At 35.8% G+C, this 64,754-nt stretch overlaps 9 protein-coding genes, 2 long non-coding RNA genes and 2 other non-coding genes across 17 annotated transcripts in view; 8 read left to right on the forward strand and 5 right to left on the reverse strand.

Moving 5' to 3' along the window:
• Nucleotides 1–4,218, reverse strand: part of LOC100181519 (DNA ligase 1-like) — a 12,385-nt gene extending 8,167 nt beyond the window's left edge. Inside the window, exons 1-8 of the mRNA XM_009859714.3 lie at nucleotides 4,001–4,218; nucleotides 3,540–3,936; nucleotides 3,018–3,093; nucleotides 2,530–2,651; nucleotides 1,707–2,050; nucleotides 1,237–1,368; nucleotides 949–1,005; nucleotides 633–766 (exon numbers count right to left, since the gene is read on the reverse strand). Of these exons, the coding sequence (XP_009858016.1) occupies nucleotides 633–766; nucleotides 949–1,005; nucleotides 1,237–1,368; nucleotides 1,707–2,050; nucleotides 2,530–2,651; nucleotides 3,018–3,093; nucleotides 3,540–3,936; nucleotides 4,001–4,212 (1,474 nt within the window). The 5' untranslated portion in view covers nucleotides 4,213–4,218. The remainder of the gene's footprint in view (nucleotides 1–632; nucleotides 767–948; nucleotides 1,006–1,236; nucleotides 1,369–1,706; nucleotides 2,051–2,529; nucleotides 2,652–3,017; nucleotides 3,094–3,539; nucleotides 3,937–4,000) is intronic.
• A 2,064-nt stretch (nucleotides 4,219–6,282) lies between these two features.
• LOC100183889 (ubiquitin-conjugating enzyme E2Q-like protein CG4502) lies at nucleotides 6,283–9,179 on the reverse strand. The gene is made up of 3 exons (XM_002123748.3): nucleotides 8,789–9,179; nucleotides 8,473–8,711; nucleotides 6,283–7,506 (listed from the first exon to the last, which is right to left on the reverse strand). The coding sequence occupies exons 1-3, from the start codon at nucleotides 8,958–8,960 to the stop codon at nucleotides 6,979–6,981; spliced, it is 939 nt and encodes a 312-aa protein (XP_002123784.1). The 5' UTR covers nucleotides 8,961–9,179; the 3' UTR covers nucleotides 6,283–6,978.
• Nucleotides 9,180–14,758: 5,579 nt separating this feature from the next.
• On the reverse strand, nucleotides 14,759–20,854 carry LOC100186261 (selenocysteine-specific elongation factor). The gene is made up of 10 exons (XM_002124031.4): nucleotides 20,661–20,854; nucleotides 20,281–20,426; nucleotides 19,565–19,719; nucleotides 18,887–19,039; nucleotides 17,542–17,706; nucleotides 16,866–17,263; nucleotides 16,671–16,787; nucleotides 15,936–16,050; nucleotides 15,718–15,874; nucleotides 14,759–15,393 (listed from the first exon to the last, which is right to left on the reverse strand). The coding sequence occupies exons 1-10, from the start codon at nucleotides 20,849–20,851 to the stop codon at nucleotides 15,221–15,223; spliced, it is 1,770 nt and encodes a 589-aa protein (XP_002124067.2). The 5' UTR covers nucleotides 20,852–20,854; the 3' UTR covers nucleotides 14,759–15,220.
• Nucleotides 20,855–21,294: 440 nt separating this feature from the next.
• tektinA1 (tektin A1) lies at nucleotides 21,295–26,140 on the forward strand. The gene is given in 9 exon segments (NM_001032472.1): nucleotides 21,295–21,343; nucleotides 21,960–22,249; nucleotides 22,751–22,874; nucleotides 23,264–23,392; nucleotides 23,450–23,520; nucleotides 23,966–24,109; nucleotides 24,739–24,961; nucleotides 25,332–25,486; nucleotides 25,834–26,140. Coding segments are annotated over 8 exon segments (1,344 nt in total). The 5' UTR covers nucleotides 21,295–21,343; nucleotides 21,960–21,968; the 3' UTR covers nucleotides 26,051–26,140.
• Nucleotides 26,141–26,643: 503 nt separating this feature from the next.
• Nucleotides 26,644–36,034, reverse strand: LOC100176909 (ubiquitin carboxyl-terminal hydrolase 10-like). The gene is made up of 14 exons (XM_002120822.5): nucleotides 35,897–36,034; nucleotides 35,303–35,359; nucleotides 35,219–35,243; nucleotides 34,034–34,885; nucleotides 33,134–33,225; nucleotides 32,741–32,853; nucleotides 31,975–32,113; nucleotides 31,546–31,683; nucleotides 30,958–31,070; nucleotides 30,147–30,339; nucleotides 29,563–29,707; nucleotides 29,216–29,278; nucleotides 28,607–28,728; nucleotides 26,644–27,813 (listed from the first exon to the last, which is right to left on the reverse strand). Exons 1-14 carry the CDS (start codon nucleotides 35,921–35,923, stop codon nucleotides 27,748–27,750), a joined length of 2,145 nt encoding a protein of 714 aa, XP_002120858.1. The 5' UTR covers nucleotides 35,924–36,034; the 3' UTR covers nucleotides 26,644–27,747.
• A 3,246-nt stretch (nucleotides 36,035–39,280) lies between these two features.
• Nucleotides 39,281–45,566, forward strand: LOC100178464 (baculoviral IAP repeat-containing protein 7). 2 transcript variants are annotated; one of them, XM_002122712.4, is made up of 9 exons: nucleotides 39,281–39,321; nucleotides 39,508–39,639; nucleotides 41,390–41,519; nucleotides 41,949–42,058; nucleotides 42,240–42,566; nucleotides 42,968–43,067; nucleotides 43,540–43,662; nucleotides 44,098–44,274; nucleotides 44,747–45,566. In XM_002122712.4, the coding sequence occupies exons 2-9, from the start codon at nucleotides 39,582–39,584 to the stop codon at nucleotides 45,078–45,080; spliced, it is 1,359 nt and encodes a 452-aa protein (XP_002122748.1). In that variant the 5' UTR covers nucleotides 39,281–39,321; nucleotides 39,508–39,581; the 3' UTR covers nucleotides 45,081–45,566. The 2 variants fall into 2 exon arrangements, with proteins under 2 accessions (XP_002122748.1, XP_026689708.1); XM_026833907.1 differs by lacking the exon at nucleotides 39,281–39,321 and having other exon boundaries at nucleotides 39,365–39,524; nucleotides 39,582–39,639.
• A 2,443-nt stretch (nucleotides 45,567–48,009) lies between these two features.
• mir4005c (microRNA 4005c) lies at nucleotides 48,010–48,064 on the forward strand. Its single transcript, NR_034582.1, has one exon. It is a non-coding gene; the product is annotated as a microRNA 4005c (primary transcript).
• A 736-nt stretch (nucleotides 48,065–48,800) lies between these two features.
• trnas-aga lies at nucleotides 48,801–48,882 on the forward strand. Its single transcript has one exon. It is a non-coding gene; the product is annotated as a tRNA-Ser (tRNA).
• A 1,384-nt stretch (nucleotides 48,883–50,266) lies between these two features.
• On the reverse strand, nucleotides 50,267–51,163 carry LOC108949308. Its single transcript, XR_001974657.2, has 3 exons — nucleotides 51,010–51,163; nucleotides 50,892–50,948; nucleotides 50,267–50,646 (listed from the first exon to the last, which is right to left on the reverse strand). It is a non-coding gene; the product is annotated as an uncharacterized LOC108949308 (long non-coding RNA).
• Nucleotides 51,164–53,647: 2,484 nt separating this feature from the next.
• LOC104265520 lies at nucleotides 53,648–54,482 on the forward strand. Its single transcript, XR_717181.2, has 3 exons — nucleotides 53,648–53,755; nucleotides 53,810–53,939; nucleotides 54,347–54,482. It is a non-coding gene; the product is annotated as an uncharacterized LOC104265520 (long non-coding RNA).
• Nucleotides 54,483–55,563: 1,081 nt separating this feature from the next.
• Nucleotides 55,564–57,781, forward strand: LOC100180832 (tryptophan--tRNA ligase, cytoplasmic). Its single transcript, XM_002122365.4, has one exon. The coding sequence runs from the start codon at nucleotides 55,617–55,619 to the stop codon at nucleotides 56,958–56,960; it is 1,344 nt and encodes a 447-aa protein (XP_002122401.1). The 5' UTR covers nucleotides 55,564–55,616; the 3' UTR covers nucleotides 56,961–57,781.
• An 8-nt stretch (nucleotides 57,782–57,789) lies between these two features.
• Nucleotides 57,790–58,626, forward strand: LOC100179239 (thioredoxin-like protein 4A). Its single transcript, XM_018811219.1, has one exon. The coding sequence runs from the start codon at nucleotides 57,880–57,882 to the stop codon at nucleotides 58,306–58,308; it is 429 nt and encodes a 142-aa protein (XP_018666764.1). The 5' UTR covers nucleotides 57,790–57,879; the 3' UTR covers nucleotides 58,309–58,626.
• Nucleotides 58,623–64,754, forward strand: part of LOC101243326 ((E3-independent) E2 ubiquitin-conjugating enzyme UBE2O-like) — a 12,929-nt gene continuing 6,797 nt past the window's right edge. The window contains exons 1-10 of one of the 4 annotated variants that reach the window (XM_018811216.2): nucleotides 58,623–58,784; nucleotides 59,366–59,490; nucleotides 59,720–59,782; nucleotides 60,258–60,359; nucleotides 60,771–60,868; nucleotides 61,789–61,858; nucleotides 62,331–62,471; nucleotides 62,760–62,992; nucleotides 63,576–63,737; nucleotides 64,312–64,444. In XM_018811216.2, the coding sequence (XP_018666761.1) occupies nucleotides 58,694–58,784; nucleotides 59,366–59,490; nucleotides 59,720–59,782; nucleotides 60,258–60,359; nucleotides 60,771–60,868; nucleotides 61,789–61,858; nucleotides 62,331–62,471; nucleotides 62,760–62,992; nucleotides 63,576–63,737; nucleotides 64,312–64,444 (1,218 nt within the window). In that variant the 5' untranslated portion in view covers nucleotides 58,623–58,693. The remainder of the gene's footprint in view (nucleotides 58,785–59,365; nucleotides 59,491–59,719; nucleotides 59,783–60,257; nucleotides 60,360–60,770; nucleotides 60,869–61,788; nucleotides 61,859–62,330; nucleotides 62,472–62,759; nucleotides 62,993–63,575; nucleotides 63,738–64,311; nucleotides 64,445–64,754) is intronic. The other 3 variants (XM_018811217.2, XM_026833901.1, XM_026833900.1) reach the window with 3 other exon arrangements.

The raw sequence follows: 64,754 nt of genomic DNA on the forward strand, positions 1-64,754 counted from the left end.
AATACCAGCTCATTCAACAAATAAAAGCAAAGAAAATGCAAGCCTATATGTCCCAGTGTCCATTTGAGCTACTTTGTACAAAAATTCTGTTCTAGTACCCCTACAATGAGTTTTCAAAGCTAAAAATGCTTTGCGAAGCCTAAACAACGCTTGAATACAAGGGGAATCCCCTACTGCAACTCCGAATTGGCGCAAACAGGAGATTTCAGCAAAATTGGGGACATAACTAAAGGAAAATGGCTAAATTTGGCTAAAAATCTTCAAAAACTTTGACAAAACAATACTCAAAATGTTTAAATACGTTGATATATTTTTTATTGCTGAAATCAAAAGGAAATTGCTTCCTCTTTCAAATGAAACCAAATTTGGGATCGATAATGGAGAAATGACCACAAAATCGCCGTTTAAGTGACGTGTGGTCCCAGAGCGACTTTAGTCGCCATGGGCAGTTAAAGAGTTAAGGGGTATTTTTGCTCCCAAATAACAGCAGCACAGACCAAAAAAGCGAATAACAACTACTACCAATTAAATTAAATTCATAAAAACTATACATTGTGACGTGTTTTGTTGCATTTCTGCCTTTTTGGCAAATATATTCCCAAAACTTAAAATGTAGCAAATTTGGTGCAAACCTATGCCAAGCTCAATTCCTTCATAAGCTGGTGCAAGTTTATTGAGACTGAGGTATATACAAGTTATCAGCTCATTGGGAGACAGAGCGATCACACTTCGAAGAAAGTTGCTTAGAATTTCAATCGTCCTTAATCTGTTGGAAATATTGTAATAAATTGTTTAAAACTATTTAGGACCCAAAAGAATATAATTAAATAAGTTTGAACAGTTATCTGGTTAACGGAAAAAATAGTAAGTTTTTTATAAAGTAATTTAATAAGCTTTTTAAAAACCAATCTACATTACTTGTGAATATGTGATGTAAACAACATTTACCTTCCAGAGGTTTCTTCAATGAGACTAAAAGTTCTTGCGAGAGCCAAATATGGTACTCTGTAAAAAAGGGTGTTTATTAAAGCCTAATAAACTATAATATAATTTGATGTAAAAGTTATGTCATTTTACAGAAAATGACTTGCATATAGTGTCAAAATTGTTATAAAATAGGTTCATCTTTTAATATTTCTGTAAAATTTTACTTTTTTTATTAACTTGATTGCACTAAAAAATTTCCAAAATTTAGTAGCCAAAACTTATTTTATAAAAAGTTAAGTAAAAATTTACTTTTTTCCATTTTCCCAACAAGCATGATCCACTGGATGATAATTCTTCCTTCCAGGATTATATGCATCTGGTTTGATCTTCTTCTCATCATTATCTTCAGGAGCAACATCTTTGGACTGGAAGAAGCTGGAACTGTGTGACCCATGAAAAAAAATAATAAAAAAAAAACTATGTAAACTCTTCACACATAGAGATATTTAATTAGTAATTAGTAAATATTCTCTTGGTTTGAAATACAATAGCCTGTATTAGGGTAGGGGAAGATGGGACGCCTATTTATTCTCGTGAAAAAACAAAAACATTCAAATAATTATAAACTCGTATCCTCACGACTCGCATAGACTGTTGTTAATTGTTTAAAACTAGATCAGGATATTGGAATATAATGTGCTAAGGGTGTCCCATCTTGCCCACAGGTCTCTATATGTTTACAGATTTAGAATATTCAACATTATTAAAATTGAACCTACAATTTCTTGGGTGGTTTTGCGGCTGGTGTTGAGTCTTGTTTTTCTTTTTTCGGCGATGTTTTTGTCGATTTTTTTGACTTGGAATTTGTGTTGGGTGACTTCTTTACTGCTGTCTTCTTTTGGGATGCAGGACTTTTAGTTTTATTTGGAGATACTTCAGTTTTAGCCTCTTTATCAGATGAGCTCTCATGTTTTGGAGATTTCGGTTTAGTCTTCTTTGAAGAAGTGTCAGGTGTAACTTTGTGATCCGAGTCAGAGTTTGATCCTTCATTTATCGACTCAGTGACATTATTTTCCTCTCTTTCACCACTTTCTTGTACATCAGATGCTTCTACTTCCATGCTCTTAGTTTAAAACATTTTTTTTTCATTAAATGCAATAAGTATACAAAAAAGAAATAAAATAAACAATTTAAAAAAAGTTTTATAACTTTATAAATGAATTCAATTTCTTACTAAGCAACTATTATACTCATTTCTACAACAAAGGTGGTGGCGAACATTCATGCGACAAGCAATTTCAGTACTTTTTTAAAAACCAACAATTTTATAATAATAACACAGTAGTAGTAGTAGTGATGTAAATTAGATTTACCCTTCCATTTATTTTGAATTTTTCCCATCATCTTTTTTGATATTAGATACAATAAACCTGTGGGCCTTCCTTAACTATTCCCCAGTAAAGAACATTTTAAGTCATAACTCATTGGACAATTTGTTTAAGAACTTGCTTGAAGAGTTTGTTATACCACAACTATTCAACTAGAACTTTAATTTTAATACAAAAAAAAATACAAAAAAATATAAATAAAAGCTTCACAAACCTCATCTTCCACCTCTTTATCTTTACCCGGCTCCTCTTTCACTTCATCTTTCATCTCGTTTTCCTCCGGACTTGAATTCCCGTTCATCTTCAAACGTTTTGAAGCTTGGAAACTTTTACGAGCTGTTTACAACAAATAATCATAATAATAATTAATAACTTTATTTGTCTCTTCGATTACGATAGCGAAGATTTAAAAATATATTTTAAACAAAAAGAAAAGATTTAGTGACAAAATAAGTTGGTAAAACACGCTTACGGTTGAAAACATATTTACATTTAATTGGGAGAAAATAAGCGTGGTCGCTACACCTAGCTTTTACTTTAACAATTTCGGAAAAATACTTTTAATAATTTAAAATATTTACATATATATATATATTAAACCATTATGATGACTCCAACGTTACACAATTTTATTGCCTTTAAAATTTGTTAATTATATTTTACATACACAAATACCATCAAGAGTCAAGGCATCTAACTAACCAGTTTTTCTTTTCACCGTTCCATTAGGAGTAACTTTAACATCACGTGGTGGATTCGGAACTCCATCAGAATCGCTCTAAATAAATAAGCAATTATTAATTTCAATTTTCCTTTGCTATGTTTTTTATTTGAGCAGTGGTGCTTACAGGGCATAGGTAGCAAGGTAGGGATGCACATTACAGAATAATTAGCCGTTCTAAGATATTCATAGGGTTATTTATCTCAAAAATCAAAATTGTTAAAAACAAAATGAAACACCTAGCAAAAATGTTTCCTGTTCAGCAAAAGTATTTGTCTCCAGACTTACTAAAAGTAGGGTGGGGTAAAATGAGACAAGTTTGCTCCCCATTTGGTGGTAAACAAAGCATTTTTACAGAATTATATATCTTAGCCCTACAACTCTCAAACAGCCTTGTTAATTGTTTAAAGTTGCTGGAAAATGTAGGTTTAGGTGCTAACCGTATCCCATCTTACCCCACAGTATAATAACTGTTCAGAATTTCACACAGTGTATCAACCTACCCCAGATTCTTTTGCCTTAAACTGGTTAAGATTAACTTTCCTTGTTGAGGAAGGTGACTTCCTGGGAGGAGGAGTTTTTGATCTTTCGACGGCATCCATTTCTTCTTCAGATGAATCCGAGATCAAAGCTTGTGCTTTCCTCTTTTTTATCTTCACAGGTGACTCTATGTTTTTTATCTTTTTCGGATTCGGAACTGACTTTTTCGGTGAACTAACAGGAGAATTTTCTGAGGGAAGAAGTTTTACAGGAGAACTTTCCGAAGCAGATTTTTTTGAAGGTGACTTTTTCGAAGGCGAATTTTTTAAAGGAGACTTCACATTTTCCTGCTTGGTGGAACTTTTGTTTTGTAAAGTTGCAGGTGGAGATTTTTTCGACGGTTTGCTGCCGAAAAATGACCTGTGGAAAATTAAAAGTATGTGAAAAAAGTGGGATCACTTTTGCTACTCTACTTTATACTTACGCAATGGATTTTTGAGGCATTGTAGCGCTTGGTATTCTTAGTATCTCTCTTAACCTATCCGTCCCAAACTGTTTCAAACAAAAAAGATTCCTGTTCTGTAATCTTTTAGAATGTTGCCACAAACTTGTGGCTTGAAAAGGTGAGATTACACAACAGTTGTAAGTCTTTACATGCCACGTCAGTAACAACTTTATTGATCTACCAATTAACATACGAGTGACGCTGAGTTTGTTAAAAGTTCACAAATTATAAGTGGTTTCGATATTTTTCACGCAGCGCAAGCTACAAACAGATCAAAAAAATAACAAAGAGTTGTTGGTGCTTTAGTGAAGAGTCTTCCCCCACCTTATTTTCTAACCCCTATAACCACTAACTACTAACCCCTATAACCAATAAGCCCCTAACTATCAACAACACCTAACCTCCTAACCTAGGGGTTAGGGGTTAGTGGTTGGCAAATAAGGTGGGGGGAAGACTCTTCACTAGCACTGAGTTGTCTAATAGAGCTCTTAATTCTACAGAATATTTATCACACGTTGGACTGATTTTATCCAATATTCAATTGCTAATTATAAGAAGCATCTTGAGTAAATCAATGTAATATTACATTATAGCAAATCCCAAAATAAATGCAAATGTTTCCCGCGAAAACCACAGCCATAAATATCCCATCTTGGTTGCTTTATGAAGAGAGCAATGAATTAGGTTGATATTGCTTATGTGTGATTCGAGTTGCACATATACTTTAATTTTGTTTAGGCCTCGAAATGCATTGGTTGGGTATTATTAAAAAGCTTGTTTTTATACTCTCTTTTGGGGGGCTTCTGTACGAGATTTAATTATTATTTAAAAGTTGATATAGTAAGGTGGGAGAATATGGGACACCTTTCTATATTATTTTTTGTCCCATTTGGTAGTAAACAAAAAGCATTTAAAGATTACAAAACCATATCTTTACGACATCCATAGACCGTTGTTAATTGTTTAAAACACGATCAAGATATTTCGACAGTATGTGCTTAAGGTGTCCCATCTTCCCCACCCTGCTATATAGTCTAAAAATACGTGCGAGTTAAATTGTCACGACATTGTATAACTGTGTGTAATAACTTATGTAAGAACGTTTACGATTTAATATCGACGTGTTGCAGGCTCTACCTTACTGGTCTGCAGCTCTGCAGGAGTTTGGTATTTGTACCAGCACTTAATTGGTATGCTCGTAAACTCTATTCGTACCTCAGTATCATGGCACTGTTCCATTCGTAGCAGTTAATACAATACCCAAAACAAGCATACCAGAGTCTGCATATACTGTAAAGTGGGGTAAAATGGGAGATGATTTCATTCAATTTCCTCGTCTCATTTGGTATTAAACAAAGAATATAGGCAGAATTATATATTTTGTGGCTCCACGAATCTAAAAGCCCGTTGTAGTTCGTAACACGTTTAAAAAATATCCGATTTAGGTGCAAACGGTAACCCATATTACCCCACGGTGCTAAAATATAGTAGAATGGAGAAAGATGGGACACCTTTTTATTCTATTTTCTCGTCCCATTTGGTAGTAAACAAAGAACATTCAAGTAATTACAAAACCCATTCCTTACGCCCCCCCCCCATTACCGTTGTTAATTGTTTGAAACACCTTCAGCATACTTAAATATTATGTGCTAAAGGTGTCCCGTCTTCTCCCTACTATAATGTTTTTGTACAGACTATGGTGCATTCAATACATCTAAGTTACAGCACCCAAAGCCTACCAGAGATGTATCTCCATATAGTTGTATATATATATATATATATATATCTATATGTGTATCTAGTATCGGCCGTGCAGCACCTAACATTTAATCGATTTCTTGTATATGTTATTGTTGCCGCCTAAAACCACGGCATATGGTTGTATGCCTATGATACAGATACACTATTATTCTATCGAGTTCAATCTACGTTACTTCATTTCTCCGGGGACTTGCCGTAATCACACTTTTAATGAATAAAAAGCTCCCTTCTACCACTAATCGATCGCTGAGGGTGATCTCATTAACTGAGGCACCTCTCTTCCCACGCCCAGCACGATCGCCACCCGTAACAATACGAAGAAACTTACTTTTTCAGCACTAAGTCTATTTTCCTACAGAAAATTCTCCCACTGGTTCACAACTCAAACCGAACGCCGCCTGGAAACGGAATACAAATCGAATCTTGGCTGGCGGCGATAAAAAATTAAAAGGTTTATCGACCGAAGGAAAGTTCGAACTATTTTTAACAAATGCGAGCAGTTTGGGGGTGGGCAGGAAAAGCCGCCAACGTTTATTGAAAAAAGGAACGGCGGTGAAATAAATACACAGAAATAGTCCCAAGGGGGCTACGCACAGCTAGAAGCGTGAAAGAAGACAACGATAAGTGAAATAAGAGCCAAACCTGCAGCAATCTACGTTATATTGATCATTTCCCATAATAGATATAAGCTCATTTTCGTCCTCGCATTGCGAAAAAACTTAAAGTGTTGGAACTCACCAACGACTATATATGGACACAACGTTTAAGAAGCATGTTATAAGCAATGCAATTCACAGCAAAGTATTGGAAACGGTGTACGTTTATTTGATTCGAGGGAATGGCCGAAGTTGGTTCCACAGTGAAATGGCGAGAAAATTAACTTCTTTGTTGTTGTGGAATGCAGCTACTGACCATATATTACTTTTGTGCCGAGCAGCAACAAACCGTGGCTTTGCAGTTTCCAGTGTTTCAAAAGTAGCACCTCTACATAGATAAAAAAAACTTCCTTTTCTGATTGCAGCAAAGTGAGACGAAGTTCGCTGCAAATACGTCACCACTGCGGATAAATACTATGTGTAGAACAAGTTATAAGACAAAGAATGGAATCAAACGGATACTGGTTACCCGCAACGTTCCTTTGGGGTAGTAGCGACGGGACAATGTGAAAAATAAACAAGAGTTTAGGTTATATGCGCTTAACCTTCTTCTTTATCGAGTTTGACCCATCCATATTTGCTATGTATCTTTACAATACGCTGGAACTCGGCCTCGGCTCGTTTTTTCGTTAGTTTGTGCTGTTTTCGTTTCTGGTGCTTGCTCACGACAGCTCCCCCGTGAGCTAAAGCGGCTGCGACTTGAACAAGCAGCGCCTCGACTGTGTAGGCGCTAGACCAGCCCTGTGCAGTCAGCACTTCCAAGCAAATGGCGCCGCCGTTCATCACGAACCCGTTCTCAATGTATGGACTGACCAGCCGTACAAAGGGTGGGGAGAATGGAAAATCCGCGGGAAACGAAATACGGAAGCGGACACAGTCGATTCCATGGTCTTGCATGGAGCGCCAGAGATGCGAGGACTCGTCAAACTTGTAGTACCTGATGTCCCATTCGCTCAAGTCGTTGCCTTCTCCGTCTTCAGAATAAGGAAACACTTCAAATGCGCCTTCGCTATCTTCGCTCGCCTTCCTCAAAAAGCGAAATTCCTTCATTAGGCGACGACCGTTGACCTAAAGAACAAAACCATGTCTTAATAATTTATTAAGTTATTACGTCCGCGTTTAAGAGGGTGGGTAAAATTAATTTTGGCGCCTAATTATACGCTCGTGGCCGAGCATAAATTACGAAACTCCAAGTTCGAATTAAAAACAACAATCCGCAGAGAGAGAGCAATAAAGAAGTCGTTCGGTCATAATGAGTCATGTTTGAAAGGGCCTTGTTAAAGTTAATTGACTGTCCCGAGCTACAGCGTCATTAGCAAGTGCATGTGACGAGACTTTGAGTGGCCCACACATCAGACTGGCGACAAGCCATGCTTAGCAATTGCCTGTTGTATATCATTGGCGGCATAGCTCGAATTTGCTTGCGCTACAGCAACAAGAAACAATGCTGACGAGTGCTGAGTCGACAGCCACCAATTCAAAATTCCTGTATGAGCTTATTAGATATAAATGAGGGCACATAAATATTGTACCTTCAGCGTTAACCCTCATTCATTATTAACAAACGTCGGTTTGGACACCACGGGAACTAATGAGCACCTTACAGTCATCACAATGGGAACGCCTTATATTACTAATGCGGAAATAGGAATCGATTGAACTACGTCAGTCACGTTGAATTGGCGACATAGACGCTAACTAGATCACGGACAGCAGTCTCCTGTTCCAAGTAAACGCACAAGGCTATATACTTACATTCATTCACAAACAAACCGAAAACTGGAAATGTATTAATAGTGAGGGTGGGGTAGGGTGGAACATTTTTTTTCTCTCTCTTCTTGTTTCATTTAGTAGTAAACAAAGAAAATTTACAGAAATATATATAACCGTCTAGCCGCGCAAATTCCAATGGTCATTGTTGGTTGTTCATAACACGACAAAGGGAATTGTATAGTTTAGGTACAAACAGTTTCCGATCTTATCCCACAGTAACTATATAACAACATAAATAACTTGAGTAACTAAAGCAATTACCGTTTTCGGTCGAGTTTCCAGGGCGTCCTGCATCTTCCGTGATTCGTTTAGAGCATCCTCGATCCGGAGGCTTCGCATCGTATCCAGGTCCTCCGCTGCCTCCTCCTCCTCGCTCTCCCGGATCGCATCTTCCTTTTCGTTCTCCGACGAGTCTTCCGCTGACGAGCATTCTTCCAATTTTAGATGCACGCAACTTGACGACGGGGACTTTGCGTTGACGTCATCGAATGACGCATGATCTGAAAACAGACGGGTCGTGTTTACATCATCCTAACCGTATACCGCCTTACACAAGCATAAAATACCGAGTACGCACTTTGAATTTCGGCGACGTTGAAATTCTCTGTTTCGACGCCATCTTGAATATCTTGTTGTTCATGATTTGAATCACCGACCGCCCGTCCAACCGGTGGGGAGGATGTTGATGACGTCACACGACGTAGCCGCTTGACAATCAGTCGGGCAAATCTTCTAATCGTGTTCGGCATGACTTAACACGCAGGATAAGACACCCTATGATTTTCACAGTCGCTATAACACAACCAGTGTATCTAGTATTCCTCTGTTATATGAAACGTAAATTTAAGCTTACATCAGGTTTAATTTTCCAAGAAGAAAGATATATCTACACTTGAACGTAATACTACTTCTGACGACTCCTACTGTGTAAGTTATACCACGAAGAAACCACGTACATTACTCACAACAATAACTCACACCAATGATATTTTATATATACAGCTATATATATATATATATACAGCTATACTGCTATATATACAGCAGGAAACCGGGCCGATACTTATCACGTATCTACAGTATAGCTCTATTAAAAACAAGTTGCCTCGTCAGTTCTTTTCCCAACGGTCTACAAATCATCTGTTTCACAACCACAAAGAGAATAGCTAACATCTAAACCGAGTAACTGACCACATATTCGTAACTGTTATCGGGTCGATTTCGGAGCGGGTATTTGCTCTCATTCTGGGCCTCAATTTCTATACTGCCTTTGTTTGCGGTCCGACCCATTCGAGTGCCATTGACAGAACTGAATCAGAGATAGAACGACACTCACTTCGTCGGCTTTCGCAAAATAAACTAAGCTCCCATATTCTAAAATGTTACACACGTTGGCTCGTATACACAATTTGCTAACTCGACCGCTAAAACGTCAGCTGGGACAGATCGACAAAGGTCCTTCGGTGGTTTTAACACAAAACGTACATTTGGCGAGCGTAATTTTATTCTGATTTCTGCGTCGTCCTCCAAATTTCGGCGAAGCGTCAAGCAGAACGTGTTGTCAATTGCTTGTTTCTGCAACCGATACAAAATTTGCTATCATAGCAGCATTCGGCTGTTAAACTGTTCGTTTGTATTAACAACGTTCTGTCACGACATAGCACAATCAGTGCACGCTGAACGCAACCGATATAATCGCTAAAACAAAGTGCCTCGTAAGCCAACGGTTCTTCACTGCGAACTTTCTGATAAATCTGTTATCAATCTTTGCTGGGAAAGCCGCTTAGTATGGTTGCTTCGCAGCTAAGCCCGCAACTGACGAATACATGTGGCAACGCAGCTTGGTGTTAATCTAAACAAGGATATCGACCAGGCAACCAGAGAGCACACCAACTATAACTTCGATCCCACGCGGAAAACAAAAGCTCTGTACATCCTGCTTGCCCGAAGACAGCGCTGAGGCTCAACAAAGAGTGTACGGTCGGATAAAACAACCTACTGAAAGCGCCGTTCAGGCGTATTTGTGGGCCACTTCATTTGGGGACGTTTCCTGACAGTTTGCGGCGACGAGTTACATTTCCCGTTGGCTGTTATGGCTCGCGGGAAAACATCTGCTTTTAAAGCGGCGCTGGGAGATGGGTGTGTGGCCACAATAAACACTAATAACAACCTTCGTTGCGATCGATTCTGTGCGAGCAACTGCCAACTCGAAAACATCTGTGTATTGTAAAGTCACCGTGTCATTTTCTCCTATTTTGCAAAGCTATGTGTTGTCGTCACAACAGCTGCCAACTCTTTGTCGGCTGCAAAATCCTAATAGGGTGTCTTAATTCAGCCCAGGTCGATTTTTCACGCTCCCTATAGGTCTTGTTTACCTATTTTCTTCTCCACAAAGCCACCATGCTGTTGTTGTCATACGTGAAGCCGCTAATACACTATCGGGTTCGCATTTCTTCCCCAACGGCGAAACAAACCAAGGAAAGGGTTGATAAATTTCGCTGCGGGTTTTGTTTTTGACTGCGGGAAGATCGGGCGATGCTGCACACGCCTTGTGTAACACAATACGAGTTTATTGGTTCCATAGACCTAATTTCCTTTGTATTTAAAACCCGCCCGCAGCAGCAATTTTTCATCTGCCATGTAATTGTGAATGACGTACGGGCGGCCAGCGGTAGGCAGAGACGTGTCACTACCGGAGATAATCAAATAACGTAACCACTATATACTGACTGTGGTGAATGACTGGAATACTGAGACAGACTTTGAAACGCAGGAACATCCAATAGAACCATGGCGATGTCGCAATCTTTGCAATAACGTATTCATGGACAGCGAAAGCCATTGAAAACGAAAAGTGAATTACCAATGGAAGTTCACTCGATAAGTTCAACGCGGATGTTTTGGCTGGGAGTTGAATTAAGCATTATGTTCAGAGCAACGCACATTCGCTTCATGCTCATGAAATATTCACACGGAATTGACATTTTGTTGGCGCACGTGCACTCACAAGAGTAGTTTAAAACCTTCGCGTTGAGTAACTTGAGCGGAACGTCGACCACACCAAATACCATAAGGCGCTCAATTCAGGCTTGACTGCGTTTATCGACTTTCTTTGATTTCAGCGGCGCAGAGAAACAGATCCTTACGTCACGCCACAACATTCGAGTGACTTTGCCACTCTAAAGAAAACTCGCCGCTTGGATAACTACATTTATTGTGCTTTTAATAACAAAGCTTTGATAAGACGTTTGATATACAATACATAGCATACTTTTTACACTATACCTTAACATTACAAATCATATACATTGTATGTACTACTGTAATACAGTGAACAAATTGTCTTTGCTAAGCTCCTTTCTCAACTGCGCAACGTAAGCTATTAACAAAGACACACGGATCCCATACACCTGTTTCTCACTGCTGTTCCCAAGCATTGAAAGTTCAAATCACATTTCTCTGTAATAAACCTACCGAGCTCCTTGCTTTCGCTCGCTCGCGCGTCACTGCCGCTCTAAAAACGTCCACTGACGTTACAGTCAGTGTGGCGTTTTTCACTGGAATCGCACACCAATTCTCGTTACAATCCACAATTGCTTTGTCAGAGCTCTCAACACTGTCGCTGCGTAACTAGGAAATATAGGGTGGTGCTACAGGCAAGGCTGCTTTCGAGCTACACCAGCAGTTGAAGCGCTTCAAAGTACAGCCTGGACCGAATCAAAAGCTATGAATAATTAATACGGGCACGACCAATACTTCAAAATTCTGGAAGAGATAACGGAACTCCGTAGCAACGCGCAGTCGATACGCACAGCACTGGCTTCAAAACATTGCTGAGCGAGGTTGCTCGTTCCCCAATCCCTAAGCCACTATAATGAAATCGTTATCGTGGCACGTCACAGCCGCCAGATTATTTTCAAGCGGATTTGCATGCAGCAAATCACTCAGCTGTAATCAAATGATGTCATAGCATGCGCATGATCACAATACACCCATAGAACTCAACCAATATTCTATATAGTAGGGTGGGGGAAGATGAGACACATTTAGCACGACATAACCAAATATCCTGATCGTATTTTAAACAATTAACAATAATTTATTGGAGTCGTGAGGATACGGTTTTATAATTCTTTAAATGCATTTTGTTTACTACCAAATAGGTCGAGAAAATAGAATGAAATACTTCCCCATCTTACTATACACAAATGCGGTTTGCCCTGCGATATTAACTAAACTGTTTAAAAACAAATTTACACAGCACGACTGCTGTTGTCATGCACGTATACCAACCTGGCCAGCATATGCATAGAACGCGCATAAACTTTTTGATTAGTTTTATATTGAAGATGTACAGTAGTAGGATTACACCACGCACGTCGCAGTCTAATTAGAAAACATATTCCGGAAATGGTCGTATGGCGATAATCACTGACATTCTGGCAGTTACTAAATAAACGAGCTATACGCTGTAGCAAAAGACACGATCGCGCAAACTACAAGTAAACTTATTTTACAAACATTGTAATAAACATTTCCGCATATAAATACATATAGTGAAACATAAATACATATAATATATATTTATACATATTTCTATTTTAGGAAGCTGCAACCAACATGTTTATTATTTTGTAAGTATACACCATATAGCAGTTTTTGGGGAAGATAGGACACCTTGGACATATATTACAGTGGGATGGGGGAAGATGGGACACTTTTTGTTGTGTTTTTGTTTATTATTTTGGGACACTTTTTGTTGTGTTTATGTTTATTATTTTGTAAATATACACCATATAACAGTTTTGGGGAAGATAGGACACCTTGGACATATATTACAGTAGAATGGGGGAAGATGGGACACTTTTTAACTATATTTTCTCGTCCCATTTAGTAGTAAACAAAGAACATTCAAAGAAATACGAAACTATGACCTCATGACCCTCATAGACCGTTATTAATTGTTTAAAACACGATCAGGATATCTGGATAATATGTGCTAAAGGTGTCCCACCTTCCCCCACCCTACTATATCTAAATATCCTGATCGTGTTTTAAATATTTAACAACGATTTATGGGAGTCGCAAGGATAAGGTTTTATAATACTTTGAATGTTCTTTGTTTACTACCAAATGTGACGAGAAAATAGATTAAAAGGTGTCCTATCTTCCTCTACCCTGCTATATAGTGTATATTTACAACATATAAACTTGTTGGTGGGATCTTCTTAAAATAGAAATCCCAAGATAATTATCACGAACAAGCTGTAAAGGTTTTCACTAACTTCCCATGTCTTCAACGTGGGAGCCCCTTAGGCTATTTTAGTTGATTTATCTGAAACCAAATCAAGGTATGAAACGATACTGAAATTTGTGTTCTGTCGTGTTTTGGCTACAACACTGAACAACTCGAAAGCTAATTGCTTGTATATTTGGTTCTTAGAAATTTACCTGATCAAAAAGAATTGTTTTAACGGTAACTGCATTTATATATAAATATATCGTGTGCACAGTTTGACCGAGAACCTGAGATACAAATACGTCATATTGACTGTCAGATATGACGTATGAGCTTACTGTGGTCTTATTTCGTGGAATAACTAAAACCTCCTGGAACATATACGTATAGTACTGTATTAGGCAACAAAACAATCACACTTCTTTGAAACAGTGTTAAACACAATCTAACAATACAGCATGATTTTAATACCCAACCTCTAAGCTAAGAACTACTGCACACGAAATTACCGTGATAGGCTACCAATACCAAAGACAGGCTTTGTTGTAATGTCTTGCTATAGGGCTCAACTGTAGCGTCGCATGTATGGCCATTTAAGCGTCCCTTCGGGCGTTTTACCTTCGTCCAAGATTGCCGTAATTGTCACTGACATCAACTTTAATGTGAGGGCCCGATTCAGTTGTAAACATACCTGCCTATTAAGCTACCATCAACTCGTATATACCGCTATGGCTGAGGCAGGCCTGTTTGGTGGCTGAAGAGTTAACACTGTATGCTCAGACCAACGTGGTTCAGACTTCCAACAGCAATTTAACACAATCTTCACGGTTATTTCACGGTCTTATACACAAACGAAGAGATCCCGTTAAATTAAACTGATTAGTCAACCGATCAGCAGCAGGAACAGCTTGTCAAAATCGCTACACAACAAAACGCACAGCGATATATAGATTGTCTGTCCGATAGACTGCAGATCAATATCGCAATTACGAGTTTTTAATCCCGCGAGGGAGAAAGCATTTCACGAAGGCGCTTTTGTTGGTCCTGCGAACAGTACAAGCCGAGAAACAGCAGGAAGCTTCATTTGCTTGCCTGGTGCCGCAAGACAAAGGATTCACGCGAGCGCTGAACAAACAACACGAATTGACTTCAATTTAGGAAACCGGCCAAGCAATCCGTCATTAAAAGGAATATAACTCCTGCCAGAAAACTTAAATTTCAGAGGAATGCTTTCTCTCTCCTCGATGCAAACCATGGCCTGTCTCATACAATCTTAATTATGCCAATTGAAAATGAAAATAAAATCGCTTTCCGTAATCGAATACATTTATTTTAAATCCCGTTATAGGGTAACCGTTCACAATAACTGGAAGCGCTAACCAGTTTATTTGCATAGTACGAAACACGAAAGATGGTATAAAATAATTCCCAAGCAATTTATCACATCAATATTCTTGTAAACGGAAAACCCGATCAGTAATGATACTAGGTTACGTCAAGATTCGTTTTTAGGTTCAATATCTGTACATCCATTAGTACGGTTTCGGCCGCAGTGGCAAGCGTGACTTAATAATTACCGTCGCAAATGAGGTACAGTCAAAATACCAGACGAGCGACTAATCAATTTTCACATCTATCACTCTCATACTTCCGCAAATACAGCCTTTACATTTATTTCGTTTCCCGAACAAGTTCACGCGTGACTGTAAGACACAGCGACCGCTAATCGTTACTAAAAGCATAAAAATGACACTTAGTGGACGGAATGCGTCACGTTTGCGCCATTCTTTTCGCAGGGTCGTAAATGTATCTCTTGAAATGCATGGCAACACTCACAGCTTGATTGGTGTTGGCCTGCTGAGGTTCTGTTGTTTCAGTCTGTTTCTTCTTCGACTTTTTCCCTTTTCCGCCGAGCAGAACTTTTGTCTCCGGCTTTAAACCGTCTGGAAAACATCCGAGATACACAGTGTGTTAAAGATTAATTTACCTGGTGATTTTACTGTGAAAGCAAGATGGCACCACCACAAACGGAAATGTGCCGATCAATACGCCACCCAATCAGCCACACAAGAGCCTAATACGACAAGCAGCTGGCACTAACACGCCTTCTGCGGTCACACGGCTACCAAACATAACAGGAAAGAAACGATGAACTCATTTTTTGGGAATCAGGTTCTGCTAGCGTTATTTGATATATATAAACATACAAAACCTAGGCTAATTCTCTACGCACAGCGCTTTTTCGATCATTATGACGTCATACATACCGGGCAATCTGATTTTTATTTTCCCGCTGAGTCCGAACGAACCGTCGATGACTCCGCTTTCTCCGGTCGAAAGTTCAACCCGGAGACCGGAAAATAGAGCGATGTTCGTCTCTTTTTTCAAAAGGCCTTTACATATCACGCTGTAGTCGTCATGCACCTGAGTGAATTGAGTTTTAATTGCTTGATGCATTACGTAATGGCGCGTGCGGGAGGCCTACCCTTTCCACAGTTCCTTCCCGAGATTTGTTTTTGTAAACTTTTAGCTTTGGTAAAACAGATGACACGTAGTCTTTGGCAGTGAATGCTTCCAATATTTCCGCCTTAAAAGCCAATCTGATAATAAGGTGAAAATGTCATTTCGAAGCAGTACATAAGTCGGTTTAAAAATTTACCCCCCACTAGTGTTAATTCATTGCTATATACTCAAATCCTTAAGATTAACCATTACAGGTCATTAGGTTTAACGTTGAATTGAGTTTGCCCATTAACACTTACACCAATCAAAATGATTAGGCTTTGAAATGAATGAATGTAACTTACTTTATCCTTGCGTGGCTGGAAAACGATAGTCGTTATCACACGGGTTTAACACCTCGTGCCAGCTTACGAGTTACCATGTATGTTACTTTGTGGGTGATTATTTTTTTTTGGATTTTTCATTTTTTTTTATGTATGGCTGATAATTTGGACAACCCATGATCTAGCACTAGCTACAAATAACCTATGCATGGTACCAAACTAGAAATAGTTCACATCAAACATAAGAGAATATATTAAGGTGGGGGAAGATAGGACACCTTTTCATTCTATTTTTTTCGTCCCATTTGGCAGTAACCAAAGAACATTCAAAGAATTATAGTACAGTATCCTGACAACTTTCATAGACTGCTGTTAATTGTTTAAAACACGATCAGAAGGAGTCCCGTCTTCCCCCACCCTACTGTAATAACCACCTGCATCTGTTGGCGTTTATATCCGTGTCAAACTTGGAGCCGATTGCTAGGCTGTTTGCTCTACAAACCACTGGTTTGTCGAACACAAGTAATGCCCACTGTTTCTCAGTTTTATCCCTGCACAACAAAAGGAGGATCAATTATAACTAGGGAAGAATTTTAACCTTTGTTATTTGGTTTTAACATCATACGCACTTGGATAGCTCGGCTCGAAAAATGTAATCTGCTGTGAAATCAAAAGTCTTGCTTTGAAGAGTCAGTCGCTCCATAGCATCTCCTAGTGGACGGCTTCCTTCCCTATTTTCACCACTTGTGGTCACTTGAGCAAATATTGTAATTTGAGCCATGACTGTGGAATGGCCAATGGTGACGTGAAACTTTGATTTAGTTGCAACTGATCCACTGTAGTATGGTATCTTAGCTATGCTGACGACCGCAGCGTATAGCGTGGGTAAGCTACCAGGGGTACAAACCAAACCCCGTTCAAGGAGTTTGGGGTCAAACTGGGTGACACACAACCCTGCCCGATCACCCTGCTTAATTGCGTCAACCGGTTTACGGAACATTTGAATTGACTTGACTTTCTTTGTCATCTGTAGGAATAACACCTTATTAACATAGACATTACCAACATGCAAATGGGTGAAGCTGTACTAGTTTCCGGCGCCGTGGCATAGTGGTTAGCGTGCTTGCCTCTAACCCAAGGGTAATGGGATCAAGCCTCGTCACTGCTACCATTGTGAGCATATGCTTCAACCCAGTGGTCACTAATGGGTTGTCTAAATTATCAGCCATACATTAAAACAATATTTTTAAAAATAAAAATTTCCTTAATGTAACATACATGGTAACTCATAAGCTTTTTTCTCACCTGCAAACTTGATATTTCTACTTGATCATTTACAGAAGCTTTTCCGCTTAAAACTGTCCCGGTCATCACTGTCCCTTGTCCGCGAATGGAAAAACAATGGTCAACACTGAAGAGGAAAGAACCATCACCAGATCGAGTTGGAATGTAAGTGCTATCACCCAATACCTGTGGAAGATAAATAAATGTGACTTGTTGCTCCAACCCAGTAGTCACTAATGGGTTGTCCAAACTATCAGCCACACATAAAAAAAAATACTCTCAAAAAACAATCACCCACAAAGTTACACACTTGGTAACTCTTAAGCTGGCACGAGTTGTAGAAAACAGAACACCCGTGTTAAAGACAGTTGTTTTCCGGCCACGCAAAGATAAAGTAAGTTACATTCAAGCTTTGAACCCACAACCTTTGGGTCAGATGTAAGCAAGCTAATCAATGTGTTGCAGTGCGAGAATTGTTAGTTCATTTGTATGCACTACAGTAAAGCATCAAGCTTCTTGTATATACTAGGGCATAAATATTCACTTATTTAAACCACAAAGGTCAATCACATATTTAAACCCCAAGTTTATCAAAACATTACTTTACCAAAAAAAACAATTCTTAAGTAGGTTATGTTTAGTATTTTACTGGTAAACCATACAAATGTACAGTTTTTTTAAATTTACACTTCATAGGTTACATACATAGGTGAATGTAACCTATAACATGGGTTGTTCTGTCATTATTATTGCAATATTGCATATTTATCTTTTTGATGGAGATCAATTCCAAGTTAAAATTGGGTATTTTATTGTATGGAGGTTTATAACAACTGCACTAAAATTGCGGATGAATGTTTAGTTTAAAAATGCGATGTTCTGTCAAAATTTTTGCAGATTTGATGACAGGAAATAAGACTTAAAAAGTGGGTACTTTATTTTGTGTATGTTTTGAGTAAAGCCTGTTTACAAGAGTTTATACAGATATACGACAACTCAAGATAGTAACTCATAGTAACTCACATCAACTAGACTTACTTTTATAAAACAAGTTACAGATTCCTAGGTGTAGCGACCAAGCTTATATTCTTTTATTCAAATGTAAGTATGTTTTTAACTGTAAGCGTGTTTTAACAACTGTTGTTTTGTCGCTATATCCTGTTTTTTCATTAAAAAAATTTCTAAATTCTGCTACCGTAATTGAAGAGACAAATAAAGTTATTTTGTTATAACCTTTATAAAAATATAAAGTACTATGTTTATATAAATACATACACTACTACTACTTTAGATAAATGTTTGGTAACTTATATCAACTAGACATATCAAGATATCATTTAAAAAAACAACTGGATTCATCGCCTACTTGTATGAGATTTTCAATTCCTTCAGGTTCCCTATGTGTGGTAACATCAGCTGATCCACCTGGGTTGGCTGCAGCTGTGGTGATAGGACAACCTGCAAACTTTGTGTTTTCCAATGTTTTCTGCATGCGCTTTGTCATCTTTTCAATAGCTGCCTAAACATTTTATATTGGAACAATTAAAAATTCTTTATTGGTTACAGTTTTTTTGGATAGTACTGTGGGGTAAGATGGGACACCTTTAGCACATGATAACCAAACATTCTGCTCTTGTTTTAAACAAAGGTAATGGTAGTCGTAAGGATACGGTTTATAATTTGTTAAATGCTCTTTGTTTACTACCAATTGGACAAGAAAATAAAATCCCAACTACCCCCTATTATCCTGGGTGTTTAGTTTTAAACACATTGTATCTACTTTTAAACTACCACATATGTAACTTTGTACTTTGTAGGTGATTATTTTTATGCCCAATTTATGTATTGCTGACAATTTAAACAACACATTAGGAACCACTAGTTTACAGTGATTTAGATTTAAAGTACAAGTACACACATGCTCACACTGGTAGCAGCATTGGGACTTGAACCTGTATCTTTTGATACAGACAGACATTTAACCACTGTTGGTCAACGTTGCGTGTTTCAAAATTCTGAAATATACATATAATGAAATATATACTTGTTTTTTCTCTGGTGGCAGCATGTCAACTTTATTTAGCACAACCAACATTTTGTTGCAGATAATTTCACCGATGACAAGACACTCAGCTGTTTGTGTTTGGACTCCCTTCACAACGTCAATCACAAGAACCATAAGGTCAATAATCTGAGCTCCTGAAGTTAATATATTGTTGTTGTTACCGTTTTATAAATATTAACCATGGCAGTTGCACATGAGCACATGCGGTATAAGACACACTGGTCTTGTACACGTTGCATCTATTTGGAAAGGGCCATAATATACTGCTACCATTGTGGGCGTATGTGTCCTTGGGTAAGACACTTAACAGCAATTGCTCCAAACCAGTGGTCACTAATGGGTTGTCTAAATTATCAGCCATTCATAAAAAAATGAAAAAATCCAAAAAAATAATCACCCACAAAGTAACATATGGTAACTCGTAAGCTGGCACGAGGTGTTAAACCCGTGTGATAACGACTGTCGTTTTCCGGCTACGCGAGGATAAAGTAAGTTACATTCATTCATTCATACTGGCAAAGAGGGGTGCTCTTATAAACTATATGTTACTTATGTGAAATATGTATCAAAATTTCACAATTTCTTATACATTATTGTGTCAGTTAAGTGGTTACTGGTTATAGAACTAGAATAATAAAAATTGTACATTAATATAAAAAATATAAAATGTATTAGGTTTATTCAGGTTTAGATACCTCCAATTATAGTTTTAATCAGCGATGCATGCCCAGGACAATCCACTAATGCATATTGAACTTTTTCGTAACCAGATCCTTTTAAATGCTCTGGGACATCTACTGTGAACGATGAGAAACCAAGATCCAGTGTTATCCCACGTTCTCTGAAATACTCTGGTTATGGTGTTTGTTTTTATACATAAATTGGTGCTAACTGCTAGTAAAGAGTCACCCCCCTCCTCCCTTATTTGCTAACCATACCTTTATTTGGGAAAGGTTCAAGGGACCTGAAGTTCTAATGCCCGACTTGTTATAGCTATGGGGATTATCATATGCAATTGAAAAAAATGAAGAACAAATAAATCGTAATAAATTTTAATAAATGATAAATTACGTACTTGCTTTGAGGATTTTTGTCAAATGCAGCAGTTGAAGCAACTGTGCTTAAAGCTTTCGCCAGTGAAGTTTTACCGCTGTCTACATGGCCCAACATACCAATATTGAAGTTTAGTATTTCAGCCATGGTGTATGTCAACAATAAACACAGATTGTAACACAAATAAACTTCAGCAAAAATCTGCTTAATCATCCACTTCACGTTTCAAGAATTGTACGTGTCTCATTGTGGGGGAAACACCTTCAGCAATATTCATTGCAAAGAAAAATTACGATGCGAAATTGATAATTGCAAACAAGAAATTTATTGTTAGAAGAAAATAAATAAGTATATTTAATTTAAAGCGCTCAATGCAATACCAAAGTTTTTGGAACAAATTACGTTTTAAACTCGTTGTTGGTACAATAAACCTATTTTTCTTCGTGTTTTTTTTTGTGTTTAGATGTCATATCTTATTTTTAATATTTGCGTTATTTTATTCAAAAAACAATCATTTCGTCAAAACAGCAACAATTATTTAAAAAGTTTCACCTTTAAAAGATACAGTTAACTATGAAGGTCTCCCTTTAATTATTTGTTACCTAGACGCCGTTGCCACGGAAACGTTGACAAGAGATTCATTCCGCGGAGTTGGCATTCGGTGTGCGCGACATTTTTAAGCTGTTGACAGCATAGAAACTAACGGTAAGCTAATGGGTGATGCGGAGGGTAATCTTCAAGGAATACGTTACAGTAATTTTAGGAAATTTTAACTTTGAATTTAAAATTTAATGACTTTGATGTGTAAGAAATTTTATTTATTGTTTTTATGACAAATAACAGTTGCTTAAGAATGTAGAAACTTGGATTATATGTTGCTTATGCAAATTAGGAATCAGCAAATGCACAATAATATGCATCACTATATTCACTACAACTTGTAAAGTTGTAGCTGCTGTAAACTCTTACCATTTAGTAGGGTGGGGAAGATGGGACACTCTTTCATTCTATTTTCTCATTCTAATCGGTAGTAAACAAAGGACAAAAGTTATAAAACCGTATACTCACGCCTCCCATAGACTGTTGTTAATTGTTTGAAACACGATCAGGATATTTGGATATTAAATGCTAAAGGTGTCCCGTCATCTCACCCTAACATATTATGTTCCCACTCATAGTTGCTCTGGCATATGACATGAGGATAAACTAACTAAATTAAATAATAAATATTTGTTTATTAACACTGATTTTTGAAATAAACAATAATTTATTAACCAGGAAGATTAATTTATTAACAATTAACATTATATCGTTAACGCAGATCTTCAAAATGGCAGCAGCAGAAGTTCTCTTGAAAACTGAGCCAGCGCCTCAATCTATCCCTGTGGATGCTCTTGGGAAAAAGGAGCACTGCATCCCCATCAACACTGGCTCCTATACCTCCCATGGACTCGCCACTGCTGGATTCCGGAGCTCCAAGTACACACCCGATGAATGGCACCAGAACAACTACTCCAAGTTCTACCAGTCATTCTCGGATCGAGACAATGCCGAGAGAATCCAACATGAGTCAAAGAAACTCGCTAACGAGACTCTCGCTATTACTAACAGGTGATTTTATTATTTTTGATAATTGTATATTCCATCGGAAAAATAAGACTAACATGTGAAGTTTTGGTAATTGTATATGGAAAAGTGGGAATGAGTTACAGGACTAATATTTTTTTAAAGAATGACTTACCATTGAAATATTTGAATTCTAAATTTAAAACAGCATGAAACTTCAATACTCTAAGAGTGCTTAACTAGCTTTATTATATACCCGTTGTGTTTACTTTTTGTTTATTTTCTTGGTTAACTAGTTTTCTTTAACTAGTTTTCATTATTAAATATTTTTCACAGTATTTTGGAAATACTACTTTTTAAAGTTAGAATTCTCTTTGTAAACCTGCCCTTCACATAATCAGTATAATGCCTCTGTCTCCTTAATTTGTATAAAACAAAGATTTTTTTTAAAACCTGTTTTCTAGTTGCTAAAGTAACACTCTATTCCTATCAAATTGTATACCGAAGATCGTGAAAAAAAAATTGTAAGCAAATCTTTGTATTTAGAACTCAAGCTGATGTGACAAAGAAGTTGGGTGAAAGAATTCACGATATCGACTTCTGGAAGTTTGAACTTCAGCGTGAGATTGATGATCTTATCGCTGGAACTGAACTTCTGTTTCAGCAAAAAGTAATAAATATTTATTTTTTTAAAAAAATTTAAAAAAATTCTCTTACAAAAATGAGATTTAGTTAGTTGCCCTTATATATCTTTATTGTGAGTGTTTATTTTGGAGGTTGTTTTTTTTTTTTTTTTATGGGTGATTATTTTGGAGTTTTTTTTACCCATTAATGACAGCTGAGGTGGACAAGATACTTAACAGCAATTGCTCCAACCCAGCTCTCACTAATAGGTTATCCAAATTATCAACCATACATAAAAAATATTCACCCACAAAAAACATACATGGTAACTCGTCACCTGGCACTTGGTTTATGAACACCAGTGTTATATTGACTAATTTTTGGACCACGCACGGTTAAAGTGAGTTACATTCAATACGATGCACCCTTTCACAGGTGAGATTGGAAAAAGCGCTCGATGCAACAGAAATACCGATGCAAATTGCTACGGATAACTTGGAATGTAGATTCAGAAGACAAGGTCCTGATCTGGTGAAGGATAATGTGGAAATACAACTACTGAGGGTAAGTTTGGGATGAAAAGTTAAGAAATTGGGAGTTTATGTTTTGTTGTTTATACAGGAAGTTGATTTGCTGAAATCTGTTCAGGATTTGCTGAAAAGGACAATTGAGCAAACTAAAAACCAGATTCGGTAAGCTTAATTGTGATGTATTGGATAAAGTTATTCAAACAGCATTTAAGAAAAATGAATATTTTGTTTGAAACATTACTGTTTGGTATATCTTCTCCAAAACCTAGATTAAGGGTTCTTAATCTCATGTTGTTTGAAATGCACCCATTGGCAAAAATGCAAGACCCAACTAACTTGTATGCTTAAGACAAAAAATGCTTGGTTATAGCTTATAGAACATTTCCTTTCTTTTTTTTCACTTATAACATATCATCATTTTTTATTTATCTTTTCGTAACCAATAGCAAAAGTCATAATTTTTTAAAAATGAAGAAAGTAAAATCAACAGCAAAATGACAGTCTTTAAATCCACTATACACATCAGTATAAAACACTCTAATATAAAGACAAAAATGCAGCATTAACCAGTTAGTATCTTGACACATTAGCAAATCTCCTATTACAGTATGAATAGAGACGCCAAGCAAAACTTGGAGTTGGATTGGAGCGATAAACTAGATGCTCATAACATTGATGATAAATGTGGAAGGTTGAACAACCAATCAACTGACATTCAATATCATCCAAACTCTGCTAAGTTTGAGGACAAGTAAGTGAATGGATGTAACTTACTTATTCTGGCATGGCTGGAAAACAACAGTCAATGGGTGTTCGGTTTTATACACTTTGTGTCAGCTTACGAGTAAGTATGTTACTTTGTAAGTGACCACTAGGTTGGAGCAATTGTTGTTAAGTGTTTTGCCCAAGGACACATACGCCCCCAATGGTAGCAGCGATGAGCCTTGGACTCATTACCTCTGGATCACAGGCAGACTCGCTAACCACTATGTCATGGAGCCAGTGAATGTGCTGTGATAGTGTTTAAGTTATCTACAGCGGAACAAAAACAACTGTATCGTTAAGATTTTTACTATATGAAGGTGTATTTTAAAAAACATAGCATTTTGTTCTGTATTTTTTATGTAAGAAAGTTATCATTACTCTTGGCTTCTGTAATATACAAGTCATTTGGTGTGTTAAAAAAAAAACGATTTTTTAGTCTCTTCAACTAATTTTTTTAAACTTTATACTAGGCTTACTTTTTACTAATAAATAATTTTGAATATTGATAATTTTAAAATATTTAGTAATTTAAAAATATTCAACAATTTAAAAATATTGAATAATAAAAAATAATAAATAATTTTAAAACATTAAAAAAGCCCAAAATTTCACCAGCTCCTCAACACCGGAGACATGGGCGCAGTTTACGCACGATAACATCGTTCGTGCTGAGCGAGAGAGAATGGCATCCATCAACCTTCGTTCGTTGATCGATAACGTTCTCCATGATACATCAGATGATCTGAGAGAGCAATGTAACTCGGTGAATGAAGCGTTCGCAAAGAGAGTTGAAGAGATGAATGATGCGAAGATTAAACTGGAAAACCATCTGCAGAAGGTGATTTATTCATGTTTTGCTTTTTTATGTAAAATATTTATTTAATGTCTTGTTCGGAAGATGATTCTGGTTTCTTATTCTTTTTGATATTTTTATATGAATGACAAAAAAATGTCCAAATAAAGACAACTTGTCCCACTAGGACTACTTCCTGTTTATAAGGCAGAAACTGTCTCTACAAAACAAATGTGCATCATACAGTTCCACAACTATTTACAGCCTATAAATGTCACACATATAAAAAAAACGTGCGAGTTGCATATAAACATCCCTAAAATGTAATATTTACAAATGTCACTATAAATGGCTTAAATTATTTGCAATACGTTTACTAAGTAGCCTAAGTTTTACATTCCCTTGTACTATCCAGGTGTTGATTGAGATTGGCAACCAGGAGCACAACATAGCCATGTTAAAGGATGCAATCAATGATAAAGAAGCTCCGATGCAAGTCTCACAAACTCGTCTGCACCACAGAACGTACAGACCGAGTGTGGAGCTTTGCAGGGATCCTGTGCAGTACAGGTTCATGCTACTTTTTTTGTGAAAGGCTCCATTTTAGTCTGCAAATTTCCTAATTTGTATACTAAATTTCTCAAATTAAATAGTTAAGATAACAAAACATATTGTTTTTATAGGTTAGGTTAAGCATGGCATAGTTTTAAGAATCCTTTTTTTTTGCATATTTGTGGTTTAATATATAAATTAAAGCTTTCATTTTAAATCAATTTGCGTATGCATTTAGTTGCTTTCACTTCAAAGTTTAAAGCAATATATTTGTTTTATTTTTTTTTTACTTGCTACCAGCATTACAAAACTACTGGTAAAATAAATGTTTTATATTCAAACTTATTTACTTTCCCTACCATTAGGCTTGTATCTGAGGTTGGTGAGATCACGGACAGCATCGAGAAACTCAAGTTCCGTCTATCTGAGGCAGAACGATCACTGCACGAGTTGGAAGACACAAGGATGGCGTTGGAAAAGGAAATCGCCATCAAAACAAACAGCTTGTTCATCGACAGGGAGAAGTGCATGACGGTACGCACCAGATACCCCACAGTTATCAAGCTATCTGGTTACCAATAACTCAGTTCGATTTGCGTTTGGATTTGAAACAATATTTACTGCTTGTTCTGCACAAATTCTTCACTGTATTATAAACAGCCACACTAATTACTGGAAGCATCTTTGCTTCGTTGAGGATTTTAGAATTTGCCATTACCTGGTTTTCTTCCGTGTTATTTCACTGCTCTTCATGTACATAGAATGAAAGAGATTACAATAAACACAACGCACTTCACACAACATGATTGTTTGTTTTGTAACATTCGCCATAGAAGGCAGCCAAGGTTAATATCCAAAAAGTTGTGCTGACCTTTATATACACAGATTTGCCTATTGACAATACACTTCTAATAATATTATGGTAAAGAGGCAACTCTACTCTAGCTTTAGTCTAGGTCATCAGGTATACAAGAGGTTACATAGGCCTGAACCTAACTTTTAATTTTTTTTTCAACTTGAGACTTCTTTAGATTGTGGACAACCCCTTTTTAAATTCCAGGATACGCCTTTACCTGGCATGCCCACCTTATTACTTTACCACACTTCAGAGCTTGTAGTCAATTTTAAAAAATTTCAATAACTACAATCACAATCAGTTATCAAACCAAACAAAATGCCATCACACACTTGGCTTTATTGTCAATTGCGATTACAACAATAGGCAATGGTGGAAAGAAATTTCTGCACTGCTCAGAAAGTAAACAACCAATACAACCATAGAAGTTTTTATAACTTTTTAACAAACGTTACCATTATATGGGACAACTATATTGAATTGGTGATCTATTTTGCTAATATATAGTACCGTGGGGAAAGATGGGACACCTTGAGCACATAATATCCAAACATCTTGATCAAATTTTAAGCAATTAGCAACGGTCTATGAAAGTCGTGAGGATACGGTTTTATAATTCTCCGAATGTTCTTTGCTTACTACCAAATGGTATGAGAAAATAGAATAGAAAAGGTTTCCCATCTTCTCCCACCCTACTGTACTACAAGCTTCAGCTTTCGCGGTAATGAAAACGCCAAGTTTGCTTATAAATTATCGAGTTATTACTCGCATAGAAATAACTACATCACGCAACAAGCAACACAAAACGCTCAGAGAATCCAGATTAGAAAAAAAAACTTAAAAGCAGCATGCTTGCTTTTAACCAGTTTAGGAGCATTAAGTTTATAATATTACAGTCGTTAGAGCTCAGTTTCATACAAGATAAATACCACTTAGAAAAATTAATGAATACGAAATGTTATCTGTAAGAAGTGCAAAAGTGCAAGTTACTGGTAAATTTTTGAAAGTTATTTTGTTCAGTTGCTGTAACTAGCTTGGGAATTAATGTAAATTAGGTTTACCAAGGTTACGAAAAGTCCGTACCTACTAAATCGAAAATATACAATACTATTCGAAAAGCAGATTTTTTAGCAGCAGACAGTAGAAGCCTAGAGGGTATACATGGGTGTCAAAATTGCAAAAAAACTTTTATTTTTTTAGAATACGCGGAGAGATACCTCGCCTAGTTAGATATCTGCTTATATATGTATGTACATAAATAAATATGTAGCTTACTACATATAAATTGAAGCATTTTGAACAAAAAGCGACCCGAATCTTACAAGTTACCAACGAGTTGCTTAATTAGCAGAAAGAACTTATTCGAATGAAAAAAAAACAGACTTAATGTTGAAATATTAAACTAACATGCAGAGATAACACATCAGCCAAGATCAATTCTGCGATAATAGAGCAAGTAAGCCGTTCGTGAAGGGTTATGTCGTGTAACCTGAAATGAAATGTCAGCATACATAAGTTACATAGCTAATGTTTACATTAATAGTTAATATATTGGTAAACTAACGCATAGCTGTCTGTCTCGCATTTAAAATTGAAACATATTTTCTGCATGATATAAACTTGCTGACAGTAGCTTTTTATGTTCTTTAATCTGTTCCATTTAATTCCTTTTTATAACTAAGTTTCATGACATCTATCATACAGTTTAAAATAAAAAAATCTGAACAGACCATAATTTTAAATTTTGCATGTACCTAAATACTTATAATTTTTTTAAATTTTTTCTAAACTATTATTGATTACAGCCTTTGTCCAAAACAATATGTTTTATAATTATTATTGATAATGTTAAAGGGTAGCAGCAACAGCAACCAAACAACATTTAGGTAGCTGTACCACCATCTATCATGGGTGATTGGGAGTAATGTTAGAAGTGGCTTGGGTGTTATCCCAACTTTAAAATATGGCATCGCATGTTTTAGCACCAAAGTCCTAAGCCTAAAATAGCCTTTACCCTGATTTTGAGTGTTTATACAAACATCAAAGAGCAAATTTACCTGGCACACATTAATCAATGAGAGTACCCTATGTTTAACGCTTATCAGTGAAAAAGCATGTATTGCATTGCACCAGTTTTTCTCTACCTCTAAAAAATGTTTAGAAAATTTTACATCAAAATATATTGGCAATGAGTTTTTCTTATAATTAACGCCTGGTAGTAAAAACACATTTTACCAATATATATTACACGTTTTTTATTCAATTTTTAATATACCACCTACCTCAGTGTGATGTACAGTCTTGATATTCTGGTCGTCGATTCGAAGCCACGAACTTAACCCGATATGAAACACATCGGTTGTGTAGTGACCACCGGTTGCTTTCTCTCCATGGTGGTATACAACTATGGGATTAATTTGGTATAAGCATACGACTTAAATTGGTGGACCAATATTGCCATAAAAGACTGTTAAGGTCAAACTTTTTAGGGCTTACAAAATATAAGGATGTAACGTGTGGTGGTAATCAACTGTAGGGTCAATATGGTATAAGCATATGACTTAAAAATTATTTTAGTAGTGTTTGAAATGGTTAAGCTGATAATGAGCTCTGCCATCGCTATTTCATAAGAGCATGTAACTGCTGTTGAGTGAAACTCAGAACGAAACAGTTTGATAAATATATTTTAAAAGCACAAGTTTTAAAGTTAATTTAGCTTGAGAAGTTAAACAGATTTTTTGGAAAAGTTATTTATTGACCAGATTGATGAAGTGAATAAATTTCATATTGATCAGTTTCATCTTCGATATTATATATATTATCTAGTACAAGACTACATGATCACCCAAATGATTAAAAGTATGTATGAAATGTGGGTTAGCAAAACTAACCTGCAAACAGTTTGTACGTTCTCTGGTTTATGCTCAGCTTTCTTGCTGATTTGGAAAGCATTTCTAAAAAAACAAATAAAAACTTCACAATAATTTATAAAATGTTTTGTCCGCAACAAAGTATCATAAAAACCTTCAGATTTCTAAAGGAAAAACTTAAAAGCGAATTTAATGCGACTTAGGAGTCTTATAACAGTATTGTGACATGTATGTATTTAGTTAACTACAAGGCATTGCATAAGACTGCAAGTGCTTGTTGTGATTTTTATTCTAAGTACACAGGATAACCTGGCTTTTGAGGATCATGCAAAAAAAACAAGTGAATATTATAGAATAAGTGATCCTACCTTTCCCAATGACCATGTCAGTCTTATATTCAACTTTTTTGTCAATTTTCTTCAAGCCACCAGATTTGTCGTACACAAATCTTTTTAAATGTAGAATGAAGATTGGTGGTAAGCTTTCCAGTGTTTGTTGGCGTGACGCATCAGACTGGAAATCATAGATTTAAAGCTGAATTTTTGTTTTTTTTTCGAATAAATAAGTAGCAGTGAAAAAACATAAAATTATGGGGAGGTCGTAAAAAATGTATCAGTATTACATTACTCTCACATTTAATAATTTGTATCTTCATATATTTTTATGAATATTTATTGATTTGGGAGATGACCATCTTTCTGCCATTGAATATAACTGCCATAATTTTTTTCTATATATATATATTGATAACTCATTTGTGCCATTTTACAGTTTAGCAAAGGGGAAGAACTGGAACTTTATTTTAGGTATTAGAACTAACTTAGAAAATCTATTTTCTACAAAAGGAAGTTAAACAACAATTAAAAAACAAAACAATCCATTCTCCAAGACAAAAAGCATACAACAGTGACAACGCCACATCCTGGCTTAATAATGCTATTACAACACTTGCCTGTCCTTCCCCATCTGCAAGGAAACTTTCTTTGTCAGTGAGTGACATCAAAGCATCATCCACATTACATGCATGGTCTGCAGGAACACTCAGCGGCAGTGAGAAGAACGGTTCGTAAGAAACAGAAACTTTTTGCCCGGGTCGAAAAACTGAAGTGCATAGCTCTCCTCGGAACATATCTGATATCGGGGTTCTGTGGAAAATGTTTATTGTTTATCTTATGTAAGTATGTTGTAAAGGGATTTGGAAAGATGGTAATAATAGGGGTTATCCTGCCATGGAAAACCTGTTGAGAATAGTTGGGATATTTTACAGAACATATTTTAGTTATCATAGTGAAAGAGTGGAAGATAATGATGAAAAAAATAAATGCCCAATCACTTCAGTATTATTTCGCACTAGTCAATTTAATTGCCACCATAACAGCAGTTAAAAAAAAATTTCCGTTAAGGAAAATTCTTTCTTGATTGTGCTTTATCTTTTTTTCTGGCTGTGCCCTGGTTATATTATTATACCATTCTTTTTTATCTCATAAGTTTTGCTAAATTTTTTAAATGACCTGGGTTTTGCGGAATTCAAAAAATTGCTATCGAAAAGTTTTTGTTTCATAGACAAACTGTGTTCTGTGTCTCGTTATAAAACATTTGTGAAATCTGCCAGGTTTACAAGAAAAAAAGGTTTTACAAGCTTAATCGCTACAAATTACAATAACAACAGACTTACACCAACTACTTATGTATACAGAAAACAAAATAGACTCCACTACTACGTTACAAGTGTTACAGTGAATGCTATTGGTATGAAACATCACCTTGTATCATCAGCTCTTCGTGTAACGGCCGATTTATTCTTCTTAGTGGCCATGACTTCTTCCCATTCCTCCTTCTCTGCATCTCCGTTCATCAGTTCCTCTGATGTGGAGGACTGAAATAGAAGGTGGAAAGTGAAAACCTCAACACCATGGTTCAAATATACCTAGGACTTTAATGGGGATGAAAACGTGTATGGCCATAATGTTGATGCTACTGTGTATGGCCATAAGTGGCAAACCTGGGGGGGAAAGTAGACAGGCCTACACTTGAATTTTTTGCACTGCATTAATGTGTTTTCATAAAAAAGAGAGTCTAACAAACTATTACCGCTTCCCCAACACTGTGGCACAGTGATCACAGCACTAGCATCAAGACCAGAGGAAAGAGAATTTACATATGTGATAACTATTAACTAATTGGTAAAAAGTGTGTGAAACCGAACAGTTATTATAAAAGCTGAATTTGCTCCACCATGTGTGGATAAAAATAAGTTATATATATATACTTATTCACACAACTTATATAACAGGACAACCTATGTACATGGTAACTGATAAGATTTTTTGTAAGTTTAAAGCGTTTATTACCGAATCATCTTGCTCTGAGTGAGATTCCGGAGATTGTGAGTTTGCTGAGTCATTCAAATACGTGAACAGCTGAGTCATCTCTTCATGAAGTCCGTTCAATACACAAGACTGAAATTCTTCAGCATCTTCTTGACGACCCTGATGTGGAGGAAACGAGTAAAACATTGAAAAACTGCCAGATAATAAGAAATAATTAGTTATTATTATAGCAGAACATAAGCTTAGCATGTGTTTTTTAAAACTTGGCAAAATACTTTTTACATCTACTAAAAGACTGCATGTAGGTCAACAATCATAAAAAGTGCAGTAAATGCCAAATGACATTAAACAGATCTACTCGGGCTAGGGGTAATGCAAATATAAGTGTTTGAATAAGATAGTGTAGAGATATGGAGTTGTCAGACAAATACAACGTGTTACGTGTAATACCTTTTCTGATAGTGACGACTTTATAAGAGTAAGCATGTCGTAAATATATCGTGGCTCAAATGGAGGTCCGTGACGAACTTCTTTTGTTACAAATCCACGCTTTGTGGAAAGGGGTCGAAACTCAGAAGCGAGTTGCAAGCTGAGTTTAAAATGAATGTTATGAAACTTAGTTATTCTCACTTTGGGTAGCAAATCCGTTTTTATAATACAAGTGTCTTATTTCATACACCTTGTGCCTGCTTACGTGTTACCACAAATGTAACTTTGTATGTGATAATTTTAATAGAAAAAAAATACTTTCAAGTTTTGTATGGTTGACAACCCACAAGGGAAAATTCCATCTAGGAAGGCTATTTACTATTACAGAAAATACACTTGTTTCAAATAATAATCTAGCAATCCACCACCATTTGCATGCATGTAATTTATAACGCATTGATTACAACCCTTGATTTGCGAGCATGCGGCAATTTGTGATAGAGGAAATCAATAATTAATTATACGATTGAGAGGCTTATTGTGGAGAAGGTTTTGGTAGGTATGTTGTGGTTATTTATTAAATATATATTTATAATACTATAATTTTGACTTGTATATTAAACACTTTGTTTGCTATCACACATTTTAGGCTGTTTTGATAAATGGCCAATTCTGACCAAAATTCCCTGAAATTTCTTAATGCATGACTTCACACATAAAGATTCTCAATTTTTTTTACAAAAATAAATCATTTTTAATTTATCATACATAAAATGAAGTCACTTACAAACTATCGATGATTGGTGAACAGGTCACTGTCTTCTGACTCAGGGGAGTAAATGTAGAAATACTTTTCAGAAACTGATAGAAAGGTGGGCACACCAGCAGCGCTTGTAATGTCTTTTATAAATTGGTTAAGGAAGTTATTCACCAGTGGATATCAATGTATATAAAGTACTTAGTGGATAATGGTGTAGCAACTTTAAATTTTCAAATGATACTGCATTGTGCATTGCGCTGGTGCTGGCATTGGGTTTATAAAATATAGTTAAATTTTAGTCTAAACTACAAATTAGTGAATATTTGTTGTATACATAAATAATACAAAATATTGTTTTCATATATAATATATAAATATATCAGCCTTTTATCCTTGATATTTTGTTAAGATTAAGGATACAGCGTTGATGTAGCACCAATTGCTAGTGTTGGTAAGTCCACGTGGTATGAATGCTTGTGGTTTGAATATTAACTCCATGTTGTGTAGCTCTTCTGTGGATGGATATAACAAAATGCAAACAGTATGTAGCTTACATATTCAAACGACTTTAGACTGTACTAAAAATCCTTAAATTCTTTTGATAAAAAATTTGTAAACAGTACAAGCTACAACCAACTGCAGCCCTGCAGACTCACGTCGGCAATCCGAAATTGCTGCCGGTTTTGCTGATGCTATTTAATAAACCGTCAACAATTGAGTGTTAATGGTAGAAGCTTGATTAACACGTTTCAACTTTTAGTTTCGTTTATGTTGGTGGTTATAAAAGTTACAGTACAAAAGTTGTTTGTCACTTTTTACTCGTAAATACATCTGGCCGCCAAAATAAACGTTACACCACCGCCAAAAAGCAGATCCTAAGATTATGAAAAAGTCTACACCTGCAAGTTTAAAGATCTTTCAGTGCGTCACAAGCGCTACTGTAACATAAACAATTACTGTTGGGCGTAATGGTTAATATAAAAGTTAAAACGTGATAAACGCGGACGTGCGTGTGTAATACAGGATCCTGAAACTGGCATTTGTTTATTCCAGTCCAACAATAACTAATAATCCTTTCAGATTTGTACTTCAGCTTGTTAAACGCCTGATACGAGTTTAATATGTTTTTGTTTACGTTTTATGCATTTCACTCAGTCATCGGCAATATTGCAGACTTATTTTAAAAACTGTATTGACAAGTAGTTACCAGTGCACTCTTCAGTGAGCCTCCAAGGCTGTGACTGATAAAATATTTAGCAAAACCAGGAATTTTCGTTTTCAGAAAAACCAATGGTGCTTATTACATAAACACATGATTACCTGCAATTCCCTTTGCATTTGGATCTTCACTTGGTTTCACAAGACACAATGAAGATTTTGCAGCAGAACCATTTCTTACAGGTTTCGCACTGTTTGCGTCTGACTTTCGTTTATCAGGTTCTGTGGCAGGAGTACTGTCTTGCGCATTGTTATTTTTACGAATAGGTAACTGTTTTTGTTTGGGTGCTGGAGCAGTGCTTTCACTGCTTCCATTTGTGTTCGCTGAACCACGAAACAGTCCAGCCCAGCTGGTAACTTGTTTTGGAGTAGATTGTTTCGTTTGTTCGGATTTTTGAGATAACATAATGTTCGAGTCTGGTGATTGTTTTTCAGATGTTGAAAGTTTTGTGTTGGTAGTCCTTTGGTTGGTGGAATCTCCATTGACAACATGGGTGTGATTTTCCACAGGTTTAGGATTTTTAGAGTCTGGAATACCATTCACATCCATGTGCACCGAACTTTTTTTATTGTTATTAATTTCAGAATATGTTATTGTATCCTTTGAAGGTACTTGTTTGTTTGCATCGTCATTCTCATTCCCACTGGAAGATTTGCGACGAATTATTTGTTTATTTACAGAAACAGGGTTTACTGCTTGTTGTTTCCCCTTTCGCTTTTCGGGAATTTTTAAATCTTCTTCTTTGTATATAATCTCCTCTTTGGATATTTTTCCATTTACAACACAAGTGTCATTTATTTTTTCACCACCTCCGTTACATAACGGAGTGTTGGAGGGTGGTTCAGTCAAAGAAGCGTCATTTGACTTTACAATGACCGCATCTTGAACATGGTCTGTTGGTTTTTCAACACCAACTATATCCTCCGGGAAGCAAAATGATAACTGGTGTGTATCTAATAAAAATGACATATATTACTTACATGTATATACATACCAGGTGCCTAATACCAAAATTCCGTTAAAAGACGATCCGCACAATATTTTTAATTCGGGAGAAAATGCCCGCACATGACATATGTAATAAATACTGCTGCATTAAACCTTAATAAATTACACAGAAAATCGGCGACAATTCGTGCAAAATAGAATATTTTAAATAAAGATCCACACAAAAAAAAATCCTCCGCCAAAAAAAATTTCCTCTGCCAAAAAAAATTTCCAATCTGGCAGATGACAATGGCCAAACTACAAACATTAAATAAAAATGTGCAGTAATTAAAACAAACCTTCTGGGGGCCAGGATGTAGGAAGCTGTGAAAACAAAAATAAATTTTAAACAGCGAAAGTTCCAATACATTGCGTAACATTACCTCCACACACTCATGGTGTTTGTAAATCTGTTGCAGCTTTACTTCAAAATCTCCGAACTAAAAAATGAATTATTTATAACAAGGTAATAAAGTGTGCCTACAGTTCTAGGAAAGCTTGACAATGTCAACCAGAACGAAATGAATCACAAAATGAAATCAAAAGGATATGTATTATAAAAAAATAAAGTCTATAGCCTATTAGCTGTCCAGCGCCGTAGCACAGTTGGTTAGCACGCAAAGTTATTTGCTGCTGTCATTGTGAGCGAATGTATCCTTAAGCAAAACACTTAACGGCACAGCTCCAACCCAGTGGTCATTAATAAGTTGTCAAAATTATCAGTCACACATAAAGAAAATGTAAAAATTCCATATAAAAACAATCACCCACAAAGTAATATACTTGGTAACTCGTAAGCTGGCACGAGGTGTATAAAACAGAACACCCGCGTTATAACGACTGTCATTTTCCAGAGATTAAAGTAAGGTACATTCATTCGTTCGTTCATTTATAGTTATGAAGTGTTATTGCACCTTTAATTAGAAACCTTATTTATGCATTGTATAAATATTATGAAGCACAGGGTATTAACTTACTTCTATCATAGTGGAGCTTAAATCCATTTATATGGTTAAACACTGAGTGTCATTTTAAAGGGAGTATTAAAATGTTATTGCTCCACAAAATTCCGATATTTTCTGTACAGATCTGTTCAACGATTTATATAAAATCCTGTGTTGTACAGAGAAAGGTTAGAAAAATAAGTTCTACTTGAAACTTTGCGCATTAAAAACACTTCTGCTGTCAATCCACTGCTCAACAAAAGTTAACTTTATTAGGGATAGCACACCTTCATTAAAACTGCAATGCGCATCATAATAAGCATAAAGCTTCGTCACTAAAGTATGTGTTGATTTATACAATAAGTTTTAAAACTTTACAAACAGTAAAACGTTTGATCTAAGCAGATACATGATAACAGTTCTAATTTTCTCGCGCACAACCGGCATTTTTTGCAGGCAACCACAGTCGCTACGCTTGAATGAAACCACAGCTGCCGAAAACACTGAACAACATGATCATTGACTAGCTCACACTCAAACAAATATTGATGTATTTTTGTCAATGTTTAAAGCACAGTAACACAACACAATTTAGTGTCTTTGTCATACAAAAAAAACTTAAACATATTACCATGATTTCAGATGACTTAGCAGCTGTTTTACGTTATATTCGCTCTCTTGTAGGACCAACTTTGATTTGCCAAATGCGTTTGCTTTATCGCGGTAACTTAATGGTTTTAGCGAATATTAACTTGGTAAAATGGAACGTACTTATTAACTGTCGGTAGAATTGAAGAACCCTTTTTGTACGTTGTCTGACCGCTAAACGTAACTACTGACGAATAACCTCAATACCCCTACCCCCAACCAATAACCCCTAACCACAAACCTGTGACACTTTCCACCAGCGTAATATGAATGCAATGCGGCGTTCCGCTTGCTGCTGTTGTTGCTGAAGGTAGATGTTGTATATTGACTTCCGACGTTGCGTGCTCTTACACTAGACGCCTATAAGCTCTTCAATCTCGTTCAAGCTCTTCAATCTCAACTCTCAATAAATAGATAGCACTGAAAAGTGCTCAGCAGAACATGTATGTATGACGCACAATAGTGGTTGCTTAACGCTAACAATCTAGACAGTTTAGGTGTCGCGGGTTACTCTGAGTTAAAACACTTGAACATTCGTATTAATAGCGGGCCAAAGTGTGGAAATTAAGTGAAAAAGTTTCATAATCTCTATATATTGCGGTAACCTAGGCAATCCCGACTGTAATTTACCGGAGACCCCATAACTACAGTGCTAAAGTTTATACGGACACTATTACCCTTTTTGCATGGTCACTTTTATGCGCGTAAGTACTCGCATATTTACACACAAAAACAAAGTTAACACGCATAACGTCATAAGCGTGTCATCTGCTGTAGGAGGTTGGTTGTTACTCGCATTATGCGAGTAAAGAAAATTATTGTGGAAGTACAGTTTCACTTTTAAGAGATTAATCTTTTTCGGGTATTATTTTTACAGTTTTCAGTTCAGAGCCGTATATAAACACTCTGACCATAAGGTATCATAACTTATTTTATAAACTAGATTTAACAATATTATGCTAAAATAGGCTAACTCAATGTTGATACGAGCATAAACCAATGACCATGCAAAATAACGCGGTTAGCGAGTTATCATATGACGAGTTAATGCGGATCGTTATTCGCATTAAATTTTTACCATGCAAAACGTGTATATGTAGTCTATTCATCGTATACTACCGGGTTTTCGCGGTGGTAACGCAACGGTTATTATATATGACCGTTTCGCTTGGGTTTTACGTCATTTCTGGCTCGCTATAAATGATGTTCAATTGTTTTGACGTATAGTTGCCCACCTAGAAACCTCACGGGTTATACGTTTTGAAGCGTAAGAGTATAGCCACGAAACCTCAATTTTCTGTTATTTTGGAAACTATAGTGGTACATTTAGATCATATTTGAGCATCCCTCTTAGGGTTTCGTTGGTATGCCCCTTTTAAATTGTTCATTTTTTATTTTCTTTGTTTATTCTATCTTTTCTTTAACTAATTGTATCTGTAACAGAATACTCATAGTTTAAAGGTCACATGTATCCGACCGACGGCCATTATTATTATTATGGTGTATATACACGGCATGTTATCGTACCTGCTGGTAGAAAGGATTAATGCGGCGACCTGTTGTCCCGGAACAAATAATTTCGTTTGGTCCACATGGTTTAGTTTGTTGTACATTTCATGTTTGCTCGACATGACGAAATGTGTATAAGGTATGTCACAATCCGGTGTTCGCTATATAAAGATGGGAGTGAAATATTACACACGTTGTTGCCGTACTCTACGGTTTCTGGTACTAATACTAAATTACGCTATACTGTTTATACGTTTTGGTATTTTTCATGAGAGCGAGGTAATGTTACAACAATACCAACATTGCAAACCTCACGAGTATTTAAAAAATACTTTGAGCATTAGAAATCAGAACGAAGTGATCATTTTAAATGTTTATGTGGGAGTCATTTACTCTCTGACAATTTACAGATGGTACTCCACCGATATGACGCCATGAAATGTTGTAATTGCTATGACGCGCGTGTTTCATTCACAAATATTTTAACAAAGGTGGTATTACCTTTCGTGACATTTTGAGTTGTTAATATCGCTCTATATAGCCTACTTTATTGATGTAACCGACCGTTGTAGGCTATCACACAACCGAAACCCATGCAAGGGAGAAATCTAAACTGTTCTAGTATATACGTCACTTCCCTGTTTCTTGTTTGTTGCCCTGCGACCCCAAAATAGCGCTAGAAATTGGTAAAACACGATCGGGAAATGTGAATTTTAGGTGCTAACAGTATCCCATCTCCAACAGTACTATATATCCATTATATATTGGTATTGGGGACGATGGAACACCTTTAGCACAAAATATCTAAATATCCTGATCGTGTTTTAAACAATTAACAATGGTCTATGGTAGTCGTATGGATATATGGTTATATAATTCTTTGTTTTTTTTACTATTAAATGGGATGAGAAAAAAATGAAAGGTGTCTCATTTTTCCCCACCCTACTATATCCATCACGCACTTAAAAATGTTAAAAATATACTTGTACATTAAATGGTATGGTTGATGTTATTTTGTAGCTTAATTGCATATTGTGTACTGTATGAGAAATTACAATCTTTAAGAGAAACGATTTTTTTTACCATAAACAACATTTAACTAATGACGCAATCTTATGTGCCGCACAGATACAAAACACCCGGTAATGAAAACGGTAAGATTTCAGGGGATTCCCCAGGTTACGCTGCGGACTTTCTCGTGCGGTGATGGTACGTACGTAGTTTAAAAGTAGGCACAGTACAGTAGTGAAGCTACAAATTGAAAATATGAGGCTTTGGCGTTGGTCACAGTACAGTATAAGGTCAGTTTATAGTAAAAAAATAAACACTGTATAATTGTGAAAGAAGTTTAACCGACATATTGTGAAAGAAGCACATGGCAGTTACTATCTTCTCTCGATATTGCACAATGTGGTTTCTGCTTTTGTCGCAACTTCAGCCTATGTCTGTTGGAATCAAATTTTAATATAATTATCTGTTTTATCCAGTCGAGGCCAGAACTGCTGTGAGTTGTATATATAGGACCAGAACAATAAAAGTTATTTAAAGAATCTATAATCAGATGCTGGTCAACCCTGCTAATGATCCACCTGGTCAGAGGTCAACTTATATTAACCCAGGTATGTAAGCTGTTATTGGACTATACATGACATATAGTAAGAAGGGGAAATAAGGGCCACCTTATCATTGTATTTTCCCATTTCGTTGTAAACATAGAACATTCAAAGAATTTTTAAACCGTATCCTCACGATTTCCGTATAGGCCGTTGTTATTTGCTTAAAACACTTTCGGGATATTTGGATATTATGTGCTAAAGGTGTCACACATTTCTTTACCCCAATATATGTTGCAGTTAAATCAACTGTGTGACGTTGTGTTGTAACTTTTAAATCACTTGCTTTTAAACCACCCGCGCCTTGGCACCGTGGTGAGCGGATTAATTCGTAACGTATATAGTAGGGTGGGGGAAGATGGGACACCTTTTCGTTTGGTTTTCTCTTTTCATTTGGTAGTAAACAAAGAAAATTCATTGAATTATAAAACCATATCTTCACGACTTCGACAGACCGTTGTTAATTGTTTAAAACACAAACAGACTATTTGGATTTTATGAGTTAAAGGTGTCCCATCTCCCCCCATTCTACTATATGAAACAGAATACCCGTGTTATAACGACTGCTGTTGCCCCGCAACGCGAGGATAAAGCAAGTTACATTTATTCATGCGGGTCATACCGACCATGATAGACCATGTACTGATATATAAGATATATACTTACAATACCTTTACCGTTAATGAGACACCGTATCGTATGCTTTAATTGAACACGTTAGTGGTCATATAGATCCTTTTTCGTCGAACAGTTGTTCTTGGCTTTGTTGTTGTTGTTGTTGTTGTTGTTGTTGTTGCTAATAGGGTGATTATTTTCCGCACTTATCCTAATTCTTAATTCTAGCATTTTTTCTTTAATCTCTTGATTGAAATCAAATCGTAATATATATTTATAATTTTTAGACTGAATTTTTAGATTTAAGACCGCACGATGAGCGATTAATTCACGATTACTTTCCTCATGCACTTTACATAGCGGAAACACCGTCTGGAGTTTGGCGGGAAACGACGGCAAGCGTGTTGTATCTACACAACGATTCACGACTGAATCAAACTATTACCATTTAAACGGGGGCGCATTAAATGCACTACTCTTATACCGTATTATCATTAATCGTAATTGAAACATTATTTTTAATTCAACATCATATGATTAATATTAACTTCTAACATTACCTAATTACTGCGTGATTACGGTTTGTCAAAATTCACGAAAACAAACGTTTTTAAGCGACGACAACGTTAACTAGTGTAAGTTTACAATAAACACATGGTACAGGAGTTGTACAAAGCGTATTTACACATATTCTTTACCAATCACTTAATCCTCATACGTCATAAGTTTCATTGGTTATAATACATGTATAAATACATTCTGCCTATACTGCTCTACAGTCACCAATGGCGACTAAAACCCGTTTTGTTGGTTACTTCAGATTTGTTTTTGATCGAGCCCAGTTGACAGTGTAGTAAAAGGGTTAACTAATATAGCAGGGTGGGGGTAGATGGGACACCTTTTCATTTTGTTTTCTCTTTTCATTTGGTAGTAAACAAAGAACATTTAATGAATTATAAAACCGTATCTTAACGACTTCCACAGACCGTTTTTAATTGTTTAAGGTGTCCCATCTTCCCCGACTCTACTATCTTATGCCAATTAGTTTAAAACGTGTTCATTCATTAGATCTGTGATCTCTTGTTTGTATTACGTTCGCGCTTCTCTCTCGCTGATCTGATTTACATTTATTGAATCACAGGTGATGTTCGCAGTGAATCGTATCGTTTGTCGACGTTTAGTGCATCGAGGTTTAACGGCCAGTTTTCTCGACTGGGTTCCAGAAATGGATTCTTCTACACAGGGTTTAGAGACAGGGTGAAATGTTTCAGGTTAGTTCGTGCAACGCTTACAACTTGCGATTGGAATTATTACTGGTATATAACTACATAATTTATTTTGGATGTTATCATGATACTGCAGTAACTTTGGTGGAGCAATCGGGCCTTTGTTATGTAACAGTCACGCCGTTAGTTTAATAAGTTTTGTACTTCCACTGTTTTAAGCAATATAACATTTCTTATTTAAAAAGTGTTTTTTAAATTTGAAAACCGAATTAGTAAAATTTTTAATTTAAAACAGTACCATTACTTGTTTTGAGAAATATAACATGACAATATTATTTTTTTTAGTTTACACAATCCATAAAGGCGTGTTGGAACGACTGTTCTGTCATACTTCCCGTCTTTTTGCTTTTGTATACTTTTCCAAAATTTATTACCGTGACCGAGGAGACAAAATAAAGTAATTTATTTATTCAGCTGTGGACAAAACGTTGAGCAACTCAGAGGAAACGAAGACCTAAGTAATCCAGGATGGCACAAACATAACTGTTTGATGCCGCGTGGTGGCGACCCTGATAACATACCGTGTAAGTTTCTTATGACAATGATTTTAATTGGAATAAACAGCGTAAAAAAGTTGGTTTTTTCTTGCTGAATTGAAAAAAAAAGTATTAGAAACAATATAAGTAGCAAACAAACCAAAACTGTTGTTTTAATAAAGAATTTCCAAACAAATGCAAATGTCATCGTTTTTTTATATTTCTACAGTTTATCGGACTTCTACATCTGCTGCCTCTTGCGCTCCATCTGTTCACATGAACATATCAATACAACATCCACCTGCTGGAACAGCACAACCAGCAGCAATGACCCGAGTTTCATCAACTACCAGTAACCAAAGCGTTTCCATAAATGTACAACATAACAGTGTGTCGGCCTTGGAGCAAGTTTTCCCGTGTCATGAACCTATTAATCCACACATGCGAAGAGAAGCGAGTCGAATTCAGACATTTCGGGATCAAATGAATGTGTGGTCCTCAAACAATATTACCGCTTCCCCTGAACGGATGGCGGCTGCTGGTTTATTTTACATAGGTAAGTGATGATACCACATCTACCGTTGTGTGCGTGTGCTGGGTCCTAAGACATTTAAAGACAATATAGTAGGGTGGGGGGAAGACGAGACACCTTTAGCACCATGTTATCTAAATATCCTGATCGTGCTTTAAACATTTAACAACGGTCTATGGGATACGTAAGAATACAGTTTTATAATTCTTTGAATGTTCTTTGTTTACTACCAAATGGGGCAAGAAAATACAATGCGATGGTGTCCCATCTTCCCCACCCTTATATTGCTAAAACTCTTTTGCTATCACGATGTGTATAAAACAGAACATCCGTGTTATAACGACTGTCGTTTTGTGGCTACGCGAAGATAAAGAAAAGTTAACTTTATTCATGTTGTAACAAAAATAAAATATTTTATTTAACAGGACAAACGGACCGAGTGAAATGCTGGTATTGCAACGGTGGTCTTCAGAATTGGCTTCCTAACGATGACCCATGGTTCGAACACGCAAAGTGGTTTCCAACGTAAGAGCACTTATTTATATTTAACGGATCGTTTTTTTTTTTGTATGTTGCGCTAACAGCAGAAATAAAAAAAACTGTACGTCCATAGCATATTGAAGTGTACTGATGTGATATGCCCATATATTTCGATAGATTTACCATATTTAAACGGAAAATTCTATGTCCAAACGAAATAAAGATTCCACTGTATACACTTAAACGCTTATATCGAGTAGGGTGGGGGGAGATCGACCTACCTTTAGTACATAATATCCAAATGTCATGAACGAGGTATGGGAGTCATGGATTTACGATTTTATAGCTTTTTTAACGTTTTTTTTACAACCAAAAGGAACTAAAAAAATAAAAAGGCGTTCCATCTTCCCCCACCCTATACTATATAGTTTTAAAGTATTTTCAAATATTTTCTGTTTAATTACAAGATTTCTGTTTAATTTAGATTACAGTTAAATTTTATCCTTGCTTCCCCCAGGTGTGAATACGTCCTTCAGCAAAGAGGACCTGAATATGTTCATAATGTTTGTATGCAGTTTCCGAACTTGAGGCGTCCAGACTTGCCACTTCGAAATCTGCCATCCGTAGTCTCGGGACCCAGGTAATTCATGTAGGCAACAAAGTAGTTTTAGAACACTTGGTAAAAATTAAATAACTCTGGTGACGGGTTTTACAAATTAGAAAAAAAAAGTTATTTTCAAACATATATTATTTTCAAACAATAAAAAGAAAAGTTATATCAAAGTTATATCATTTCCAAACAATAAAAAGGAAACAATTATAATTTTAAACGTTTCTAAATAATTTTATAATATCCTCATGTTTTGAATAACTTGTTTTGCTAATTGTATAAAAATGGAACACAATTTTTGCAATCGGTGTATATTGGTATAGAATGCTGTGAATAAAACATTGGTGGTCTCTGATTTGCTGCTTTAACGACAAAAAATATCGTACAAAATAATTCAAAATACAAGTTTTCGTTTTACATTCAACCACAACCAACTAGAAATACCTTCAACTTTGTATTTTTCAGTCACCAAACCCCTGGTGGCGGTTTATTGTACCATCAGTCGCCGCAAATAATTGACCCAAGAGAAGAGACACGGCGACGGAAAGCGAAGATCGACCGTGAGATGATTGCTTCACCGCTCGTGAACCAAGCAAGACAATTAGGATTTTCAAATAATCAGATTCGTTCAGCTTTTACCAAGTGGGTGTTTGAGTATTATTTGTTGTGAGAATATAATACAGTGGGTTGGGGGAACTTGGGACGCCCCTTTATTCTGTTTTCTCGTTCTGTTTTGTAGTAAACAAAGAACACTCAATAAATTGTACTACCGTTTCCTTACAACTACTATAGACCGTTGTTAATTGTCCACGATCAGGATGTTTGGAAATTATGGCTAAAGGTGTCCCGTCTTCTCCCACCGCACTAAATATACCATTTCGGATAACTAAAACAGCGAAGGGAAAGGAATTAGCAGCAAAACGACAGTATTTAAAACACGTTCCGGGTAAAAACTATAAGTGTGCCAAATAATAGAGTTGCTGCAAAACCCCATAGTGCAGTGTAAATTAACTTAGTTTGAGTTGTTTTATATACAGCAAATTATGAAAAAGTGGGAAAAAGTTTGCGTAAACATAATGTGTATTCTAAATCCTAATGAGATTATTATATATAGGTCGTTCGAAGTAAGTGACAAGACATGTGAGAATATGGACGAACTTATAGATATAATTTCGAATCTACCGAACGATGACCATGATCAGGCACGAGGTTCAAACGAACAAACTACAAGTTACCAATACAGTTCAACCGCTACCCTCAGTCGTGCAGAAGAAATTCGCGCAATTGAAGAATCAAAAATCTGCAAAGTTTGCAGGAACGCTAATGCATGTATTGTACTTTTACCGTGCGGTCATCTCAGCGTGTGTCAAGGCTGCAGTGTCAATATAGAGCGGTGTCCAATATGCAGAACGTTTACGCGGGAAAAGCTGCTCACTTACCTGGTTTAAAACTTTTAAATCATTCTTAGTTTTATAATTACCGACATACGTGGCTGGTAAACTGGGATGAGGTGCCTGAACACTCGTGATATAACGACTGTCGTTTTCCGGCCACGCGAGGGTATACAGCAAGTTACACTATTCTGTATATAGTCATTTTTTACGTTTTGTTTTTTATTTGTGACTTAAAAAAATCGGGTGCTTGCAATAAATATGTCTCGTACCAAATTCCTTTCAATATATATAATCCTGCGCTTTCACTATATATTCCTACAACACTGTAGATGTAAATATATACACACGTTAAAAAAAATCTACCCAAAAACGTCTCATTAATCCAAAATGGTAATTTACGCATTGATGCGAATTATTTGTATGGCAAGAAAGAAATTAATATTTCTACATTAATTGAAACCTCTATCTGTATATATGTCCTATGCAAAACGATGGCTTGAAGAAATTGTTCTATTTTGTAATAAATACCATCATCATGCTTATAAATTGCTCGGAAAATTAGGAATACGGAAATGTTTAGCAAACTTGAAAAACAATTCAGCGTAAAACACAGACTTGTATACAGGCGTTTTTTTTTCTTTATTTCCAAGTATACGACCCTTGGCTTACACATTCCATTCCCAAGCGTGCAAAGAAGGTTAGGCTGACTTCTTCGAGTGTATGAGACCGATTTTAGTTTGACCTATGAATATAGCGTATGCTGCATAGAAGACATTTGGTTTCATTTCAAAATATGTCCCTTATTTTGGCTGACACATAAGCGGGCAGCTAAAAGAACAGGAAATGGAGAAAAATTAGAAGATATTTAATAAATTACGAAAAACCTCAACATCATTTCGACAAGGTACAATCGAAGGTAAGAAAATAAAATGTATCAAACCATTCTACAGCAGTCGTTTTTGAGACAATTTAGTTTTTTCTACCCTATATTAAAAAATAACGAATGTTGATATTTAATTATAAGTATCTCCAAACAAAATTGTGGGTTAAAAGTTTTGGTTCTTATTATCACGTTTATTTTATTTTATTAGAACTTTTATTTAATCTATTCACTATTTTATGGCTACGGTGTATTGAAACGATATATAGTAGCGTGGGGGAAGATGGGACACCTTTAGCAAATAATACAGTTGGGTGGGGGAAGATGGGATATATATATCCATTAAACAAAGATTAATGAGCAAAAATGAGCATTTTGTATCACTTTTAGACACCTATGTAACGATTTTGCTTATCGAAAGAAGATGTAAGCTAATCGTGAACACTTAACCGTAAGTAAAGAATCTTTATCTTTAACTTTTTCTCAACCATTCACTTTTTATTTCGGATTACCTAATCTTTGAGCGTACAACAGGCAATGTATAGGTATATGATGTATCAGTATATTACCGGTGTCTATTGTATGCGTATAACAAATGGGTAGCCTATGGGTATATTCAACTAGATTCAGATATTACCCACTACTGATCAGAAATATAGTGGACGTTTAAAATGGAACATGTTTGGGATTTAAATCATTTGGAAATCGCTCACTATCATCTGAAATACTCCTCCCTTTTGATAGCGAGCTATTTATCATTTCCCCAATGTTAACCCCCTAAACTAAGTCCAGGAATGTTAACGATCGGTTACTATAAACGATAGCCTATCTGGCCTTGTTAAAAATGTACATAGGCTAGGTCAGGGGAGTTTTTACTGGACAGGGTTCTGTTTTATGAAAGAAAATTTATTGGCTGTCACAGCAGGAGGTATCGTGGATAAAGTGCCAGAATCGTTACTGTGACAGGGGTTACGATTTGCTGCTTGGGGCATTTATCAAAGTAAGTTTCGGCCTTCGTTGTGTTGATAAATTGATATATATAGTGGAATAGGGAAAGAATGGAAACCTTTTCATCTTGTATATTTGTCACATTTGGTGGTAAACAAAAACATTCAAAGAATTATAAAAATGTATCCTTACGACTACCATAGACCGTTGTTAAGTGTTTAAAACACGATCAAGATATTTGGACATTATTTGCTAAGTTTGTCCAATCTTCCCCCACCCTACTATAATAATGTACATAAAACTAGAAAGGAGATTCATCAAACAATTCATTCTAGGAATTTTAAAAGGCAGACTTTTATCAACTTCTATATACAGATAAAAAAATTATCCTTACGCCCATATAGCTATAACCTATTTTAATATTGATTATAGTAGGACATAATGCAACTAGTTGTAAATCAAATCGAAAAAAACGTTTCAGGGTCTATATACCGACAGTAATAACCCTGAAAGGTGTACTCCCCCTGGCCCAGAGTATACCTGTGTGCTTACCCAACGGTTTATTCGATAACCAGAAATACGGAGCGTTTGCGTAGCCCCGGTAGAAGTATTGCGCAAGTTGTACAAATAACATCAAACTTCTATCTCAATAAATCAGACCCTGTGTGTGGAAATACATTTCGGAAATTTTCTGGGAGGTCAAGCATTGGGAACTTTATATGTTGGGATTTTGTTTTCGGGTAAGTTATTTGTCGGGAAGGGAATGTTACTGTCAGAAATTTTGAAAGATTACGTACAAAAAAATTTTAACCAAACTTTTGTACAGTATATATAGTACGATGGGGCGAGATGGGACACCTTTTTATTCCTATTTTCTCACCTTACTTAGTAGTAAACAAAAACATTCAAAGAAGTATAAAACTATATTCTCACGATTCTAATAGACCGCTGTTAGTGGTTTAAAACGCGATTAGGATTTTGGATATTATATGGTAAAGGTGTCCCGTCTTTATCTATTCTATTACAATAAAAACGGTTTTTACATATACACTCATCATAATCATTGCTAGAAACGTTCATGGCGTTTTGTTTACGTTTGTGATTTAGTAAAATGGAAGTTTTGTCTTTTATTCGATCTTATTGGGAACTTGCGTTTGAGTTGGTATGTTTCTGGTAGTACTGTACGTCACTAGGGGAAGTACCAGCTTCAAACGCCGGTTCCAATTGTCAACGAACAAATTCCACGATGTATCATTGAATTGCACATTAAACATCGAAAAATACGTTTACTGTAAAACAGTCATTCTAATATAAATCAACTTAAGTCTGATACCGACCTTTAAGTTTTTGCGTAGGTGTCACAATTTAACGAAGTCCAAATTTAACTTAAGTTTTTTTTTAAATAAACAGACTCGTTTGAAGGAGATAACAGTACTCAGTACACCATTCAATTGTAGATCATTCATTAAGCTCATCTATTTTTGGCAGTCGATGATTGGAATATATTTTGTTCAAATTAGCAGTGTGGACCCATTGGGAGGTGTTTTATTTGAGAAGCTTGTGTTTTTCATTGAATAATATCGCTCGAAGATTGTTAAACTTGGTTTGATTATAGACAATGAATGGTAGGGTGGGGTAAGATTTGAAACGTTTTCGTTTTTTTTGTACTGTTCGGTAGAAAACAAGGAATACTTAAAGTTATATTGTTAAGCGTTATAAATTAACATGAGGTATAATGTGCTAAGATATCCCATCTTACCCCGCGGTACTTTAAGCCGGTGTACCCTTTAAGCTATTTTATTATTAAAATTAATTTCTAAACCTATTATACTTAAAAACAAATATATTACTACGACTGTACGTATAATGCGGTAAAGTATAATGCGACTGTACGTATAATGTGGTAAAACGAGTACGTCGCTGCATAAGACTCCGTAGTCTCACAAGTCGTCGTGGCCGAGTGGTTAAGGCGACAGACTAGAAATCTGTTGGGCTCTGCCCGCACAGGTTCGAATCCTGTCGGCGACGTAACTTTTTGCATTTCTTATGGATTCATAAGAAACAAGAAGTATAGGGATTAAACGCAAATCTTTTTTTAATTAGTATAGCCCCTTTTATATTAAAACGCGAAATTTACCCTTTAACGTTTGTAATCCCTTAGCCCATACTTTACAACTGGTCCTTGCAGTTTAGAAGAAATATAGCGGTACACCTACCGTGTTCCCAATTTTAAACATCGGGTTTCAATATTTTAAAATCAATTTTACGCAAGATCGCCCTTTACGAAGGCCTCTATAGCATATACCTATCACCTCAGTATTCTATGCCCATCTACCTAACTTAATAAGGTAAACGTCACGATCGGCAACAGAGTATACAAATCAACTGCGCTTCATTTTTTTTATTTTCATGGTTTTAAATTAAAAATAATACCATTTATAGCAGTGCAAATTAACACATCAGTCACTAAACGTCTCTGGGAATTAATTGCCTTCTGAAAAATAAAATCAGGATTAAAATACCTTTATAGTTTATGTGGCTGGCGTTGGTGGAAAGCCACTACGGCACGACAAGCCCCCAGCCAATGGTAGTGGGTTTCTACTTAGGTGAGAAACCCTTGCGGGATGTTACTGTCCACGCAGGTTAAAGAAACCCCCATAGACAAAAATGGTACAACGAATGCACATACACATGTGCACGACAACAACGACAAAAAGACAAAAATGATACAACGAGGTGCAAATATAAAAAGTGCCACAAAGCATGCAACAAACACAACAGCTCAGTCATATCCAAAAATGGGAGGTCTTTAATTTATGCGAACATAATCAATGAAACATCTTCAAAGAAAATATGGTTCAAATCCTGAAGGATAATCAGCTGCAGTGTACAAATCATTAAATGTCCGGCCACAAGGAGTCGAAGCCAATAACGGCTCCGCATGTCCCAATCACCTGACAAGTCGCCACGTTGGTACCGCGATACTCTCGTCGCATCTTACACGCAATATAATATCGTTCGGATGTTAAGCACCGCTTCGACCATCACGAAACTGCGTTAGGTTGTTACGAACCGCACTAGTAGTGATCTAAATAATCGAGCGTAGCATCACTGTACCGGTAGTGACCTAAATGAGTGAGCGTAGCATCACAGTACCGGTAGTGACCTAAAACTAGCGTAGCATCACTGGCGGCGACGTCTACGCAACAACCCAACAGTAACGTAACTCAGTCTAGAACCGTGACTTAACCGCACCGAACGCTGGGCCTTGAAGACCCATCGACGTATAGCGTAATTGTAACGTGGCCAGCGTCACAATTAGGCTTTTGCAGAAAAATAGCAACATTTTCACAAGGACAATTAATTAATAAAAAAAATGAGGGATGTTAAATCTAAAAGTTTTATCTGCGGGTATATTATAATGCGCGTGGATATTACTCAAGTATTTGTGTACCAACATGCCGTTCTTATCAAGTGATTAGGAAAATGCAGAATCGCTAAAGAGTTCGACCTTTGCAGACGAAACACATAATGACGTGTACAACAACAGAATCCGATCCAGCAAGATGTTTGCCATAGTTTCATTGAATATATTTCAGTGACATGCAAAATGCACTAAAGTAGTGACTGACAAAAAGGCTGGCCACATTAGGTCCAGCAAAAATGAGAGACAAACACAAATCCGGCAACACTGTAAGAGTGCTCCAGCAACCACACCCCAACAACACAACTCCTAAGCCTAAGCAAAACCTCAAACCAGCTTTTTTCGTCGTCTTCGTCTCTGCTCTTCGTCTGCAAAACAAATGTAAATTTAATGTAAATTAAGTTGGGGTAAAAAGGTTCAAGTCTTCGATCGTCCCATTTCGTAAAAAAAGAAGATGGGACACCTTTAGCATATAATATCCAAACACCTTGATCGTGTTTTGAACAACTATAATAACGGCTATATATATTTGTTTTAGATTCTAGAATATACGCCGGGCTTTTTGTAACAATAAAATAGTTAAATGTTGGAATATTTATGACGTCACAATTACTTTTTTCCTTATTTGCAGTTTGTCTTCTGGATCCTCTGTGACGTCACATACCAGGTTCTAAATATTTAAAAAATGTTGTTTCAAATAATAAAGATTGTGACGAAACCAAACAACTTACGAAGTGGGTTCTTCTGTTGCGTCATCACCACTTCAAGACGTCACATCTCTGATGTCATCTAGAAAAGAACGGGTGTACGTAATAATGCCTATTGTGATTTATACTTTACCAAATCTTTGATCTTCATGCTCCATTTCTAGCTAACAGCACGAATATATTTTAGATTAAACTTAACATGAAAGTATACGTAATGTGCCTTGCGACGACGCAAAGCGCGCATGGGGCCCCATGAAACAATGTCGCGAAAAGCAAGCGCATACGAGAAACCGCAATGGGACGTCGCAAACGTGTGGTCTTGAGCGTGAATCTGACTATGACGTAATAATCGCGAGCGATGGCGAAGCGGGTATGACGCGATGTCATACAAAAGTATTGTGACGTAACGTAGCGATTATGTAAACCGATGTCACGTCGCAAGTGACGTCTGTTGTGACAAAATTAACAACCGTAGCGAATTTCCTGAAATAAGTTTGTTAAATATTAAAGTAGATATAACAGATAAACTAAGAATATCATTCGCAAGGCACAATACTAAAATTGTTTAATACAATAGGTATACACATATGTATGTAATATATTCATAAATACTCACATTCTAGTGTAAGTACATTAAAGAACTAGTTTATATTTAAGCAAAACTAAATAAAATATAGTTTATAATTAAGCAAGCACAAACAGTAGCAATAATACTTAACTTCAACGCTTGTAGAAGAAACAAATATAATCCTGCACTGAGTAAATCCAAAGTGTGCAACTTTGTCGCTGCTTCATTCAAACTGCCTTGTACAGTTGCAACGAGTTGTAAGGACGACGTTTTACATGCCCGGGGAATGAATAAAAATCGGGAGACTGCGGCTAATCAAAATCATTGGCGCGATTGGTTTAAATTCCTTTAACTTTAGTACTGTATAATTGAGCACGTAAGTGGCTTTGTATATAATCTTTTTCGTCGAAAAGTTGTTCGTGTACTTTGCCATGATTTTTTTCACATATTGTAATTATGCATTTTTGCATTTATTGTTAATCTCTTGATTTAAATGAAACCATAATATATATTCAAAAACTTATAATTTCTTTTCTTAGAATAATTTCTTCGACCTAAAACCACATATAATTAGCAAGTGATTAACGATGACGTTTCTGTTTGCTCAAAAGCACTGAAGCTGGCAAACTGCACCGAAAAAATAAATCAATTATAACAAGAGGCGTCCATTGGAACAACTTTTACTCGTCCAGCTCAACAAAATTAACTACGGTAAACAATACACACAACTGGAAACTAAGTGGTAAACCAATCAACGTTCAGGCATGGCAGTATATCAAGGGCAGATTTCAACAATGGCGTTAAATTTGGGTGGCAGGCACTTTTCCGACTGTGACGCATCTCTAACAATTTTCTAGTTCGAGCTTTATTCAAATAGAAATAGAGAAAAGTTAAAACTGGAAACTTAACTTTTCGCTTTAAAGCGCTAAAACCTAAATATACCTTGGACCTTTATTAAACGTTTGCACTCGGCACATTATTTCCAACCGAAGGGGTTTGGTACTTCATGTTTGTTTTTGACCAAGCTTAGTCGACCATGTTAGTTAAAGGTCTAATTATATTACGTGCTTACTCATTAGGGCTGTGCTCTCCTGTTAAGACTGTTTTTAATTAAAAAAATCACCTTCAGTGATATCAGAACTTAAATAGAAGACAAGGGCGACACTTTTTGTTTTATTCTAACAATTTATTGATTGTGGTTTTAGTAATACACGCACTTTGTCCCCATTACTGCTGGTGCCACTATATTCATTTGGCACTGGGTCCGTCGCACAGCGCAGTTTCGGTGAAATTGACAAGAAAAAGAAAAAAACGTCGACTTATTCATCTACAGAAACAAATATTGATCACAAAAACAACAGTCGCCCACCACGCCAATTATTCATTTCACATCCAGCAATGCCGACTGAAACTGCAATGTAGTCAAACAGCATCGCAGGAAGTTGTTAATTCAAACATCACGTGAACAGTTCGGGGAAGTTGATGTTGATTAGAAGAATGAAGTTGTTTTGATGAAGAATGGCTGGTGCAATTAACCACCATCATGTACATGCTTTTGTTAAACTAATGCGTCGTGTGCGTTTGTAGTATCATTATTCCCTGTCATGTATATGAATCTAGCTTATGTATGAAAGAAGTACGTGTGAATCAACAAATACAATTTATGTATCCTTGCGTGGCGGAAAACCACAATGGTTAAAACGCGGGCGTTTTGTTTCATACATTAGTGCCTGCTTACAAGTATCGCATATGCATCTAATTATTGGTGAATATTCTTTATATAGTAGAGTGGGGTAAGATGGGACACCATTTCATTCGATTTTCTCGTCCCATTTGGTTGTTAACAAAGAACGTTCAAAGACTTTAAAACCGTATCATCACGACTCCCGTAGACAGTTTTTAATTGTTTAAAATACGATCAGAATATTTATATATTATGCGCTAAAGGTGTCCCATCTTACCCCAACCCACTAGATATATGGCTGACAGTTTAAATATCTCACTTGTTTGGAAAATTAGAAAACCAAGGCGAAAACATTTTCAGACACCACAAAAACATGCCAGATTTCGTGGAGAAATGGAACTTCTTCTTTTAAAATCAAAGCGTTTCGGAAATATTTACGCGTTTAATATCCGCCACTTTTATTATAAAAGTCGGTGATTTCTGGTACAAAGTCATCAGTTCTTTCAGAAGGCAACAAAGTGAGTTGATGGTTTGTTTTACTTATGTGTGGTGACTAATATTTATTTCTGCAGATGAATAAGACATCGTTTCTACTCTTGCTTGTCATCGGTCTCCTCGTCCTTACCGACAGTGCGGTAGGTGCTGCTTTTAGAATATTGAGGGTATTTACATCTCCGTGGAGCCAAATGCAAATGCAAAGAGGTAATTAATGGTCTATGCGCCGCTAAATTATTTTTTTGATTTTTTTTCGCAGCAAAAATAAATAATGTTATCGGCGACGGCGAAATGTGGAATATGTGTTTGTTTTTTTTTATGTATTTTTTTGTAACTAGTCACTGGTTCAACTAACGTACCATCGCGAGGCGGGAAGCGGCAGATGTTATAACAGAAGTTTCATGTTTTATACACCCCATATCCGCTTGTACAAGTTGCAACGTATGCAACTCTGTGCGTGGTGGTGGTTGTTTTTTTGTATTGCGACAATCCGGACAACCCATTAGTGACCACTGGGTTAGAGCTGTCGTGTGTTATGCCCCAAAACACCTGTGTTATATCGACATTGTCGTTTGTCCGACGCACAACGATAATTGGGTTACATTCATCTGCAGTTGACGATTCTGTTGACGATTCTTTGATGCAACTTATCATGGAGAACCATGATCACGCTCTTGCTGAGCAATAAATGAAAAACAAAACTGTTAAATGTTGGTCGTCTGTATAAATAAAACACCTACATCATTTAAATAATTTGTGTTTCTTTTGTTCTGTAGTCTCTTGTCTTCTATGAAGTGACATTTGAGAAGGATTTTATTAAAATTAGTTTAGCGTGTGGTACTCCAGGTTTTGGTGTACTGTTTATTTAAACATTTTATTACTCTTATACTACACATTAAACCGCGAAAGTAAGACACTTATTAGACACTTATTAAAAATGGTCGCATGGAAGTATAAATGTAACCTGACAGCAACAGTCAATATTTAACAATACAAAAGCCACCCTTATGTCTAGTAACCATAGTCAATTTAGCTGTTGCTAGCTGTTGTAAGTCTTATTAAACAAAACTGTGTTTGGGCGAGGGAAGTAAAATGCAGATAAGAAACATTTTGTTGTGCGGTCAAGGGAGATATATTTGAATCTTTTGAGTCGGTCGTTTTTGTTGGGTGTAGCGCTTTTTATCCAACAAGATGTGTATATGTTTTACCCATAGACCTGTATTAACGACGCACTTAAAATCGTGGACTAGAAGGCCTATACAGATTTGTTTTCGATCGTTCTTAGTCAACCATTACATTAATAAAGGCTTAATTATTAATATGTCAGTAAAGAAACAATAAACTTGAATTATTATTATGCTAGAAATACTTGTTTTGGGTGTTTTGTGGATAATTTAAAACATAGTTATCAAATTGCCTGCCAAAAAAATAGGCACACATGTCCCCGCAAAAACTGCACACACGTAAATCTGTACACTTGCCGAACTAAGCACCTGTGTAAAACAACGCACACATACAATTGCAACTTACGATTCCATGTTTAATGTTGATTCCTTTCCATATTTTAGGTTATTTAGTTTTACTGTTTCCTATACAGATCGACTGGTAAAACTTTGGAGCAGTCCAAAGTAATTACATACCAACAAGAAAGTAAATACGGACAACTGTTCAAGTATATACCGTGGAATAATATTTTGTTCTCAACATATGTTGTGTAATTGCGTCATCGCGTTTGGTAAGTTGTGTAGCTGGAATTTTCGTTATATCGAATGTTACAACTTTATCTTGATTGAACGTAAGTTAACAAAAGTAAACAAATCTAACGTATTTGTATATTAAGCAAGCTAAACGTAAGAATAGGTTTATAAAGCTGCTATAAAATAAATGGATTCGAACGGCAAAGTGAACGGTTCAACAAACTCTGAAGGAGAGAATAAAGTTGACGGACTCGAACAGGACATTGTTAACCCATGGGAAGTTCAATCTAGCAGCGCCAAAGGAGTGGATTATGATAAGTTAATAAAAAGATTCGGATCAAGTAAAGTAGATGAGGCCCTTCTTCAAAGGTTTGAGGCAATTGTGGCAAAACGTGGCAAAAAGTTGCATCCATTTTTAAAACGTGGAATGTTTTTCTCGCACCGTGAGCTTGACTATATCCTTACCTTGTATGAACAAAACAAACCATTTTACCTTTATACTGGTCGAGGGCCGTCATCACAATCCATGCATGTAGGTCACATGATACCATTCATGATGACACAATACCTTCAAGAGGCGTTTGATGTCCCTGTTGTGGTGCAGCTTACAGATGATGAAAAGTTTTTGTGGAAGGATCTGGCCTTGGAAGAATGCTATCGGCTGTCATATGAGAATATGAAGGATATCATTGCTTGCGGTTTCGATCCGGACAAAACTTTTATTTTTTCAGACCTTGATTATATAGGCTCATGCAAAGAGTTTTATTGGAATATGAAAAGAGTTGAAAAATGTGTCACCTATAACCAAGTTAAAGGTATCTTTGGCTTTGGGGACAGTGACTGCATTGGTAAGATAAGTTTTCCTGCAATACAAGCTGCTCCCTCGTTTTCATCAAGCTTTCCCCACATTTTTAATGGATGCAAGGACATCCCATGTCTCATACCTTGTGCAATAGACCAGGACCCTTATTTCAGAATGACACGTGATGTTGCACCAAGACTACAATACAGAAAACCCGCGCTTTTACACTCGGTGTTCTTCCCCGCCCTGCAAGGCGCTCAAACTAAGATGAGTTCTTCAGACCCTACATCATCTATATTTCTCACTGACACTGCCAACCAAATCAAAAAAAAGATTAACAAGTACGCGTTCTCGGGCGGTCGTGACACAGTCGAGCTGCACAGGGAGTTTGGAGGCAACTGTGAAGTTGATGTTTCTATCCAGTATCTCTCCTTCTTCCTCATGGATGATGACGAATTAGACCAAATAAAAAAAGATTACTCAAGTGGAGAGCTATTGACTGGGGAGCTAAAACAGAAACTTATCGTAGTTTTGCAAGCATTGATTGGCAAGCACCAAGCTGCAAGGAATGAAGTCACTGATGAAACGATCAAGAAATTTACCCGGCTTACTAAATACCCATGCTGTGATAACTATAAACCTACACCGGTGGTTACAAAGAACAAGAAATCAAAGAAAAAAGATAAAACTTCAGCACCAACAATGAATGAACTAACATTGACAAGCTAATGTTTCAACTGTCAACCAATGAATGAAAATTTAATCTATTATGTTTGAGTGTCCAGCAAACAAGTGTATGTACTTTATAAATAATGTTGGTTGTAGTTTTGGTGTTTTAATTACAAGATATCTGATAAGCAAAAATTTTATCAAGTGTTTTGTTTACTTTTATTTTCATTATGTCTGGTTTATGAGTATCTGGTCAAATCATTTCACTTTCATCAAAATTGGAACTTAGGTTAATATGATTTAAATTTTACTTATATTCTAGGAAATATAGTGTTCACTATTCTTATAGTTCCGGTTTTCGGATATTCTACTGCTGCGTACTCACTACTGCATATCATTATCATTACCTATCACAAGCTATGCTAAGAGTACTGTATAGACTAGAGTGTGTGGACAACTTTTAAAATTGAGTTAATTGTTTGTGTTGGAATCCCAATTTAGTGTTTGGTATCAGATTTTAAAAAGCCAAGTACGGTTTATGAACTATGCACTACCACCAGCTATTTTGACGAGTTCTTGTTTCTCTTGTGCAGTAACAGTGAAAAATATAGGTTGTATGAAAGACTAATGTAGTAGATATATTGTAGGTCATGTCAAGTTGTTGCGAGCATGTGATTGTTTTATTTTTGCTCCCTTAGATAATTGTAGAGAAGTTATGGTAGAATAAAGGGTGATTCTCATTAGAACTTAGTATTTTTCTTCCTATTTTTTGCCTTTCTGTTCTTTTTAACGTTTATTAGTAAACTATTCTTTGTAAAACCAATTGCCATTAATTGTTAATATCTAAAATTAAATTCACAACGCTTTGGTGATATTTCAGATTTCTGTATACCAACTGAGCTATTACTTACAGCAAGAATAGGGAAATACAAATAGGATTTTTTTTTTTACTACTCTGTATTAGACCACCACAGTAGTAATGTCTTATATGCTTCCACATTTAACCAATGGCTGGCAAGTAGATCAGGCCATTCTGAATGAGCAAGAACGAGTTGTTGTCATTCGTTTTGGCCATGATTGGGACCCCGCTTGCATGACGATGGACGAAACTCTTTACAGCATCGCAGACAAAGTGAAAAACTTTGCGGTCACATACCTCGTTGATATTACAGAGGTTCCTGATTTTAACAAGATGTACGAACTTTATGACCCCTGCACGACCATGTTTTTTTATCGGAACAAACACATTATGATTGATTTAGGAACTGGTAACAACAACAAAATCAATTGGCCAATGGAGGATAAACAAGAAATGATTGATATTCTAGAAACAATTTATCGCGGCGCAAGGAAGGGAAGAGGTCTGGTAGTTTCGCCAAAAGATTATTCCACAAAATATAGATATTAGTTTAAAAATGTTGCTTAGTTAATGACAATGTATAGTGTTTAATAATGCTGCATATTTGTGTATTTTGTTCTTATCCACTTCTGAAACACTGCTGTGGTTAAATATGTGTTGTTTTACTTTGTTATTGCAATTTTTGGCAGTAATGTATTGGTGATTAATGCTAAAGCATTTGTTAATTTAAAGAAAAATTTTGGTTAAATGACATTACATTGCAAAATAATACAGAATACAAAACTAGCATTGGTCTTATATTCTACACTGAACCATATTTCATCTTAATGGATTGTCTTAGTATATGTTTTTTTTTAAGTTTACAGACTGGTATTATAATTGAATACATATAGTCATTTTTTGTGTTCTTAAATCATTTAAAATAAACAAATCAATGTCGGAACCAAACTTTTATCCTGAAGATATTATTATTGGAAAGTCAAGTAATGGGAGAGTAAGATACGGTTTGATTGAAAAGACTGTTGGTAGGTATTAGTTGATTTATTTATTTCTAAAATTTCTTTATGTATGGCTTAACCATATAAACTAGTATTGAGATTATGTTATTGTTGATTGAATAAATGTAACTTACTTTATCCTCGCGTGGCGAGAATTTTTTTTTAATATATGGCTGGTGATATGGACTACCCATTAATGACCGCTGAGTTGAAGCAATTGCCGTTAAGTGTCTTGCCCAAGCACACAAACGTCCACAATGGTAGCAACGTTGAGACTAAAACCCATTTACCACTGGGTTAGAAGCAGGCGCGCTAACCACTCTGCCTAGGCACCTAACAAATACTATATAACCTTAGGTGACTGGTTTGACACAAACTTTTCTTCTAACTGCTTTTTAAATAGGTATCTTACTTATTGTGAGTTGCTGTTGGGTTTGATAGCCATTCATTGCTACCAATATTTTTATCCATTTTTATGTTTTAATGACTCGTTTTTGCTATGAATACGAATCTCTTAGATATTTTATGGTAAGTATTTCATTTTTTAAATTTAATCTACCCAAGTGCAAATTTAAAAAGTGTTAAAATTTTTTATTTTATGACAACAGACATGGAGTCTGATGACGAGTCTGACTCTGACATGGATGATTACAGTGATAATGAACTGGAACCAGGTCATGTGAGGTTGACTTGGTATCCAGAAGGATCAGAGGAAACCGTGCACGAATCAAAAGTAGATAAAATTTGATTGGATTTGATTTAAATTAAACCGCTATCTATTGTATGACATAATAATTATATTTGTTTCTTCGATTACTGTAGCGGAGATTTAGAAATATTTTAAACGAAAAGACAGGATTTAGCGACAAAACAACAGTTGTTAAAACTTGCTTTCTGATCTTTTTATGATCTTTAATGCTAAGTTCTAAACGTGTTCCTAATGTTTTATCTATGAATTTCAGATACAGTTGGTTGATCGTTCAACTTTACCAAGAGATGTAGTTCATGAAATGAATGGAAGCCAGGTATATACATAATAGATTTATCAGGATTCAAGCCTTTATTTAATTTTAAAGCCAGTATAAAACGCTGTATGATTGTGGGTAGTACCTCTTACTAATACCGGCATGTACCTGGATGAAAATAGTTTAAGACCAATTGACCGAATGTAATGATTACTCTTAATTATTAGCAGTCATTCCCGTTTCAGGTCATTCTCGTTTTAAGAGAATGAAAGTTCAATAAAACACCTGTGTAGCAAACTCATACAGCTGTTCAAAACACTTAATGTATGTGTCCTTGGGCAAGTCACTTTTTTATTCATTAAAATTTAACATGCAACTTGTAAAAGCCCACGAGGTGTATAAAATAGTTCACCAGTGTTATCACTAAAAAATTTTAGGCCACGTATAAATAACATTCCATTCACAAGATGTAACTATCCTATTTTTGTTCTAAATACACCTAATATATACTAATATTAGCGGTTTCATTTAACAGCTCGGAACAGTGCTTGATGTGGATGTACACTGTGATGTTGCAGTTGTGGGAACAAACAAAATACTTAAGAATATTCATTGCAAGTCACTTAAACGCATCTATGTAAGTAAAATCTATACTCTGTACTATTTAGTATAGGATTTGTAACCGCCATTTACTGGGAATTTCTGTTAAATAATTGGTGCACAATCTATCATGGTGTGTAGTAAACTTATCACTTGCACCCCACAATTAAAAAAATAACCTACACTCTTAAGTCTTACCATTCCTAAACTATTCTTCTCAGTTAAAAGATTATGCACTGCAACGACATCTTGCAACAAAATTCTTTTTTAGAATGTTTTATTACCGTTTTATCAATGTCACCGAATTAATTGTTAGTTGTGGAGACCCCGGAATACGTTCAGGCGACCCCATTCGGGGTCACGACCCACGTGTTGGGGACCACTGATTTAAACAAACCCTTCACATGCCAAGCAACTATAAATTGATTCTGTCGTTTTTTAATCTTAGCCATTAATGGATGGAGATTTGGTGGCATATGGACCTTGGGTTGGTCATATTTCAAGTGCTGTTGGACTTCTTGTTCTTAGATTCTCAAATGGTGCAAGGTACAAGGAAATAATTAGTATAGATTTGTTCAGTTTTTTTTAGTTTTTTTTTATCAAGATTTGTTCAATTTTTTTTCTTTTATTTTATCAAGATTTGTTCTTTTTTTTTCTTTCAGGTTATGACTAGTCTCATTATCTTTTAATTGTTTCATTTTTTAAAATAATTTTACTCTTGCTGTGTAACAATATAGCACTAGCAAATGGGCTCAATTTCCTGCCCAATTTTTAGCCGACTGGTAAAAAAAGGAGATGCTCGAGTGCTAGCTTATATGTCAATATCAAAACATGAAAAGGTTTTATTTCAACTACGTCATACATTAACATACTTCCAGAAGCATTAAACACTGACAAAGTTACATGTTGATTGATTGAAATGATAATTATGTGTGGATGCTGACTGCTTCATCAAGGAAGTGACTTTCTTGGCTGCATCCTGTTTCATATCTCTGTCATTTGTTTGATGAATGCATGGGGCATTGTTATAATATGTAATTGAAAATTTATGTTTAATTCTATCAATGATTGCCAGTGGAAAAGCATCTGCTACACAGTTGGCAGTACAGAATGAAATAATATAACATAGTACTGTAGGGTGGGGAAAGATGGAACATCTTTTTTATTCTATTTTCTTATCGCTTTAGGTAGTAAAGAATTATAAAACCCTATTCCTTTAAACACAATCAGGATACTTAAATAATATGTGCTAAAGGTGTCCCATCTTCCCCTTCACATTAAAGAATTATAATAGCGTATCCTCACTACTCCTAAAGACCGTTGTTAATTGTTTAAAAAACAATCAGGATGTTTAAATATTATGTGCTAAAGGTGTCCCATCTTCCCCATCCTACCATACATAAATACATATTTAAAGCGTTAAACAATTATAATATCTTACTTAATCAACTGTTTTTACATTACAGAGGGAAAATAAACTTACAGGACGACAGTTGTGAACAGCTGGATGATCTTTACCCACATGCAAGTGATGATGCAAGTTGCTTTCAACCATTCCTTTTGCTAGAAATAATAAACAACCCCAAAATTAAAATAACAATATAAATCATAAAAAAGCGGTTTATAAATTTTGATAATCAAAAAATTGATTTAACAATAATTATCATTAAAAATTGAAATAACAATATTTATAATAAAAAATTTAAATAACATCCCTTTAAGCTAAGATTCAGTAGTTATGCTGCCACATACAAAGTTACAAAACTGGTGACTTGAAGCGAGCTTAAAGTGAATGAAACAAGCCACACATGGTATAACGACTATCATTGCTGTGCCATGCAAATATTAAAGAAGTATCATCATTAATTCTTTAACTCTTTAATTAAAAAAATGGTCATAATCTAATAGATGCTATCTTGCTTATCTCTGCCACAGCTTTAGCTTCAAGCTTTCCTTAACTTTTAAGTTCTAAGCAAATCCTGTTTTTAAAACATGTTTTACTTTATAGGGATCATTCTTTGATTCTGAGTTTTACCCTGGTCAAGTCTTGTCAGGACCCGCCAAATGTTTTCGTAAAATGTTGTGGTTCCCTGGTGTTCCACCACCCAATTTAAAATCAAAATCTAGATTTAAAGTTATTCTTGAACAGGTTTGGCTAAAATCTGGTTTGTTTCAACTGAGTTATAATTTTGCTATCGGATTTATTATATTTTTGTTGGTAATGTGTCAGCTTCGTAGAGCAGTATTTTATTTCCTGGTGAGTGAGGTCCTTGTCAAGGACTTCGGTTTGGATTGACTAATATTCCAACCATAAATATACAATTTTCTGTCAAATCGTCGCAATAATGTTTATTTGGTAAGCAACATCTTAATTTGTTCTTTTTGTAGCCAAGAATAAAGTATTTTCTAGAGTATTTTACAATGTCAAAATTTTCAGTTAGAGTTGGCTGCAGTGCATGTTAAATGGATACAACGAGCTTTTTCATCGCCAAACGAAAAGAAAAAAGATGACAAACCAACATCACCAAGTGATAAATCAAAACCTGATCCAATTTTATCAGCGGAGCTAGGTGCCAAGACAGAGTTAACAGAATATGAACGCAAACTTTGTCTCTCGACCAACCCTGCAGAACCCCCACCTGATGTAATACATGGGGAACATCTTAAATAGTAAGAAATGAATATATTTTCACTTATTTTGACAAAGTGACTAAAAATAAGCGAGAAAATTTTCTTACATTTTTTCTTATTGATCCAAATAGGGTAAAAGTGTACGTGTTCACCATTTTCTTTACAATATTGGTTAATGGATTTGTTCTAACATAGGAAAAATTGTACGTGGTTACCATTTCTTTGCAATATGCGCCAATAGATTTGTTACTATGGAGAGCCATGTTAGAGGTCATAGAATTTAGGCCGGTATTAGCACATTACCTCAGTTTTTGCTAATAACAGAAGTTATTCTTTCTTAGTCACCTGTTTAATGGCCACAATTTCTTAAGAATAAACATACTAAAATTGACATATATTATGTAGCTTTACAATTGGTTACATAAGTAACCATGTTTAAGTTTATGGTAAAGAAATTGAAAGTGCAAGCCTAATTAAACTGTATTCTCGATACTATCAACCACATATTTTTTGATAATATGAATGCTATTAGATGGTGTCTCTTAAAAGATAACAGCTATTCAGAATATGAGTATCGGCTAGTGTGTCTGATTCTCCTTTTTCTATGCTTTTGTACTTGCAGTTTAAAGACACTACAATACTTCTGGACTGGCAACCTTGTGTTGGGCACACGAATGCAATATCAGCTGACAGCAAATGATGTTGAACAAATAAACTTACAACCCAATAATGATAAAAAACTTAAACGAACAAGACGTGTCTTTAGTACAAGAAAAATGGACAGGTAATTTGTATTTTTTTCATGTTTTAATTTCTGTCATTCTTTGTTTCATACAGTGTTCTTATTTACCATTTAGATTTCGAAAATTGATGTTTTAAGAGATTTTGCATTTATTTTCATTTACTTTTATGTTGGTTGAGCTTTAATAAAACATAATTAGGATATTCTGTTGCTATTACTATAAGGAAAAATGTCTTTTCCATGACTAATTTTCTGAGATAAACTGTTTAATATAAATTTTATTTAAATTACGATCTCGCTGCATGGCAGATAAAAAGTTGGTGTAAATAAAATCGACATGATAGTTTATGCCAGAAGATCAGTTCTCAAACAACTAAATGAGATGGCATACCACCTAAAATACTTTTGTGCACTATGAGCAGTAGGCATGCCATAATATAAAAAATCCCTGTCATACAATTTCTTTTTTTTTTAAAACATTTTATATGGAACTCTTTAAAAGCCCTTATAAGATATTGATTTTTGGTAAAGCAGTTGTAACATGTTGGTTTGTAAAAACACATACAATATGTCCAATAGTCGTATATAACAATTACAAAATTGTATTTCCGTGCAGAAAAATGGCAAGAATGTCTGACAATGCATCAGCCGTTCCTCCAGCAAAAAGGAGAGGAGACAAAAAGTCCTCGAAAGCCAAAGAGACAGGGAATAACCAGGAAGACTCAGAAGATGAGTTTTCCAACACAGAGGTGGTTTTAAAGGACTTATTCTTCTTTTAAACCTAGTAATTTTAAGTGTTGTAAGTTTTGTAAAAATAATTGGGAAGGAAGAATTTATAACAAGAATATAATAAGAAAGAAACGAGTCAGCCGTACATATTTTCTTCATAAATATTCAAACAACTTTAAATTTGTATTCTATCTGAAAATTATCAGTACTTTTTTATTTTAAATATTTGTGCCTTTACCAACTAATTTTTGTAATCATTTTTATTGGAGGATAACTGTCTGGATGTTCGTCAGTGTTTAAAAATGCGAAATTGGTTTAGGATTCAAATCA

The sequence above is a fragment of the Ciona intestinalis genome, chromosome 3, assembly GCF_000224145.3.
Source record: "Ciona intestinalis chromosome 3, KH, whole genome shotgun sequence".
NCBI classification, from domain to species: Eukaryota; Metazoa; Chordata; class Ascidiacea; order Phlebobranchia; family Cionidae; genus Ciona; species Ciona intestinalis.

What these genes read in the sequence shown, in the direction of transcription:
- LOC100183889 (XM_002123748.3), bottom strand. Translation starts at nt 8,960, where the DNA reads ATGCCGAACACGATTAGAAGATTTGCCCGACTGATTGTCAAGCGGCTA. An exon ending in CAACGTCGCCGAAATTCAAA is followed by an intron (nt 8,712 to 8,788) that starts GTGCGTACTCGG and finishes GTCTGTTTTCAG; the next exon opens with ATCATGCGTCATTCGATGAC. An exon ending in TGGAAACTCGACCGAAAACG is followed by an intron (nt 7,507 to 8,472) that starts GTAATTGCTTTA and finishes TTTGTTCTTTAG; the next exon opens with GTCAACGGTCGTCGCCTAAT.
- LOC100186261 (XM_002124031.4), bottom strand. Translation starts at nt 20,851, where the DNA reads ATGATTAAGCAGATTTTTGCTGAAGTTTATTTGTGTTACAATCTGTGT. An exon ending in GATTAAAACTATAATTGGAG is followed by an intron (nt 19,720 to 20,280) that starts GTATCTAAACCT and finishes TATTAACTTCAG; the next exon opens with GAGCTCAGATTATTGACCTT. An exon ending in GGGAAGGAACTGTGGAAAGG is followed by an intron (nt 15,875 to 15,935) that starts GTAGGCCTCCCG and finishes CAATTCACTCAG; the next exon opens with GTGCATGACGACTACAGCGT.
- LOC100176909 (XM_002120822.5), bottom strand. Translation starts at nt 35,923, where the DNA reads ATGGATTTAAGCTCCACTATGATAGAA. An exon ending in AACACCATGAGTGTGTGGAG is followed by an intron (nt 35,244 to 35,302) that starts GTAATGTTACGC and finishes TTGTTTTCACAG; the next exon opens with CTTCCTACATCCTGGCCCCC. An exon ending in TTGCAGATGGGGAAGGACAG is followed by an intron (nt 29,708 to 30,146) that starts GCAAGTGTTGTA and finishes TATGATTTCCAG; the next exon opens with TCTGATGCGTCACGCCAACA.
- LOC100178464 (XM_002122712.4), top strand. Translation starts at nt 39,582, where the DNA reads ATGCTGGTCAACCCTGCTAATGATCCACCTGGTCAGAGGTCAACTTAT. An exon ending in TGCTGGTTTATTTTACATAG is followed by an intron (nt 42,567 to 42,967) that starts GTAAGTGATGAT and finishes TTTATTTAACAG; the next exon opens with GACAAACGGACCGAGTGAAA. An exon ending in CACGCAAAGTGGTTTCCAAC is followed by an intron (nt 43,068 to 43,539) that starts GTAAGAGCACTT and finishes TGCTTCCCCCAG; the next exon opens with GTGTGAATACGTCCTTCAGC.
- LOC100180832 (XM_002122365.4), top strand. Translation starts at nt 55,617, where the DNA reads ATGGATTCGAACGGCAAAGTGAACGGTTCAACAAACTCTGAAGGAGAG.
- LOC100179239 (XM_018811219.1), top strand. Translation starts at nt 57,880, where the DNA reads ATGTCTTATATGCTTCCACATTTAACCAATGGCTGGCAAGTAGATCAG.